Genomic DNA, 72,089 nt, shown 5'->3' on the forward strand with positions numbered 1-72,089 from the left:
GTAGCACGACAAACTCAATATTCTAAGTCAAGTCTAACCCAACATTCCCTACAGTTGAATCAGTCCCCAAAGGCCCACGGCTGTAGCACGTACCGACCTTTAGATTCTTATTCAATGTACACATCTCTATGTAATAGACAAGTATTTCTTATTTCGAAATCAAAGCCCTCGGCTGTAGCACGAACCAACAATGATTCAAAAATAAGAACTACTTTTCTATCATGTTGGAAGGCTATGACCGACACAAGCCCGTTGTATCATTGGCCAATTACTACTTGATATTATTTAATTTTAGAGGGATTATATTACGTTACAATCATAATCATATTATAAAGAGATTCTTCCTTTTAAATTAAATATTTCAAATCAATAATCAATAATCAGACGATTCCCAGATCGGGTGGAGCATTGTCAAGAGGCGTCACTTAATAACCCTTTCTTACAGATAGAAATCTGTTGTTGACAGAATCATCTTTTCTCTCATATCGAAAATTCATATTCAATTACGTGTTTCACAAACACAAGAATCTCATGATTGTATTCATAATATTATTATTAAGGTTATGAAACAATTTCACTATACTAGGTTGTCTAACAAACGCCTTATGTTCATTCAAGTTCACCTAAATCTATCATCGCATGATGAACTAAGCATATATCACATATATCAACATGAATAAACATCAAGGTAGGCATGTTACATCATCTAGCACATAGAACTAAGTATTATACATCTCTATATATCACATGAAGCATTTAAAAGCAATTAAAACAGTTAAAAACAACTTTAAAACACTTCATGGAAATATAAATAGTTCAAAACTTTTATATAAACTAAAATTGATCACTTCATTAGATCCGTCTTGAAAAAACGAATCCAACGGTATATTGCACGCCTAAAACGGAGTTACGAAACTCCCAGAAAATCAATTTTAAAATCAACAGAAGGGCTGTAACGCATTACAGGAACGCGTTACAAGCCCTGTAACGCATTCCGGTGATGCGTTACACCCCTTTTAAGCCATTAAAGGGTGTAACGCATTCCGTGAATGCGCCACAGGTGTGTAACGCATTCCCGGAATGCGTTACACCCCTATATATTTTTTTTTTCAGCAGCCGCCGCCATGGATTTCCGTGCCGCCAGACCTTGTCAGACCTGCCGTTTCTGTCTTCTTCTTTTCCGTGTCTCACACCACAGCAGACAAAACATCAGCAGATATATACTTACATACAATCAATTTATATATATATATATCTTTATTTAATTACGAATTTAATTGCTAGAACTTCAAAAATTCATAATAAAAAATCTATACATCCTAAAATTATGAAAAAAATACCCAGACGATCTACAACACTTGTAGAACCCAGATCAACATTCAAAATTATTCTGAGAAACGATTTCTCATCAGACAAAATTAATCCATGATATAACTTGTAAAAATCATAATTAATTCATACAAGCACATAAAATTCTGAAATTTTTTACCACAGATCTATATACATACAACCTATGCTCTGATACCATTGTTGGATTTTTAAACGCAGCGGGGGCATGGTAAAACACTTTTAACCATACAAAATCCAAATAAAAGCATATAAATCATGAATAAAAATTCGAGGGATCGAATCTAACCTTTTAAAATTAATTCGGAGACAACGATCAGAGATCCTTAGCAGTTGCTCCTCAAGTGTGAAGCACTCCACCGGTATCCACCAAGAAAACGACTTTTAGGAGGAGGAGGAGGAGGTGGAGAGAATTTGGTTTTCTGAAACTTTTTGGTTTCTGGGGTTAGAATAAAATAGGGTCTATAATAGTAGATTTATAGGCAAAATTTTCAGCTGAAATTTTCCCATAAATAATATTATTATTATCCCATTTATTATTCTCATTAATAATTAAAACACCTATTAATTATTAATCCTTTTTCTAAACACTTTAGAATTAATTCTCTCTCTTGGTTTAATTTCCAAAAATTAAATCCTTAATTAATAATATTAAGAACTTTTCTTAATTAATTTATAATCAATTAAATCTCATTTAATCAATTATTAAATTTGCCAATTAATTATTTATTTTACAAATAAATAATTATTAGCCATTATTAATTAATTCCTCCACCATAAAATCATTCTCTTTTTATGGTGTGACCCTGTAGGTTCAATATTAAGCCGGTAGTAGAAATAAATAATAATAAAACTATTTTATCATTATTTATATAAATTCTCTAATTTATTAAATATGATTAATTAATTAATCACATTTATTCTACATCGTGAGTGATGCTTCTCAACATATCGCGACTATCCGGATAATATGAATTCACTGCTTAGAATACCAAGAACCTGTCAGTGAATAGTTACCGTACAATAAACTCCTTCTACCCTACAATGTCCCGATTAAATACAAGGCATGGATCTCGTGTCAAGCCTATCTAATTCAATCACTTGCTTACCATCTATTATGCGTAGTTCTATGCAAATTAGAAACTCCTTTCTAATTTAATTTACTCTGGCCAGAGATTCCTGAACTAGCATAAGTGGATCAGCCTTGAACATTCGCTTCCTTCACTGGAAGGGGTAGATCCTTTATTGATCATACACTATCTTCGTGTACAAATTCCTATACCCAGAAGAGCCCTAATAATTGTCCCTGGAGACTAAGAACTAAACCAAAGCATAGTTCAGTGTACACAAGATGACTATGATGACCTCAAGTCTAAGGATACTTGTACAACTATCACTAAGCGAACAACTGCTGACACGTGAGTGAACTCCATCAGTTGTTCAGCTGGGCGAGTCATGTTCAGTGAACTTATTCCATAATAAGCACCTACATACTAGCTATAGTGTCACCACACAAATGTCTATGAGAACAAACATCCTTCATAATGAAGCAAGCATAGTATGTACCGATCTTTGCGGATTATTAATTACCAGTTAGTAATCCTATGACCAGGAACTATTTAAGTTTAGAGTTATCATCTTTTTAGGTCTCACTATTATGATCTCATCATAATCCATAAAAAGCTTTACTCTAAACTATGGTATATCTTATTTAAACACTTAAATAGATAAAGCCCGTAATGAAAACAAAACAAGTCTTTATTAATATCAATGAAATCAAAACAGATTACATAAAAGTTATTCCTAAATCCTAATACATGATTGGACTTAGGACATATTCCTTTCAGGGGGGGCAGGAAGATACCATACCTCAAGACAAGGAAGTCGATAATGGGGACAAAGAAAAGGATGATAAGGAGAAAGAATATTGGGTTCTCTATTTAATGGGGACAAAGAAAAGGATGATAAGGAGAAAGAATATTGGGTTCTCTATTTTGATGGAGCATCAAAAATAAACTCCAGTGGAGCAGGACTGGTTTTACAAAGCCCTGATGGGTTCTTGATTGAGTATGCCATGAAATTAGACTTCCCAACCACAAACAACGAGGCAGAATATGAAGCCCTGATAGCTGGCCTTGGCCTAGCTGGGACACTTAGAGTCAAAAACTTAAAGGTCCGTGGAGACTCGAAGCTGATCATATCCCAGGTAAAGGGAAAATTTGAGGCAAGGGATGATACGATGGCTAAATATGTCCGCCTAGTAAGGGCTGTGATGACCCAATCCAATGAATGCCATGTTGAGCACATTCCAAGGGAGGAAAATGTTAAGGCAGATGCATTATCAAAGTTTGCTTCATCTGAGATAGAAGAAAGTTCAGGAAGTGTGTACTTCCGTGTTTTGAAGACACGAAGCATAAATGTTAAGCTTGTGGATCCTAAGGCCTGGGGACGTCATGGATTGATCCCATTAAGGCTCACATTCAAACCGGTTGGTTGCCAAACAATGCAACTGAAGCACGGAAGTTAGCTGTTCGGGCACTAAGGTACTCTTTGATAGATGGGATTCTGTACAAAAGATCTTTCGTGGTTCCTTACTTAAGGTGTCTCAGGCCCGATGAGGCACGCTTGGCTCTTGAAGAAGTGCATGAAAGTATTTGTGGGCAACACTTGGGGGGCAGGGCCTTGGCTCATAAGATAACCCGTTTGGGCTTCTATTGGCCAGAAATGATGGCTGATGCCAAAGAGTATGTGAAGAAGTGTGATCACTGTCAGAAGCATGCACCTGTTGTTAGACAACCCCCCGAGATGCTGACCTCTATCAACTCACCCATTCCCTTTTCTATATGGGGAATGGATATTCAGGGGCCTTTCCCCATGGCCACGACACAAAGGAAGTTTCTGATTGTAGCCATTGATTATTTCACCAAGTGGATTGAAGCCAAACCCTTGGCCAAGATCACAACTAAGCAGGTTGCACAATTCATGTGGGAAAATATTATGTGCCGGTATGGAATTCCCCGTATCCTAGTCACCGACAATGGAACATAATTCAACAACGAGGAATTTAAGAAGTACTGTGAAGAAAATGAAATTGAGTTACGGTTCACCTCTGTGGCTCACCCGCAAGCCAATGGGCAAGCGGAGGTAGCAAATCGAATAATCCTGGATGGACTAAAGAAGAGGATCGAGAAATCAAGAAATAATTGGGTGGATGAGATACTTCCAATATTATGGGCGTACAGGACTACCTGTAGAGTCACGACTAGAGAAACTCCCTTCATGTTAGCATATGGGGCAGAAGCAGTTGTTCCCGTGGAGATATCACATTCCTCTCCAAGGATTCAGGCTTTCAATGCTGAGGAAAATGAGGAAGGACAAAGGTTGGCTCTGGACTTAATTGATGAAGTGCGAGATGAGGCACATGCAAAGATAGTAGAACATCAGAAAAAGGCTTCATTCTACTACAACCTAAGGGTTAAAGAAAGGTTTTTCAAACAAGGTGACCTAGTCTTGAGGAAGATAGAAGCTTCCGGTGTAGGACAGAAAGGGAAGCTTGCCCCGAATTGGGAAGGGCCATACAAAGTCAAGAGTGTTCAAGGTAGAGGAACCTACAAGCTGGAGACAATGGATGGTTTTGAAGTCCCAAGAACTTGGCATGCACAAAACCTGAAGGTTTACTACGTGTAGGGCAACTGAATATGATTCTCACTTGTCAAGATGACGAGTAAGTTGAAAAGCACCTTGAAGCTTTGCTTTCTTAGGATTTATATGTTCTAGTTTTATTTTGAAGTTTATTAAGACTTGTGTAAAGGACGAATCCTAAACAATTTATGAAAATTCATAAAGTTTTCGAAATATGTTTAAATGTCTATGGCCAGGCAAGTAAAACCAAATGCATGGAATGCAAGCATAAATAAAGTAGATCAAATAAATATTACAAGAGTTTGATAAATAAAGTCTCGAAAATAAGATGAAGAAAACAAGCCACACAGGGCTGGAAAAGCTCTAAGGAGCTGAGGTGCCCTCGGCATCCATATCATCATCCCCTCCACTCTCGCTAGATGTCTCTGTCATCTCGGAGGAGGAAGAAGAGTTGTCATCCTCAGCTGGTCTAGAAGAAGACTCGAGAGGAGGAAGAAGCGGGTCCTGAGGGACGTGATCCGAGACAACTACTCGAGTACGAAACCTCTGTAGCAAAGCCTCGTCATCAGGATATACATAGTCCGTCGGGTTAATATCAGGACAAGCCTCGTTCACGGTCCCAAGGGTCGTGTCCCAACCAGTTCTAAAAAACCCGGGGAAGACTGAGTCATCCCTAATCCTCATGGACTGGGAAAACTCCTCCGAGTCCAGGTAGTTATCTATAGCTTTATCCTTCTTTGCCCGAAGTACCACCAGCTCGGCGTTGGATTCTTCGAGTTCTTCCTCCTTGCGCTTGAACTTCTTCTCCAGAGCAGCATACTTCTTCTGCTGCCTCCTGAGGGCATTGTCGGCCTTGTCAGAAGCCCGCTTCCATGACTCGGCTTGCCTCACAGCGCCTTGAAAATAGGCGTTAGACTAAAATAAAACAAATTAACAAAGTATAAGGCAAGAGAATGCTACAAGTAAGAAAGATAAGTTCAAAAAAAAAGAGGCATACCAAAGCCAGAGACTGAGCTCCCATGAGTTTTATCCTCTCAAGATCAGGGGTGGCCACCACATCAGTAAAATCCTTGGGAGTCACGCCATGGTAGGACCAATCCCAAGCATGCCTCGTGGATCCAACCACGGTATCCCCTCGGCGGAATCCCCAGAGAGGCTGGAAGGCACCTATGGCAGCAGGAGCAGCAGCAGTGATAGGAGCACTGTGGCCCTCAGCTCCCTCAGTTGAAGCCTCCCCCATAGGCTCCTTGTGTTTCCTCAAGAAGATAGGCTTCGTGGCCTTTCCTCGAGTGTCCAGGCCTGCAAGGCGAGCTTTTTTCATCCTAGCAGTCTCTTCAACGGGAGGTACATTGTCCTCGTTGATCTCCTTAGCAGCTGCAAAATAAGGCAAAAAATAAAATAAGTGGTGTTAATAATGCATGAAATGAAATAAAGTTAAGAAGGGAAGAAAAATACCCTGTTGAGAAACAGAGGATAGTCCCACGTGAATGAGGGAGAACTCCTCTAAGAGAGTCCAGCTGGTAGTAGTGTCGTCGTCCTGAGTAAGCCCATTATAAATAATAGTTTCTTCGGGAGTTAAGATCAGGGGATGCCACCACATCAGTAAAATCCTTGGGAGTCACGCCAAGGTAGGACCAATCCCAAGCATGCCTCGTGGATCCAACCATGGTATCCCCTCGGCGGAATCCCCAGAGAGGCTGGAAGGCACCTGTGGCAGCAACAGCAGGAGCAGCAGCAGTGATAGGAGCACTGTGGCCCTCAGCTCCCTCAGTTGAAGCCTCCCCCATAGGCTCCTTGTGTTTCCTCAAGAAGATAGGCTCCGTGGCCTTCCCTCGAGTGTCCAGGTCTGCAAGGCGAGCTTTTTTCATCCTAGCAGTCTCTTCAACGGGAGGTACATTATCCTCGTTTATCTCCTTAGCAGCTGAAAAACAAGGCAAAAAACAAAATAAGTGGTGTTAATAATGCATGAAATGAAATAAAGTTGAGAAGGGAAGAAAAATACCATGTTGAGAAACAGAGGATAGTCCCTCGTGAATGAGGGAGAACTCCTCTAAGAGAGTCCAGCTGGTAGTAGTGTCGTCGTCCTGAGTAAGCCCATTATAAATAATAGTTTCCTCGGGAGTTAAGTGAATGGATTTGAGGCTACCATCACTAACCTTCCCAAAGGAAGATCGGAAGAGTGTGCCCCAGTCGCCATTCTCCCAACGTAACCCAACGAAACTATTCCTCCAATTTTGGTTATTATCGGGAATGGAGGCGTTGTTAAATATATGTTTACTTTTGGGCCTTTGCTTAACATAGACCCAACCACAAATACTAGAAGAGATATTATAGCACTGAAAGACTTCCTAAAAATAGCTACAGAAAGGGAAAAATCCTCCCTAAAGTAGCAGACCATAAAACATAAAATGTTCCTCCAAGCATTTGGAGGAAGCTGACATGGGTTGATTTGTAAATCAGCTAAAAGATGAGGAATGAAAGGATGGAAAGGAAACCTAAGCCCAACATTAAGGGCATCTGTATAAATAAAAAGAGTGTCGGGTTTCCAGTGGCAAGTATGGTCACCACGAGAAACAGGAACTAATCTAAGAGGAGGAAGGACATTATAACGTACATTTAGTTTATCAAAATCTATGTTGTGCCAAGTATTACAATGATTAAAAGAATCGAGATGTGCAGTAGAGGGATATTTATCCCTCTAGTGTTAATCATATCGATTAAAGACATATACGAAGAACGGATCTCGATATCCTTACCTCGTTTTGAAGCCGAGGCTATCTTGGCCGCCCTCTCGGAATTCTTGTCAGCCATTAGTAAAGCTGGGAAGAACCTGGAAACCTTGGAAGGAAAGATGGCTGTAGAACTAAAGAAAGAGAAGTGATAGAGAATTGTAGAGTGTGTGAAGAAGTGAAATGAGAGGTGTGAGCAAATCACACTCTCATCCCACCTTTATATAGCCAAGAAGGAGGTGATTTGGGCCTTGAAAAGCCCATTTGGGCCCAAAAATGAGAAGGTTCTGGAATTATCCAGGAAATTCCTGGAAAAATCAAGAGAAAAAAGTGAATTTTTGAAGATTCTGGAAGAATCCAGAATTTTTTTTTAGAAGAGTTTGGAATTTGGGCTCAGAAATGAGTCCCAATTCTAGAAGAATCTTGAAAAAACCCAAGGCCCAAATACAAAAAGCCTTGTTTGACGCCCAAATGATGTTTAAGAAAAAAGGGTGGAAAGGGAGCCCAGTTAAAACAATGGGCCAATTGCAAAACCTAGATGGACCAAGAAAATGGGCCCAAAATTTTGCTATTGAAGCCCAGAAAAAAGGGCTGTTAAAAACAGGCCCAGTGAAAGAGTCCAGCCCAGGTTTAGAAGCCCAAATTCAAAATTACAAAAAAAATATACATATATATATATATATTTATTTGACAAATTCCTGACCCAGCTCGACTAGAAATCATAAGCAAATTCTGATCGAAATGCTTGAGGTCGAATAGGCTTCGATCAGGGCTGAAAAACAGGTTTAATTCGACCAGAATTTAGACCATTCGACCAAGAAACACGAAGGATTCCTGATCGAAAACATTAAGGTCGAAATTCTGTCGACCTGAACAACCAAGGAAAGTTAATTCGGTCAAAATCAGGGTTCCTGACCGAAAATCCTGACCGAAACAGAAGTTTCCTACTCGAACAATTCCTGGTCCAAATATATAAAAAAAGGAAAAAATCATGGCCGAAATTCGACCAGGATTCCTGATCGAATGCACCCTGCTCGAAATCCTGTCGACCAGGGCATACTGAGGGGTAATTCGACCAGGATCCTGGTCGAACAGGATTCCTGGTCGAAATCTGTATAAGAAAAGGGAAAGAAAAAAGGAAAAAGGGGGAAGAAAAAGAAGAAAAAATTCCTGGAAAATTACAGAAAAACAAGGAAATTCCTTAAAATATTTTCTGAAAAATGTTGATATTTTCAGAAATAAGGAATAAATCCATAAAATTAAGGATAAATCCCAGAAATTAAGGAAAAAATCCAGAAAATTAAGGATAAATCCCAGAAATTAGGGGAAAAATCCAGAAAATTAAGGATAAATCCCAGAAATTAGGGGAAAAATCCAGAAAAACAAGGATAAATCCTAGAAATTAAGGGAAAAATCCAGGAAATCAAGGAAAAATCCCAGGATTAAGGGAAAAATTCTTGAAAATTAAGATAATTCCTGAATAAAAGGAATAAAAGTAAATCGTTGTAAACGTGTAGGTCGCTCCACACTTTACGCAAAAATGATACCCTGTAAGGGAACGAATGAACTTAACTTCTGTGAAACTTAGTCTCTGTTTCCCAAAAGTTGGGGGGCAAATGATAGGGATAAATAAATCCTGATTGTGTAATTAAAATTTACATTGATTATACAAGGTGTGGGCTGCTAGGCCCAATAAGAAGATGTATGATATTCAAACCAGAAAGGTTAACATGTTGATCAGGCCTGATGGACCAGATCAGGCCTGATGGAACAAACAAGGCCCAAAACCCTGATTATTTATTAATTTCATAATTAATTAATAAGGGAGAAAAAAAGCTATTAAGATAAGTCCTAGTGGGGATATAAATCCTTGTAGATTGGCCTCCAAGGAACCTCATAGGATAAGGAATCAGCTTCCTACTTCCTAGGACTCCTAAGTCCGTCATTCAGAGACCTGACCACCAAGTCTCCTATACTAAGTCCAATTCAAGGACTCCCACATCTATATAAGGGGCTTCACCCCACAGATCAGAACTACGTTTTTTGACTTGATCCTTGGCAATCAGCAAGGTACGTAGGCATCTTGTTAAGGCAGATTGAGTCACGAAACACAAGAGCAGTCAAATTGAGCCTCGAAGCTCACGTTCCTTAGTAATAAATACAGCAATTATATATATTAGTTTTTAATCCATAACACTCACTATGAAAGGTAATGAATTCTGTATTAATAGTGATGTTATTAAAGCATATTTCAAGATTCCTGATAATAATGTGACCTCACCACACACAGACACTGATATAGTTAATATGCTTAATTCCATGAACTATGCTCTTTCTACTTCTAAGTTGAGTGACATTAGGAGATTGGGTCTTATGAAGGAATGGAGTTTCATGTGTGATATAGTGACCAAGGTCTCTTCAGGTAAAATCAGTAATTTTGATTATGTTAATATTTCCATGCTTAACATGCTCTACATGCTAGTTACAGATAAGTACTTTAATTTTAGTGACCTTGTTCTGTTTGAGTTGGGTTTAAATTAGGAGAGTTAAACAAGAGGGGTAAAAGTGTTTATCATGCTAGATTTTTCATGATGTTAGCTAACCACTTCTCTGAGGAAATTGTGCTTGAGAACCCAAACAACAAATTAGATTGTTGGGTTCAAGAGAGAAGGATTATTGCAGATTTGAATAGGGAAAATCATCGCAAGGAGGTGCCACTCTTCTATTTCCCTATAATGGAAGCACCTCAGGTAAGTGAGGTAAGTTCATCTACCCCTACTATTCCAACCTCACAAATTTCTTTGCATACTAGTGTAGCAATGGCAACTGTGTCAATGACCCAACAGTTGCCTACCCTAGCTACCAAACCAACAAAAATTTCAAAATCCAAATCAAAGAAAGCCCCCTCTGGTATCTCTCAAAAGATGCCAGTTGCAAAATCCACCAAAACCAAAGAGGGAGTGTGAAGGTGGGAAAGGTAGGTGAGGGACAGGGTGAACATAAAAGAAACCCTAAAAATAAGGATGGAGAGTTGAGTGGTTTCCAGCCTAGCCACATTGCAGTTTTCCAACAAACTGCAGTGCTTAAAAAAGATAAAAGCTCATTTCTAGTTACATCCTCCTAAAAGGATGTAACTATTGAACAAAGCTCTCAACCAAGAGCACAGGCCAAGAGGGTAAGGGACACTAGCTCACCCCAAACTTATGCCGGAAAGAAGAAATCCAAAACCCTTGGGAATGCACAGGGTACACACACTATGCAAACTGGTGCTAAAGACACAGTCACTGCACCTTCACAAATTCAGCTTGATGTGGCTCCAATAAATGTGGAGTCACAACCAAAATCTCTAGTGATAGAAGCACTTCAAACACCAAATTCTCCTACAAATTCTCTGGATGTGGATATGATCAACATATCAATTCCTGAATCCCCTTCTTTAACTTTGTTGGGGAAGCCAAAATCTAATGCAAGTGAGCATTATCTTTTAGATGATTTGTTGGCTCACTTGGCAATTATTTCAGGAACTGTTCAATCATTTGTGCCTAAAATATCATCAATCAGCACAGAGTCCACAATAGTTTCTATTCTAAGTTCATTCATTTCTACTCTCTCGATGGATATTGCTCATCCATCGAGTAGTGATTGTATCCCGACGGATAAGCTTAACAACAGTTATCCGTCGGATAGCAAAACCACTAACCCGATGGATATTACTCATCCGTCGAGTGTCTCTTCACAGCTTCAAACATCATTTATTTCTAGTACAGAAGAATTAGTGGTTGTACAGTCACTCTTAGGATTGAGGGCAGAGAGTGCTATGAGTGAGTGTCTGGGTTGCTCCCAGGAAAAAGGAGAGCAAAAGAGTGAAAATATACAATCCATTTCTCCAGGATTAGCAAAAGTAAGTGAGAGGAGTCCCACCTTAGATGGTGAAGGTGAGGGTGTGAGGGTGGGGAGCCAGGGTGAGACCCTGATGCAACAAAAGAGAGAACAAGAGAGAAATATAGGTACAGGAGCTATAAGGATGGATGTCATTGCTAGTGAGTTAATGAATGTAAAGGATGTAGACAGGGAGGGACTACCTCAGCAACCTCAAGTTATTATAGATTCCACCTCTCTTGATGCTGAGGCATTTACTCTCCATGTTCTAGCTTATCAACTTTTGGCTGAACAGGGCAATAAAAATGCATAAAGGATGCTCAATCTGTTGCACACCACACAGTCTATGCTAAGAGCTAAGGATGCTATCACAACTTTGCCCTCTACAGCTGCTGAGGTTGATTATCAGACTGGTGGGTCAAAAGATTTCTTTGGAGATGAAGGTGGAGATAATGAAGAAGAGGTATTGGACATAGGGGAGAAGTAGGTTCAAGTTCAAGATCAGGCATGCCATCATGGGTATTTTCAAAGCACTGTGATGAGCACTACTTCAAGACAACCCTGATTCAACTAATCAATCTGACAAATTCTGCCCTTCAAACCTCTAAAAATGCCAACACCAAGAAGCTCCTTCAAGCACATCTTGCTTCTCTGCAACTATAACAGATTCAAGGCTTCCAACATGCTAGAGATGTTAACACCATCAAGGGTGATATTGATGAGATGAAGAAGCCCATTTCAAACAAAATGGATTCTAAGATTCCAGAAGCTACAATACTTGACATCAAGAGGCAACTAAGAAAAAATTATGATCTTCCAACAAAGATAGATGCTTTGGATACAAGAATGTCAGCTATGGACGCATCTCTAACAGCCATTCATCTTCATCAAGCCCAACAGACAGATTTACTTCAGAAACTGGTGGCTGCTCAAACCTCCTCTTCTACTCAACTTGATGATAACAAAAAGGGGGAGAAAGGACCAAGTGAGGGGGAGAAGCTTCAAATTCAAATTAGTAAAGTAATTGTGCCCGCAATTGCTTTCACCAAGCCACCAGTAACAAACAGTATAGATCTGATCAATGAAGCATCAGCTATTTTAGGAGAAGCTGAAAAGGAGCAGTTGAAGCCAATCAACTGGGAGAAAATTGATGAGGACATATAAAGGAAGTTTGGGCTAGTAAAGGAGCCAGTAAAGTCAGCCATTCATCACTCTGAAATCAAACAGATCTCTGTGAATGAAATGAGCATGAACTATCTAGAAAGAGGACAACCATCCTGCATCAAATCTCCAAACGCTGAAATTATTCTGAAGCCAAGGGTGAACTATCCAAAATCATCATTAAAGAACCCTTTGGATACAGTGTATGAGACACCTAAACCTGATGAGAAGAAGCTTCTGTCAAGGTCAATTGCCTTCTACAAGGATCCAGCTGATTCAGCTTTAAAGAGAAGAATTGCTAATATTTTCAGGAATGGGAAAACATTTGTGTGGTGGTTGGACATCCTCAATTTGCTCAATCAAAGAGAGAAGAAAAGGAAAGATTGAAGCAGGAAAAGAAGCAAGCTATTCTAAATGCCAAAAAGGCTAAGCAAAAGAAAGAGCAAGCTGCTATCTTGGCCAAGTTACAAGCTGTGAAACCAACACAACAGATTCCTTCTCAGCCATCTAGAATCACTGAATCTCAAGATCCAAAGAAGCAAGTTGAATCAGAACAGAAGAAATCTCCAAGATAAAAGGAATTGGCCAAAAGAACCAAACGGAAATTGGATTTTGTTGATAAGGAATTGGAGGATCAGTTTTCTAAGGAATCCACTTCAACTACAACTCAAGCATCAAAACCCTCTGTGATATTTGAAGACATCAAGGTGGTGGATCCTTACAGGAACATTCATGGTGAACCTATTGTACCTAAGGATGAACCCATAAAATGGGAGAGCCTACCAATTCTTGACTTCAATTTGCCAATCCTTAGCAAGCCAAAAAGAACAAAGTCAAGAGCAGTCAAGAAAGTGAAGTTGTCACCTCTCAAATCCAAATCTCTAGTCAAAGCTCAATCTAAAGTCAATAAGGGAGATTACATGTACTTATGTGACATCAAGGAATTCTCTCATCTAAATCTCTATCTAGATGAACTAGAAGAAGTGAGAGGGATTGATGCATACAGAAACCTACCTGAAAGGTTAGTTTTCAAGTACAAGGGAGGAAAGGAGATTCAATGGCCACTTCACAGGATCCTTCAAGAAAGCCAAGCTGCACTGATAAAGGTTTATTCATCTTTCAAGAAGAACTTTGGGTTCAATGTAACTGCAAGAAGATTGGTTCTGAAGAAGATTGAAAAACTGAGGAGTATTAGAGCTAAAGATGCACTCCCAAAGACTCTAATTATTCCTTATACAGGAAAAATAGTGGATCTAAGGCCCTACTGGCTGATGGAGTTCATGGATGACAAAGGGGTTCGAAGATTTTTCAGATTGGAAGACCAATTGAGCATATCTGACAATGAGACTCTCTTGGAGATGCAAGAAAAGCTAAATCTCTCAGATTCTGATGAACTGGAATTCCACAGACAACTCCAAAATAAGATAGATGAAAACAATAGAAAGCTTGGAAAGAGATCCAAAACTTCAAGGAACAAGATAAATCTGCTCAGGCTAGAGGAGCACCTTGAAAAAGATTGTGAGCTAAACTTTGTACATTTTGTTAATTGAAGCACTTTACAGTTCTATCTATCTACTTTCAAAGTTGTATTTTTAGGGTGTTTTGTATCATCAAGTTTCTCTTAATTTATGGTGACTGCTTGTCATATTTAACTATTTGAAACTTACTACTTTGTTGTAATTTTAATAAGTCATAATAAGGAGATGCTTGAAACTAACATTCTGCTATTATTTGTTGAAGCCTGGTGGCTCTACCTCTTGCATTTTTTGATATTCTGCATATAAACAACCAGTTTTCATTGTCAGAATGATGGAATGATGGGTGACAATCACGAGATATCAAGCGATTTTAGGCTTAATTCACCATTAGTTTTTTATGAATCCATGCTGGAAAAAGTATTAGGGGTAATCATTTATCTTCAATTACAAAAACTCGTGTTTAAGATAGCATGTGTGGAATTATTTGCCAGCTGCTGGTTTAGGTGTCTGGAACTAGCTAATATAGGAATACTTGTATATAGACAAAAGCATATTGGCCGAGTCTTACTGAATGCTTGTCCTCTTCTCGGACCTTTAATTGTTCTCTTATAGATTTATATGTTGTATATCTGTTATGCTTAGCAGATCTGAGGTTTTTTTCCTACACTTTGATGCAGCCTCCACGCTTTGATGAAAAAGAAACTGGAGAGCGGGTTGCAGCACCTGGGATATCACTTATCAGTTGGATTGGTATGGACTGCATTCGGAGGAGAGGTTCAATTTGTGGAAGCTACGTCCATGGTGGGGAAGGGTGACCTGCATCTCACTGGTCAACTTGGTGCTGTTATTAAAGAATCGGCGCAGATTGCACTTACTTGGGTAAATCTGTTGCATTTTTTTATGCCAAGCAGATGCATATATATAAATTAAGCTAACGTTTTCCCAGAAAAGTAAATCTGATCTGAGTCTTGGTCAATTTTTCTTATTAAGAGAATACGACAATAAGCATCTATTTATAGCTACTTGCAAGTTGTGGTACCATATTCTAGACATGACACAGCAGTTCCAAATATTTCTTGAGATTATGGCATTTTATTCCGGATCAAGAGAGGATTTAAGTTATGTAAAACTATTGTGTGTTTCGGTACAGTAATGGTATTTTCGTATTGTGTATAATGCTATGAAGTAAAAATGGTTTCACTAGTAGATAAGATACTCATTTACTCATATTAGTATTTTCTATATGTGGTTCTGGATGCGTATTTTATTATGTCATGTCATGTCAGTGTCATATATATATTTTCCTAGTGCATAATTTATTTCCAGCATCACTATAAAGTTTCAAGCAGAACAGATCAACTACCAAAAGATGTATAAAATTACTTTACATGACATATACTCTTTCCTAGTGTGATTCTTAATTTAGGTAAGATCAAGGGCCACTGAGCTTAAGTTTGCCGCTACGAAGGAAACAAATCTGTTGGAAGGACGGGATGTTCACATTCATTTTCTTGCTAGTGCGATACCTAAAGATGGTCCCTCTGCAGGTGTGACCCTTTTAACAGCCCTGGTGTTACTATTTAGTCAGACAAAAGTAAGATCAGATACAACAATGACAAGGGAAATGACACTACGAGGTCTAGTTTTACCTGTGGGGTGGTGTTAAGGATAAGGTGCATATTCTGCCTATTTCTGTCTACTTATTAACCTTTTGTGGTTGCCCGTGATAGACGCTCATCTTAGAGAATAGAGTTAAAATTTCTAAATGCCTAAACTGATCTCTTCTTGTCGCATTTTTACAATGCCTTTATTATGGAATTGGGCAAGTTTGATATAAGTTAATATTGGTGTCTATCCGACCAGTTCAATTATTCTTTATCTATTATTATTTCTTTCATTTAATACCAGGTTTTTTGCTTGAGTATAGATTATTAAATCCCAAGATTGGCCTGAGATTATGAAGTATGCTGTATTGGTTTGTGCCCAAGCCTATAGATAGGAGGAGCTCATCCAGGATTTGTACAAGAGCTGGAAGAACCCAAATATGGGAGGGACTGAAGTACACGGTGGCACGATAAGGAACGCACACATCAATACATCTGATAGAAAGAAGGGTTCTGTTATTTTTTCTTTAGAATAGTAAAGATATAAATTACTTTGGTTGTTATTTTTTAAAATAGATATCGGATTGTTATTGTTGTATCTTTGAAAATTATATGTTTCTAGTTTTTCATCATTGTAAGACTTTATCATCATGATTTGGTAATGATAACTGAAATTTTGCAACTAAAAAATATATTAATTTTAAAATATGCATTAATAAAAAAAGTAAATACGTCATTGCAGTGCAAAATGATGTCTATCAAAGCTTAATACATCAGTTTTAGTTGAACATTTACATCAGTTGCATCAAACAAAACCGATGTTAAATACTACAACAAAAAAAACTTAAAACAAAAATCCGATGTTATAAAGTTTTTAGACATCGGTTTATGACCAATAGATATCGGTTTGAAATAAAGAACCGATGTCAAAAGTTATGTTTACATCAGTTTATCTTTCAAACCGTTGTTACTGGTATAAGTAACATCGGTTTAATGGGTAAATGAAAATATTTTGCTTATCTCACATATGTTTAAAGTGATAAAAATATCATACTATGATAATATATGAAGATTAGATATGCATTAGAAATTTAACATCTTTAAAAACTGATGTTATACGTCTTCTTTAACATCAAAGATACATATTTATTCAAAGTAGTTTTCTTGGTGATACACACCTCTTTTCAAAACATTTCTTTAATTCACTTATTAGCCTGCAAATACCTTAATGGTAAACCCATCACCTAGGCTTGGGTTACGGTATTGCATCTCAATTCCAATTGGAAGTCCCTAACAATGCAACAAGAATTACAGAAGGGGGGTTGAATGGAATTCTTGAACCTTTTTCTGAAATATAAAATGTTCTAACTTAAGATATATATGACAGTGTTTTGATTTGAAAAGTGCGGAAGAACAAGTTAAATATGAATCAAAACATAAAGTAATAAAAACACAAGTCTTTAAAACTTTCTGGTGGATTAGAAAGTATCCACCGGAGATATATAAATATATCGAGAGAACTCTGTGAAGCTTGAATGGCTCACAGCTGCTTACAAATAAGAACAACTAAACTTACAGAGAAATGCTAAGGATACAACTTACAAATATTTCTCTGAGAATTTACTTGCTTAGTCTTCTTGTTATTCTAATTGCTACTCTTGGTTTAGATATCACCAAGATTTCACAGTAATAAGACAAGATAATAAAACAAAACCTATCAAGTCTAATACTATGCTACTTCATTACTCTATTCCAGCATCTTTGAATATCTTCAAAATAGCATGGAAATAGAAATGTTTCTTTGTTCTCAAAAACCCAGCTGAATAGGCTTCCACATTCCTTTTGCATACACTCGACGCATGTGACTGTGTTGTCACTGTCAAAAGATATTTGAATTGATTATCCGTCGGGTACATGATCATCCGTCGGGTTTCCTTGTTGATCATCCGTCGAGTAGCCTTGTTGATCATCCGTCGAGTAGCTATCTGGCACTTGACTTCATTTCATTTATGCAGAATTACAAGACATCATCTATGTATAATTAATCAACCTATTCTACATATCTAATTAAAGTTAACATGACTTATATGCTACTACAGAATCTAAACAAAGGTGTTTGCAGAAATGTGCTACATGACTTATTGTTACATAAGCTACTCACTCGATGGATAATAACTCATCATCCGCCGGGACTATATTGAGTCATCCGTCGGGACTATATTCCTTATCCGTCGAGTGCTACATTTTTCACTAAGTTAAATCTACTAAGGTGTTTTGTTAATGAAATCATCAAGTCCACAACATATTCACAACAATCTCCCCCAATTTATGTCTACTAGAATTGTAGCCATAAATTAGGAGAAACTTAATGATAACAAAACACCCTAAAAATACAAATTTAAATGGAAGTAGATAAAACTGTAAAGTGCTTCAATTAACACAATGTACAAAGATTTGCTCACAGTCATTTTCAAGGTGCTCTTCTAGCTTGAGCAGATTAATTTATTTCCTTGAAGATCTGGATCTCTTTCCAAGCTTCCTGTTGTTTTCTTCTATCTGATTTTGGAGCTGTCTATGGAATTCCGGTTCATCAGATTCTGAGAGATTTAGCCTTTCTTGCATTTCCAAAAGAGTCTCATTGCTAGAGATGCTCAATTGGCCTTCTAATCTGAAGAATCTTCTAACTCCTTTATCATCCATGAATTCCATCAGCCGGTAGGGCCTTAGATGCACTCTTCTCCCTTTGTAAGGAATAGTTAGAGTCCTTGAGAGTGCATCTTTTGCTCTAATACTCCTCAGTTCTTCAATCTTCTTTAGAACAAGTCTTCTAGCTGTCACATTGAATCCAAAGTTCTTCTTGAAGGATGAATAAACCTTTATCAGCACATATTGGCTTTCTTGAAGGATCCTTTGAAGTGGCCATTGTATCTCTTTTCCTCCCTTGTACTTGAATACTAACCTTTCAGGTAGATTCCTATAAGCATCAATCCCTCTAACTTCTTCCAGTTCATCTAGATAGAGGTTTAAATCTGAGAATTCCTTAATGTCACAGATGTACATTATGTCTCCCTTGTTGACTTTAGTTTGGGCTTTGGTTAGGGATTTGGATCTGAGAGTTGAGGGCTTCACTTTTTTGACTGCTCTGGTCTTTATCTTCTTTGGCTTCATGAATTGAGGTATATTGAGTTCAGGTATTGGTAGACTATCCCAGTCTATTGGCTCATCCTTTAGAATGATAGGTTCACCATGAAAGTTCTTGGATGGATCTATCTTGAATTCTCCATGTGCCACAGAGGGCATGGATGTTTGAGTTGTTGCAGATGTAGACTCTTTGGGAAAGTACCCTTCCATCTCCTCATCACTGAAGTCCAATTTTCTCTTGATTCTTTGCTTGTACCTTGGCTTATTTGTCTGTGGAGGTACATTTTGCATTTCTTGATCTTGAGAGTCAACTGTTTTAGATGGTTGTGCAAAAACTTGTTGTGTAGGTTTCACTGCTTGTAGCTTGGCTAAGATAGCATCTTGCTCCTTCTTTTGTTTGACCTTTTTAGCATCTAGAGCAACTTGCTTCTTTTCTTGCTTTAATCTTGCCTTTTCTTCTCTCTTTGTTTCATCAAATTGAGGGTGTCCAACCACCACACAAATTTCCTTACCATTCTTGAACATTTTAGCAATTCTTCTTTTCAATGCTGAATCAGCTAGATCCTTGTAGAATGCTATAGACATGGACAACAACTTCTTTTCATCAGGCTTTGGTGTCTCATACACTGTGTTCAAGGGGTTCTTTAGTGAAGATTTTGGATAGTTCACCCTTGGCTTCAAAATTAGCTTAGCCTTTGGAGATTTGATGCAGGATGGTTGTCCTCTTTCCAGATTCTTCATGCTCATTTCCTTCATAGATATTTGCCTGATTTGAGAGTGATGAATGGCTGATTTTTCTGGCTTCTTTACTAACCCAAATCTCTTTTGTATATCCTCATCAATTTTCTCCCAGTTGATTGGACTCAACTGCTTCTTTTTAGCTGCTCTCAATGTGGCTGCTGCTTCATTTATTAGATCAATATTGTTTGTTGTTGGTGGCTTGGTGAAAGCAATTGTAGGCACAATTACTTTACTGACTTTAATGTTAAGCTGTTTCCCCCCTCACTTGATCATTTCTCCCACTTTTGTTATCATCAAGTTGTGTGAGAGGGAGTTGAGCTGCCACCAATTGTTGGAGTAATGTAGTTTGAGCTTCTTGATTGTTTAGTACCTTGGCCATTGACTTCTCTACAGCAGATAGTCTTGAGTCCATGGCCTCAACTTTCCTATTTAGATCAGCCTCCTTCCTTAGTTTGTGAGCAATTTCAGTCATGATGGTTGCAGGGAGTCTAGCATCCATCCTTTCTATAACATCCTGCTTGACATCAGAAATTTCCTGCTTGATGGCATCCACACTCTTACTGTGTTGGAGGGCTTGAATCTTAAGCAGCTGGAGTGCTTCAAGATGTGCTTTGAGTAGTTGCTTTGTGCTAGCATTGGAAGATGCCTGAATGGCTGCTTGGGTGTCATGAATCAGCTTGAAAAGTGTTGATTGGAGATGTGAGTAGGAGCATTCTTTTGTGAGCATCCAGGCAGGAATATCTTCATTTCCCCTATGTCCATGCTATCTTCCTCATCATCACCACCATCATCCCCAAAAGAATTCTCATCCAGTTCCAAATCACTGCCAATGTTGGAAGGTATAACAGTGATTGCATCCTTTGCTCTTTGTAAAGATTGTGTTATATGCACCAAGTTTAGCAATCTTTCAGCCTCCTCATTACCCTGTAGAGCTAGAGTTTGGTAAGCTATCACAGGATGAGTAAATGTCTCAGCATCCAGTGAAATAAAATCTATAACAGCTTGATATTCTTGCTGAAATAGCCTTTCCCTTTCTGCATCATTGACAATCATTGACTTACTTGCAATGGTTTCCACCCTTATCACTCATGTACCTGCATTTCTCTCTTGATCTCTCTTTTGTTGCATCAAGGTCTCACCTTGGCTCCCCACCCTCACACCCTCACCTTCACCATCTAAGGTAGGACTCCTCACACTCACTTTTGCCAATCTTGAATAAATGGATTGCATTTGTTCACTCTTTTCCTCTCCTTTTTCCTGGGAGCAACCCAGACTCTCACTCATTTCACTCCCTTCCCTCAATCCTAGGAGTGATTGCACTACCACTAAGTCTTCTGCACTTGTGATAATTGATGAGATTTGAAGTTGTGCAGAGTCACTCGACGGATAAGGGATATCTGTCGGGTTAGCAGTTTGACTATCCGACGGATAACTGCTTTTAAGCTTATCCGTCGGGATACAATCACTACTCGACGGATGAACAATATCCATCGAGAGAGTAGAAATAAATGAGTTTGGAGTGGAGACTATTGTAGACTCTGTGTAGATAGATGAAAATTTTGGCACAGATGTCTCAACAGTCTTAGAAAGAAATGGCAAGTGAGCCAACAAATCATCTAAAAGATGATGCTCACTTGCTTGGATTTTTGGCTTCTCCAAGAGAGTTAAAGATGGAGAATTTGGAAGTGATGTGTTTATCATGTCAACATCCGAGGAGTGTGTGGGAGAGTTTGGTATTTCAGGGGCTTCAATTGTTAGAGATTTTGGTTGTGACTCCATATTTGTTGGAGCCACATCAAACTGACTTTGAGAAGGTGCAGTGACTGTGTCTTTAGCACCAGTTTGCACAGTGTGTGAACCCTGTGTATCCCCAAGGGTCTTTGGTTTCTTCTTTCTAGTATAGGTTTGGGGTGAGCTTGACAGTTTGTTAGGAAACTGCAGTGTGGCTAGGATGGGAAACACTCACCTTTCCAACCTTATCCTTAGGGTTTCTTTGATGTTCACCCTGTCCCTCACCTTTCTTACCCACCTTCACACTCCCCTCTTTTGATTTGGTGGTTTTTACAACTGACATCTTTTGAGAGACACCAGAGGGGGCTTTCTTTGTCTTGGTTTTTGAAATTTTGGGTTTGGCAGCTTGGGTAGGCAACTGTTGGGTCAATGACACAGTTGCCATTGCTACGATAGATTGCAAAGAAGTGTGTGAGATTGGAAAAATAGAGACATATGAACTTACCTCACTTACCTGAGGCGCCTCCATAACAGGAAAATAGAAGAGTGGCACCTCTTTGTGATGGTTTTCCTTGTTCAAATATGCAATGATTCTCCTTTCTTGAACCCAGCAATCTAATTTGTTAGTTGGGTTCTCAAGCACAATATTCTCAGAGAGGTGTTTAGCAATCATCATTAAAAATCTAGCATAGTAAATATTTTTACCCCTCTTATTTAGCTCCCCTAACTTAAACCCCAACTCAATTATAACAAGATCACTAAAGTTGAAAAATTTATCAGTTACAAGCATGTAAAGCATGTTAAGTATAGAGATATTAACTGAATCAAAATTACTGATTTTACCAGAAAATACCTTAGTAACTACATCACATAAATAACTCCATTCCTTCCTAAGACCCAACCTCCTAATTTCACTTAATTTAGAAGTAGAGAGTGCATAGCCCATAGAGTTAAGCATAGTAACAATGTTAGTGTCTGTGTGTGGTGAAGTTACAGTATTATCAGGAATTTTGAAACATGCTTTAACTATGTCACTATTAACACAGAATATGGTGGGTGATTCCAGCATGGCATATTTAAGTTTGCAGTTCTTCATAAAATCCATCATCTTGTGGTAGTCGCCAGACTGTTGAATCCCCTTGTTCACAAGAGTAGTGAAGTTGTTCTTCTCATTGATAAATCCAGTTTGAGACATTACCTTGACGACTGGTGCGATTGTTAGAGAGTAAAAACTTGCAGAGAGATAGGGTAAGTGCTTTTGAGAAAGAGAGAAGTTAGAGCAGATGAATTGAGAATGATAAAAGAAAATCAATGGAAATGAATTATGCTTTTATACTATCTAAAAAATAAATGTCAAAAATAATAAAGTAACATAAAATGACCAATAAATATTGCCCAAAATAGCCGTTTAAAAAATAAACTGTAAAAATTCCATCAATTATCCATCGTGTTATGCTTACAAACTGTAAGTATACTCGATGGATAATATTCAGGAAATTAACGGCTAGGATTCTGACAATACGACGGATGAGAATAAATAGTAATCCGTCGAGTTATAAAATATTCCAGAAAAATAATTGATTTTGCTAACAAATTATATTCCGACGGATGATCAAACTCGATGGATAATGATCATCCGTCGGGATGTAAATTTTGATTTAGCCAAAATTGCATCAACCTCTGAAAAATCAATTAAATTTCTGGCTGCATTACAACTTGCAAATTATCTATAAATATTGAAGTGTAATTTCGAAAACCTAACTCACTTACCAACCTTGAAAAGGTGGATTCATCCAGTGGCTTGGTAAATATATCTGCAAGCTGCTTTTTACTTGGAACAAAATGTAGTTCCACGGTACCATTCATTACATATTCCCTTATGAAGTGGTACTTGATGTCTATGTGCTTTGTTCTTGATTCTTGAATGCTGTACTAGATTTTCAGTGATGGCAATTGCACTTGTGTTATCACAGAAAATAGGAATCCTTTCAACTTGCAGACCATAGTCTAGCAATTGGTTTTTCGTCCACAAAATCTGTGCACAACAACTGTCAGCGGTAATATATTCAGCTTCAGCTGTAGAAGTAGAAACTGAATTTTGCTTTTTACTGAACCAGGACACAAGCTTGTTTCCTAGAAATTAACAGGTTCCTGTTGTACTTTTTTTTATCAATTCTACAACCTGCATAGTCTTCATCTGAATAACCAGTTAGATCAAAACCAGAATCTGTAGGGTACCAAATGCCAAGTTTTGGTGTTCCCTTGAGATATCTGAAAATTCTCTTAATAGCTACTAACTGAGATTCTCTAGGATCAGCCTGAAATCTAGCACATGTAGCAAACATTATATCTGGCCTACTAACTGTTAAGTATAGAAGTGAGCCAACCATGCCCTTATAACTTGAAATATTCACAGACCTTTCAGTAGTGTTTAATTCAAGCTTAGTTGCAGTGGTCATGGGAGTTTTTACAGATGTGCAATCCATTAGTTCAAACTTCTTTAAAAGATCATAAATATATTTAGTTTGACTAATGAATATTTCATCACTAACTTGCTTAACTTGCAAACCAAGAAAGTAAGTTAGTTATCCCATCATGCTCATTTCATACTTACTTTGCATCAATTTGGCAAACTTTTTGCAAAGTTTTTCATCTGTAGAGCCAAAAAAAATTTCATCTACATAAATTTGAACAAGTATACTAGAGCCATTAACATTTCTAAAGAATAAAGTTTTGTCTAAAGTACCTCTAGTGAAGTGATTCTCTAAAAGAAACTTTGACAAAGTGTCATACCAGGCTCTAGGTGCTTGCTTCAGTCCATAAAGTGCTTTCAAAAGATAATAGACATATTCTGTAAATTTGGATCTTCAAAACCAGGAGGCTGACTGACATAGACTTCCTCCTCCAAATCTCCATTCAGGAAGGCACTTTTGACATCCATTTGATAGACCTTGAAATTGGCATGGGCTGCATAAGCTAAGAAAATTCTGATGGCTTCAAGTCTTGCAACAGGAGCAAAGGTTTCATAAAAATCTATTCATTCTTGTTGACAATAGCCCTTAGGAACCAATCTTGCTTTGTTCCTGACTACTATGCCATTTTCATCCATCTTGTTTCTGAATACCCATTTGGTATCTATTGGATTCTTCCCTTTAGGCTTGGGCACCAGCTTCCATACCTTATTCCTTTCAAATTGGATTAGCTCCTCCGGCATAGCTAAAATCCAATCAGGATCCAACAAAGCTTCTTCTACCTTCTTTGGTTCTTTCTTAGACAGGAAGCTGCTATATAGACATTCTTCTTGAGTTGCTCTCCTTGTTAGATACATTACCAATGATGAGCTCAAAAGGGTAATCCTTTGTACATTTCCTTTGTTGAGGTAGATTAGCTCTAGATGAAGAGGCCTCATTGTTGTCTTGATGTGTGATTGAGTTTTGATTATTAGAAACTCCCCCTGAGTTTATGGATCTTTGATTTGAGAAAGGGGAACTTTCTGTAAGTTATTTATTCTGACTTTCAGCTTCTTTTGATGACCCAACGGATGGTGAATTTTGAGTACCGATGAATGAAGCTGGTTGTCTCCGGATGGATAAAGCAGATTATCTCCCGATGGATGAAGCATTTTGCAACTCCACGAATGTTGAATTTTGTGCTTCATTGGTGGTGGATTTTTCTGCATTATCCTTTGATATTGTTTCTTGATCACTTTCATCATCACTGTCATCACTAATCATCTCCACATTATCAAATTTGAGGCTCTCATGGTAATCTCCATCTTGCAGTCCTTCAATCTTTTAATCATCAAACACAACATGTATTGATTCCACAATAATGTTGGTTCTCAGATTGTAGACTCTATATGCTTTACCAACAGCATATCCAACAAAAATTCTTTCATCTGCTTTAGCATCAAACTTCCCATTCTGATCAGTTTGATTTCTCAAGATATAACTTTGCAGCCAAAGACATGAAGAAAATTTAGAGTTGGTTTCTTATTCTTGAATAATTGGTAGGGAGTCATGCATTTTGCTCGATTAACTAGAGAAATATTCTAAGTGTAGCATGCAGTATTTACAGCTTCAGCCCAGAAATATGTTGGTAACTTGGATTCTTCAAGCATTGTCCTTGCAGCTTCAATAAGTGATCTATTCTTTCTTTCCACTACTCCATTTTGTTGTGTAGTTCTTGCTACTGAAAACTCATGCAAAATCCCATTTTCTTCACAAAATACTCGCATGACAGAATTCTTGAACTCAGTTCCATTGTCACTCCTGATTCTTCTAACTTTGAAATCAGGATGATTATTGACTTGCCTTATGTGATTGATGATGATTTCACTAGCCTCATCTTTAGACTTAAAGAAATATGTCCAAGAGAAGTTTGAGAAATCATCTACAATTACTAGGCAAAATCTTTTCCTTGAGATTGACAACACATTGACTGGTCCAAACAAATCCATGTGTAGCAGTTGTAAAGGTTCTTCAATTGTTGAATCAAGCTTCTTTCTGAATGATGCTTTAATTTGCTTTCCCTTTTGGCAAGCATCACACAGTCCATCCTTAGAAAACTTCACTTAAGGAATGCCTCTAACCAGTTCTTTCTTTACAAGTTCATTCATGGCCTTGAAGTTTAGATGGGATAGCTTCTTGTGCCATAGCCAACTTTCATCTTGACTTGCTTTACTGAGAAGACAAGTAACAGATTCTGCATTTGATGAGTTGAAGTCAGCTAAGTACACATTTCCTTTTCTCACACCAGTGAGAACCACTTTGTTGCTTCTCTTGTTTGTCACAACACAGGCTCCTGAGGTGAAGGTTACTGAATTGCCTTTATCACACAGCTGGCTAATACTCAACAAATTATACTTGAGACCATCCACTATGGCAACCTCCTCAATGATGACATTATCTTTTAAAATCAAGCCATATCACACAGTATAACCCTTACTGTCATCTCCAAAAGTAATACTTGGGCCAACTCTCTCCTTGAACTCTGTGAGCAGGGTAGAATCACCAGTCATGTATCTTGAATAGCCACTATCCAAGTACCACAGATTCTTTCTATTTCCCTGCACACATTAAAATCAAATCAAGTTGATTTTGGTACCCAATTTTCCTCGGGTCCTGTCTTGTTAGCTTTCTTTTTCTGTTTCTTAGGTTTGATCTCATTTGACTTGGGGATATCAGATTCATCCTTAGTCATTTAAGTTGGACCTTTGAAACCATTAATTGCAACAGAATTATCATGCACATTTTGATTAACAAGAAATGGGATGCTATTAGTAAACATGTTATTCCAGTAGGGCATGTTATATGGCATTTGAGGCATACTAAATGCAGCATATAAGGATTAGGTGCAAATGGCATATTATCAAATTGTGCATTCATATTCTGTGTAGACATAGCATTTATAGGCATAAAAGGCATGGCATTCATGTTAGGAAAACGAGGTGGCACATATATGGAAGTAGGCATAGCAGTTTTGCAATTAACAGACAAATGATTTACACTGCCACACTTAACACAGATTTTTCTTGGAGAATACTATCAGGTGTGTAGTTATTATGCTTGTTAATCCCTACTTTACTATTTCTATTGTTTTTCCTTTTAGCCTATGTTTTAACCATAATCTTTTCTAGTCTTTCATTCAATTTCTTGATGGACAGATGACCAACATTCACTTTCTTCTCCTTCCTCACTTGACTAGATTCTCCTGGAATGTAGTTTTTGGAAACTGATCCATACTTTTCATTTAACTTGGCAAGTTTGGCTTTACTCACAAGTTTGCTCACAGCCGACGGATGAGGGTTTATATCACTTGACAGATAATCCTTTTGATTATCCGACAGATGACTCTCATCATCCGTCGAGTCCACATCTGTTAGCACTCCTTCAACCAAATTGGATTCCAGCTTCTCCTTATTCTTCTTCCAGGCTGCATCACAAAAGGACTCAATGCCTTGAACTTTGGTGATTTGAGCATGAACATCTCTAGATGTTTTCCATGCCTTATTCACCTCCTGTTCTCATTCAAGCTGCTTCTTCAAGATCTCTTCTTTCTTCAAGGACTCAGTTAATTCATCCTTAGCAATTTTACACTCAATTCTCAATTTTTCAAATTCAATGAACTGAGATTCTAGCACATTATTCCTCTCACTTAAAAACAAATTATTTTCTTTGATTTTAGCATTTTCCTTAGTAAGAGACTTAAGTGTAACACACAAATGATATAATTCTGTAGACATGTCATTTATTGCATCATTACACTCAGCTTTAGATAAATGTGCAAGGTTAGTGGTGGTTAACTAATTACTTGAAGAACCTGTCTCTGTTTCATCAGACTTGGCCATTAGGGCTAGATTGACATAGCTGACATCCTCATCCTCATCCAGACCATCTGCTGCCCAGTCATTTTTTTGTGTAATGAAAGCCCTTTCCTTTTATTTGAGCAACTCAAAATATTTCTGTTTATAATCCACATGCTCAAACTTCTTCTTGATGGAATCTGACTTTCTACACTCATTGGCAAAGTGCCCTGCCAAGCCACATTTGAAACATTTGAATTTTGATTTATCCACCATGTTTCTATTTGGCTTAGCTGCTCCAAAGTTCTTCTTGAACTTGAGTTTGGCAAATCTTCTGGAAAGAAATGCTAGATGTTCATCAATATGCTCCATATCATCTTGGCTCAAAGAATCTTCATTTTCTGCTACCAGCCCCTTGCCCTTGTTTTCACAACCTTTGAAGTAGACTCAACAGCTTCTATCTTCATCTCCTTCTCCTTTTCTAACTCAGCAACCAGTGCAATGGCTCCTCCTTTCTTTCTCCCTTTCTCCATTCTTTCATCTTGCTCTATTTCAAGCTCATAAGTCCTTAAAATGCCATACAGTCTCTCTAGTGTAAACTCCTTGTATTCTTCTGAGTTTCTCAAGGAGACTGTCATTGGTTTCCATTCTTTTGGTAGGGATCTCAGAAATTTGAGGTTAGAATCTTTGGTTTGGTAGACTCTTCCATGCAGCTTTAGAGCATTTAGTAGCTTTTAAAATCTACTAAAGATATCAGTGAGAGTTTCACCTTCTTCAAAGTGGAAATGCTCATATTGCTGAATTAGTAGCTGCATCTTGTTTTCTCTAACTTGTTCAGTGCCATCACAGTTAATCTGAATTGTATCCCAAACTTCCTTGGCAGTTTTGCAATTGATGATGTTGTCAAACATGTCACCATCAACTCCATTAAACAGAATATTGTGATGGTAATTATCGTTATCCAGAAAAGGAATCTTGACTCCAACATCCTTCTTGTTCATCTTGCTGTTTATTGTGATCTTTAAACTCTTTGTTCTTCAAGAGCTTGCTCTGATACCAATTGTTAGTCCCTAACAATACAATAAGAATTACAGAAGAGGGGTTGAATGGAATTCTTGAAACTTTTTCCGAAATATAAAATGTTCTAACTTAAGATATATATGATAGTGTTTTAATACAAGTGTTTAAAACTTTCTGGTGGATTAGAAAGTATCCACCAGAGATATATAAATATATCGAGAGAACTCTGTGAAGCTTGAATGGCTCACAGCTGCTTACAAATAAGAACAACTAAACTTACAGAGAAATGCTAAGGATACAACTTACAAATATTTCTCTGAGAATTTACTTGCTTAGTCTTCTTGTTGTTCTAATTGCTACTCTTGGTTTAGATATCACCAAGATTTCACAGTAATAAGACTAGATAATAAAACAAAACCTATCAAGTCTAATACTATGCTACTTCATTACTCTATTCCAGCATCTTTGAATATCTTCAAAATAGCATGGAAATGGAAATGCTTCTTTGTTCTCAAAAACTCAGTTGAATAGGCTTCCACATTCCTTTTGCATACACTCGACGCATGTGACTGTGTTGTCACTGTCAATAGATGTTTGAATTGATTATCCGTCGGGTACATGATCATCCGTCGGGTTGCCTTGTTGATCATCCGTCGAGTAGCCTAGTTGATCATCCGTCGAGTAGCTATTTGGCACTTGACTTCATTTCATTTATTCAGAATTATAAGACATCATCTATGTACAATTAATCAACCTATTCTGCATATCTAATTAAAGTCAACATAACTTATATGCTACTACAGAATCTAAACAAAGGTTTTTGCAGAAATGTGCTACATGACTTATTGTTACATATGCTACTCACTCGATGGATAATAAATCATCATCCGTCGGGACTATATTGAGTCATCCGTCGGGACTATATTCCTTATTCGTCGAGTGCTACATTTTTCATCAAGTTAAATCTACTAAGGTGTTTTGTTAATGAAATCATCAAGTCCACAACATATTCACAACAGAAGAATATAGGACATTCACTGGAGCCACCGCATACGATGATCAGTCGTAATACAAAAAATAGTAACATTTTCTACTAGTAGAAGGACGACACCTTCGTATCCCGGTTATCACCCTTGCCGTATTCGGGCTACGTGTCCCATTTTGGGTATACACATACTTCACAAGTTCTTAAGTACACAGAGTACCTTCGCCTGTGGTACCTTTGGTAGTCTCCCTAGTACACATAGTACTAGAGTCTACCCCTCCCTTGTCCTTTTAAGAAGTCCTATCATATCTCAAGAACTCGAATCACATCTAATTTCTCCAAGCATTTTTCTTGGTGATAGGTACAACTCATCTCATATGTATATATATGTATATATATGAACTTCCGAGAATTTTCGGAAGAAGTACTAAGATAATGTGAGTTGACCGGTGTCAACAGATAGATAAATGAGGGGGAGTTTCTTTTGAAACTATATTCAAAATATTTAAAATACGTCGAGATAATATTTTTTGACGATCTGAAAATATTAATATGAATTTCTGAAACTCAGAAAATATTTTAAATTAGGTTTTATAATTTTTAAATGATTTTAAATCATTTAATAAATATTGAATAATTAAATAGTAATTATTAAATAATTAAACCTCAAATAGTTCTTCTTTAAAAGAATATTTGAAATAATATTCCTCAACTAATTTAAGTTTAAGTAATTATATTAATCTTTAATATATATAAAATAATTGGTTTTAAAATAAAATAAACGTTGGAGAATACTTCTCCCTTTTTAAATGAATACCTGAAATAATATTCATTGCTCGGGTAATTAAATAGGGTTGAGGGAATACGGTCTTTAGAAATCATTTTCAAATAAAATTCGAGGTACTTTAATACTTCGCAATAGGACATCAAGTCCCTTGGAATAAAATAGCTACGGACTTTTAATCATCCCAAAATATCTCTGGGATAATTCCAGGGTTTATACTTTATGAAAATTGACCGACTCTCGGTCTTACAACTTATACATCACACTCTACTGTAGCGTTAATATTCTTAAATAAAACACCTCCGGAATACTTCCGATTTTTCATCAAATTATATTGACTGATCCTCGGTCTAAAATATACTCCTCATATATACAACTCTACTCTCTAGCTTTATCGATTGAAATTCGGTAATATTCCTATACCAAAATCATTATCATATCGTATGATATTATATAACATAATTCGTAAAACATCGTGAATATAGCATCATGTATATATCGACATTATTTAAAAACAAACACAACACAACAGTTTCAAAAAGGTAGGGTTTGAAAACTTTCATGCAGTCCAAGATACATTTTCCGGTGACTTCCTCTCGTTCCGGGTTTTCTAATCAACAAATATCATAATCTTAATCAGTATTCCTAATCTCATCACTGACTTATATTTCTATTAAGTACAATACTTCATAATTTTCAATATCCGACCGAATCGAAATAAGTATCAATCCTTGGTCGAAATGGACGGTCAAAGTAGTCTTATAGAGTTGACTTTACCGAATGTTACTATTACGCGACTCGAACTCTATCATTTTTAATAAATCGTAAAATTAATATTTTAATATAAAACCTCGAGGAGCTTCTTGAGTTCTTTTAATATTTATCATAAAAGTTTCATTTTGATAAAATGAATTTAATTAGGTGAAAAATATTTTAAAATTCGATCAACTACGGAGTTTTACTATTAAAACCACTTTCACTAAAACGTTGATATCTCTCAAACCGTTAACTCAATTGATGCAATATTTTCACGTGCGCGATCTTGAAAAAATTTAGAACACATTATGTTAAAATGGTTTTCTGGTAAATGGGGTGAAAATCCCGAAGTGGCAGTTTCCTAACAGTGGGTTGCGTTGGGTGTTTTTACTCCGCGCGACCCCGACTCCGATATTTTTATAAAATTAACAAATCAATATTTTTACTTGAAATTTTTATGGAAGTTAATAAACTCTATTTCTTACTCTCTATAAAAATTTCATGATTTTTAAATGTTTTTAAGTTGATCATATATATTTACAAATTTCGTAATTTTTAGCAGTTTTGTCGCGTAAATCCATTTTACTAAATCCGTAAATCGGAATCAAGTGATTCAAGCACCTAAACGATATTTATAACCTTGTCTTTCATAATCAAGTGTTATTTTTTAGGAAACTAAAGTTTATACATTCGGGAAATTCTGCAGAAACTTAAGTTGAGTTTTGTTCGTTTTAACAAGGTTACGATTACGATTCGAGTTTCGTTTACGTCTTAAATCATTATACCACCATCAACAATCATAAAATCAGTATCTCAACACTAAATCCTCTCAATAACATCATGTTCTTGAGGCAAAAATTATCAACCTTAAAATTAATTAACCAAACATCAATATAATATCAAATCAATCATCAAAACCATACTTATATCCAAGATCCTTACTTTTCTTGAAAATTAAAACTTAAAAAAAGTTTGGATGAATGTTTATACCTTCCTTGAAGCTTTTTAATACTTAATAAAGTCCTAATATCCTTGATGAAGCCTTGGTATAGCTTTAGGAGCCTTAAACTTTCATGAAAAATCAAGAAAACAAGTTGGTGATTTTCGGAGTTACTATTCACCCTCAACTTCAAATATTTTTATAAAATTGAAAACTTTATGGATGGGAATGAATTTAGGTGCGTGACTTACCCATTATATGAAATAGGTTTGGTAAAAATTTGGTGATTGTTGAATGAGTAGAACATGAGATATGAATTTTTCTTTCCATGGTGTTCTTGAAAATCAGCATTGTGTTTTTGGGAGAGAGAGAGAGAGAGAGAGAGAATTTCTTGGCTTGCTTCTTGGAAATGTGGTGAAAATTGTATGCATTTTTTCTATTACTAAGGTGTATAGAATAAGCCTTTCATTTTCCAAGTCTAGGCCTAGCTTGCACACCAATTGTCAAGCTATATCATGATTAAAAAAACAAGAATCCTTATTTTAGGGAAAGTTGTTTTGTACTTGCTTTTAATTTAATTAGCTAGCTTCATTAATTAATTGCTAATTTATTTGCATTAGATTTGAATGGAATTTGCATGGCCTTGGTTTATTTATTTGTTCAATTACGTATTTGCTTGGTCGCTTATTCGTTTTCGTAATAATATTCGTCAGCGATTCGCGGGGTAAATCCTTTCTTATACGTCCTTTACACTTTGAAGTATCGTACATGGATTTGAATTTGTAGGAATTTAACTTTGTAATTATATTGTGATTCTCATGATCCTTGATGGTTCATAGATACGGTCGTTTTTCAAAGTTCGTTTTCTTCAAAAACTAATAGCGTTTACATACACTCATTTGGTACGTATAATCACAATATCAACTCGGAATCTTAAATTAAAAACCCGTATATAGTGTGGTCACAAAAGTTTTTATTAAACCACAAAGTTACAATTCATAAAGGTCTTTTACCGATGTCAAAATTTTGGGTTCTTACATCCATGCTCCAAGCTGTTATAGGAGAAATTAATGGTATTTATTATTCATATCCAAGCAGTGGAATGGTAAGTGTAATTACACAACTCATTACTTCAATGAGGTCAGTTAGCAAGGGTAAGGATTTTCAGAAAATCCCAGCAACAGCTTAGGGGGAGCAAAAGAAGGATCAACTAGTCAGACACAACACCTCATTGTAAATCAGGGGACAATAAAGAAAATATCTGCTGAGACAAAGGGTTTGACGTCAATATTATTCCCATAGTCTAGTTCTTAAGTGATCCAGATGGTGAAGTAATGATTACCAGGGCTACTGAGTATGAATGATTAACTCTATAGTTTTCTTTCTAAAGAAGAAACTAAGAAAGTTACAGAAGCTCTGATAGATCCGGATTGATTGGGTGATTGCAAAGCAAGTTGTCAGTCAGCAAGCAGATTGAAGGGAAGTTTGTATCCAAACCAAATGACAAATTTATAATTGGTACAAGGATAACCAGAAGTCAATGCTGGATGACAATGGCATTATTACGAGGGACAAGGCCAAACTGGATGCTAGGTTATTATCAGGAAGCAGTATCTAGCAGAAAGCACCTGTGACGGGACTTGAGGATATTATGACATATGAGGCACCTGATGCACATTCAAACTTGGAATTGGACTCTAGTAGATGTGTACAAGTGTACTCCTGGTTGGTGAGTTAAAAGAGAAAGTCAATGCAAAATAGTTCATGGACTTTGCAATAGCAGATCAATTGGACTCTGTATATCTCTTCTTCACAAGCTCACTTCAGGATGGTATGAAACAGTATACTACTCAAGAAATCGTCAAGGATATGGTAGGGCACTCTAACTGAAGTTATAGTTAAATATGAACTACTAGAGTCGTCATATTAATAACTCTCTTATCACTAGGAACAAACATAATATTATAGATGTGTAATGATAAATGTTCTCAAGATGCCAAAGTGCAAGGTTCCAAGTGGTTCCTAGAGAATCCAATCTTATAGCTATTAACAAGATTATTAGATATCTTAAGGGACTATCAACTCTTGGAGTAAAGTACCCTAAAGATAATATGCTTAAGATGTTTGGCTATATAGATATAGATTACACAGGTTGTAAGAAAGACAGGAGAAGCATCTATGAAGCTGTCAACTTAAGTGATAAGACAAGCATCTCGGGAAGCTGTCAACTTTGTGGAAGAAGACTGATTTCTTGTTACGATAAGAAACAAGATCAAATCCAACACCTCTGTGGAACACTCTATGACAAGGCACCTTGACACCAGGTATCACTTATCTCGAGAGCATGTCTTTTAGTCAAAATGTCACTTGCAGAAACACTTATTAAATCACTTGTTAAAATTAATCTTTCAAGACTGGTTTGTAAATGTGGGATATCATTCATTGCATATTAGTTGGAAATCCCATATGTAAGGAATTTTTCATACAAGTTCACAAGTATTAAATATTCAATATTTAAAGGACTTGTGAATTTATCAGTAATCCAGTACCTCGTACTTAGTGCTACTATCTTGATTATCATGATTATAATGTCATATACATTTGTGGTGGTTATGTATTATAGCATTAAGTTTGAATTTTATTTTAATTGATTTAAATTATGATTATAGACAATTCCATTCCATATCAGTGTCATAATTTAAATTACATTAAAATAATATGCAGCATAGTTATTTGTATCTTGTATGAATAATTATAGCACTTTAGTATTAGTGATATTATTTAGAATTTTTGTTCTAAGTAATCAATGTTTATTTCTAAAATCACTAATATCGAAATTTGAAGTATTTTCTAAGTTGTGTGTATAAAACTCTCAATATTTTATATGCTTAGAAAGTATTTCTAAAAATACTAATTATCCAGAGATAGATTGCCATGTATATAAGTCATATATCCTATTGGTGATTATTCAAGGATAATTATAAAAATATTTAAGTGCTAGTATCTAACTCATAGATATTTAGTATTTATTTATTTAATATTTATTTTGAGTAGTTTGGATTATGGAAATTGAAGCAATTCAATGATTTTATTTGCTCCATAATTCAAACTAACTTGAAATAAATAAGCAGCATGATTGATTATAACTAAATTTGTCAATAATTGATATCTAGTATATTGATGGTAACTTATGTGTTATAAGTTGATTATGAGATTTTGGTTTTAGTGGATTTAGCAATGTTTACATTTCAAGAATTCACTGAAATCAGAATCATGATTGTAGCATGATTAGTTGTGTACTAATTTTTGACTTATATCAGTTAATGATATTTAGTTAAGATTTTAAGTACGAACTAATTGTGAAGTATTAGTATTTGTGGAATTATTCAGAACTCCTCTAAGTAATCAATGTTTATCCTCAGTCACTTAAACTAACACAAAAGGTGTAAAAATCTTTCTTAAGTACAACTATTGTAAAAGTAACCATATGTTGTCCACTGAGAATAATTTTTATATTTATTTGCAAATTCCTAAATACTTTGATAATAGATGCAATATTTAATGGATCAAAGTATATGGAACTTAGAATATTTTTCTAAGATTACAAACAAGACAATGTTGTTAATGTGACTTTATTTATCGAACCAATATTGTCTGAGATATTACAGTTGTTAGGAGTTAACAATTGTATAGAATATGAAGTTGAATGCTAATGTCTATTTAATAGATAATTGGTATTTAATTCATTGATATCTTATTTTAATATGTAAAATAGGATGCAACATAATTATTAATATCTAAAATACTTGACAAGTATCAGTCAATGATATGTTGTAGATAATTGTGAGATTTTAAGTTTTAGTGAATTTATATGTTTTGCTATATATGAAAGATTCACTATAATTTAAAATTAGCAGCATAGTCATTCTTATTGAGATTATTTATCAACAAACAGTGTTGATAATAATTTTATAAAGATAGATTATGGAGCTTTTGACATGAATGAGAATTGCTTAGACTTTACCCTAAGTGATCAATGCTTTTACAAAAACTCATTCATATTGAAAGACAAAATCTTTCTTTCTCTTTTTAATATTTCTAGGTCATGAGTCTGTGTCTTTTTTATATTAAAAGACATGATTATTTATCTTTTTATGCATAAAAATAGACTTGTACACTCGAGCAGTTTTAAGAGAAAAATATGTTAGTCTCATAACAATGTAACAAGAATTACAGAAGGGGGGGTGAATGGAATTCTTGAAACTTTTTTTTCTTGACTAAAAATGTTCTAACTCAAATATATATATATAAGTTATGAATTGATTAGAACAATGCGGAATAGTTACTTGAAATGAATCAAAACACAAGTAATTAAAAACAAGAGTCTTTAAAAACTTTATGATGGATTTGAATGATTCCACCAGAGATATATAATATATATCGAGAGAACTCTGTGTGCAAAAAGCTCACACCTGCTTACAAAATGATAACAAATAAGAACAAGAGAAATGCTAAGAATACAGCTTACAAATGTTTCTCTCTGGGTTGCTTAGTTGTGTATATGTTGTGTACTTGATGATTCCATGAACAAAACACCTTGGTAGATTTTACTTAGTGAAACTGTAGCACTCGACGGATAAGAATTATAGTTCCGACAGATAACTCATTTTGGTCCCGACGGATGATGACTTATTATCCATCGAGTGAGTAGCATATGTACCAATAAGTTTGTAGCATATTTCTGCATACACCTTTGTATAGATTCTGTAGTAGCATATAAGTCATGTTGACTTTAACTAGATATGCAGAATAGGTTGATTAATTGTACATAGACGATGTCTTGTAATTCTGCATAAATGAAATGAAGTCGAGTTCCAAACAGCTACCGATGGATGATTAACAAAGCCATCGACGGATGATCAAATAGCTATCAACGGATGATCAATATAGCAGTCGACGGATGATCAACAAAGCCATCAACGGATGATCATAAACTCGACGGATGATCATGTACTCAACGGATAAAGAATTCAAATATCTGTTGACAGTGACAACAGAGTCACATGTGTCGAGTGTATGCAAATGGAATGTGGTATCCTATTCAACTGGGTTTTCGAGAACAAAGAAGCATTGCCATTTCCATGCTATTATGAAGATATTCAAAGATGCTAGAATAGAGTAATGAAGTAGCATTGTATTAGACTTGATAGTTTTTGTTTTATTATCCTGTCTAATTACTTTGTAATCTTGGTGATATATAAACCAAGAAGTAACAATAGAATAGTAACTAAGGAACTAAGCAACCCAGAGAGAAACATTTGTAAGCTGTATTCTTAGCATTTCTCTCGTTCTTAGTTGTTATCATTTTGTAAGCAGCTGTGAGCTTTTTGCACACAGAATTCTCTCGATATATATTATATATCTCTGGTGGAATCATTCAAATCCACCAGAAACTTTTTAAAGACTCTTATTTTTAATTACTTGTGTTTTGATTCATTTCAAGTAACTATTCCGTATTGTGCTAATCAATTCATAACTTATATATATATTTGAGTTAGAACATTTTTAGTCAAGAAAAAAAGTTTCAAGAATTCCATTCAACCCCCCTTCTGTAATTCTTGTTACATTGTTAAGGGACTAACAATTGGTATCAGAGCAAGCTCTTGAAGAACAAAGAGTTTAAAGATCAAAACAATACAGCTAGATGAACAAGAAGGATGTTGGAGTCAAGATTCCTTTTCTGGCTAAAGATAATTACCATCATTGGAAGGTAAAGATGCATCTTTATTTGCTTTCTCAAGATGAGGCCTATGTGGACTGCATAGAAAGAGGCAAAAGAAAGTGATATAGCTACTGATTCAGCAATATGAGCATTTTCACAATAAAGAAAGTGAGTCTCTCACTGACATTTTTAGTAGGTTTCAAAAACTGCTAAATGCTCTAAAGTTGCATGGAAGGGTCTATCAGACAAAAGACTCCAATCTGAAATTCCTTAGATCTCTTCCAAAGGAATGGAAACTAATGACAGTCTCATTAAGAATCTCACAAGATTATAAGGAGTTTACTTTGGAGAGACTGTATGGCATCCTGAAAACTTATGAGGTTGAAAGAGAGCAAGATGAGAGGATGGAGAGAGGAAAGTAAAAAGGAGGGTCCATTGCACTAGTGGTTGAGTTAGAAAAAGAGAAGGAAATGAAGATGGAAGCTGTTCAATCAACTTCAAGGGTCTGTGAAAGCAAGGGCAAAGGGCTTGCAGTAGAAAGTGAAGATTCTTTGCGCCAAGATGACATGGAAGACATTGATGAACATTTAGCATTTCTGTCCAGAAGATTTGCCAAGCTCAAGTTCAAAAAGAACTTTGGAGCAGCCAAGCCAAATAGAAATATGGTGGATAAATCAAAATTCAAATGTTTCAAATATGGCTTGGCAGGGCACTTTGCCAGTGAGTGTAGGAAGTCAGATTTCAGTAAGAAAAAGTTTGAGCCTGTGGATTATAAGAAAAAATACTTTGAGCTGCTCAAACAAAAGGAAAGGGCTTTCATTACACAAGAAAACGACTGGGCAGCAGATGGTCTGGATGAAGATAAAGATGTTAGCTATGTCAATCTAGCCCTAATGGCCAAGTCTGATGAAACAGAAACAAGCTCTTCAAGTAATCAGGTAATTACTACAAACCTTGCACATCTATCTAAAGCTGAGTGTAATGATGCTATAAATGACATGTCTACAGAGTTATATCATTTGCGTGTTACACTTAAGTCTCTTACTAAAGAAAATGCTAAAATCAAAGAAAACAATTTGTTTTTAAGTGAGAGAAATAATGTGCTAGAGTCTCAGTTCATTGATTTTGAAAAATTAAGAATTGAGTGTAAGATTGCCAAGGAGGAATTAACTGAGTCCTTGAAGAAAGAAGAAATTTTGAAGAAGCAGCTTGAACGTGAACAGGAGGTGATTAAGGCATGGAAAACATCTAGAGATGTCCATGCTCAAATTACCAAAGTTCAAGGAATTGAGTCTCTCTGTGATGCAGCCTGGAAAAAGAACAAGGAGAAACTAGAACCAAATTTGGTGAGTGGAGTGCTAATAGATGTAGACTCGACGGATGATGAGGATCATCCGTCGGATAACAAAAAGTGTTATCCGTCGACTAATGAAAATCCTCAACCGTCGGCTGTAAGCAAGCCTATCAGTAAAGCCAAACTTGTTAAAATGAATGAAAAGTATGGATCTGTTTCCAAGAACTTTGTTTCAGGAGAATCGAGTCAAGTTAAGAAAGGGAAAAAGGCTAATGTTAGTCACATGACTGTCAAACAGTTAAGTGACAGACTTGAAAAGATTGAGGTGAAAACAGAGGTTGAAAAGAAAAATAATAGAAATGGTAAAGTAGGGATTAACAAACACAATAACTACACACCTGATAAATATGCTCCTAGAAAAATCTGTGTCAAGTGTGGTAGTATAAATCATTTGTCTGTTAAGTGCAAATATTCCATGCCTACTTCCATGTCTGTGCCACCTCACTTTCCTAACATGAATGCCATGCCTCCCATGCCTATGAATGCCATGTCTACACAGAATTTGAATGCACAGTTTGCTAAAATGCCATTTGCACCTAATCCCTATTATGCTGCATTTAGTATGTCACAAATGACATTTAGCATGCCTTACTGGAATAACATGTTCACTTATAGCATGCCATTCCCTGTTGATTATAATATGCATGATAATTCTGTTGCAATGAATGGTTTCAAAGGCCCAACTCAAATGACCAATGATGAATCTGATATCCCCAAGTCAAATGAGATAAAGCCTAAGAAACAGAAAAAGAAAGCTAACAAGGCAGGACCCAAGGAAACTTGGGTACCAAAATCAACTTGATTTGATTTTGATGTGTGCAGGGAAATATAAAGAATCTTTGGTACTTGGATAGTGGTTGTTCAAGACACATGACTGGTGATTCTACCCTGCTCACAGAGTTCAAGGAGAGAGCTGTCCCAAGTATTACTTTTGTAGATAACAACAAGGGTTATACTGTGGGATATGGCTTGATTTCAAAGGACAATGTCATCATTGAGGAAGTTGCCTTAGTGGATGGTCTCAAACACAACTTGTTGAGTATCATCCAGCTTTGTGGTAAAGGCAACTCAGTAACCTTGAACTTAGAAGACTGTGTTGCGACTAACAAAAGAAGCAACAAAGTGGTTCTCACTGGTGTGAGAAAAGGAAATGTGTACCTAGCTGATTTCAACTCATCTAATGCAGAATCTGTAACTTGTCTTCTCAGTAAAGCAAGTCAGATGAAAGTTGTCTATGGCACAAGAAGCTATCCCATTTAAACTTCAAGACCATGAATGAGCTAGTAAAGAAAGAACTGGTTAGAGGCATTCCTCTAGTGGAGTTTTCTAAGGATGGACTGTGTGATGCCTGTCAAAAAGGGAAGCGGATTAAAGCATCATTCAGAAAGAAACTTGATTCAACAATTGAAAAACCTTTGCAACAGCTACACATGGATTTGTTTGGACTAGTCAATGTGTTGTCCATCTCAAGGAAAAGATTTTGCCCAGTAATTGTAGATGATTTCTCAAAGTTCTCTTGGACATATTTCCTAAAGTCTAAAGATGACGCTAGTGAAATCATCATCAATCACGTAAGGCAAGTCAATAATCATCATGATTTCAAGGTTAGAAGAATCAAGAGTGACAATGGAACTGAGTTCAAGAACTCTGTCATGAGAGCATTTTGTGAGGAAAATGGGATTTTGCATGAGTTTTCAGCAGCAAGAACTCCACAACACAATGGAGTAGTTGAAAGGAAGAACAGATCACTTATTGAAGCTTCCAGGAAAATGCTTGAAGAATCTAAACTGCCAACATATTTCTGGGCTGAAGCTGTAAATACTGCACGCTACACTCAGAATATTTCCCTGGTCAATCAAGCAATATACATGACTCCCTATTTGTTTAAGAACAAGAAGCCTACTCTAAATTTTCTTAATGTCTTTGGATGTAAATGTTATATACTGAGAAATCAAACTGATCAAAATGGGAAGTTTGATGCTAAAGCAGATGAAGTAATTTTTGTTGGATATGTTGTTGGTAAAGCATATAGAGTCTACAATTTAAGAACCAACATTGTTGTGGAATCAATACATGCTGTGTTTGATGATAAAAAGATTGAAGGACTTCAAGATGGAGATTACCATGAGAGCCTCAAATTCGACAATGTGGAGATGGTTAGTGATGAAAGTGATCAAGAAACAATATTAAAGGATAATGCAGAAAAATCTACTACCAATGAAGCACAAAACTCAACATCTGTCGAGGTGCATAATGCTTCATCCGTCGGGAAGCAATCTGCGTTATCCGTCGGAAGACAACCAGCTTCATTCGTCGTTACTCAAAATTCACCATCCGTCGGGTTATCAAAATGAGCAGGAAGTCAGGATAGATCACCTATAGAAAGTTCCCCTTTCTCAAATCAAAGATCCACAAACTCATGGGGAGTTTCTAACAATCAAAACTCAATCACACATCAAGACAACAATGAGGCCTCTTCATCTAGAGCTAATCTACCTCAACAAAGAAAATGGACAAAAGATCACCCCTTTAAGCTCATAATTGGAGATATTTCCTCTAGAGTTCAAACCAGGAGAGCAACTCAAGAAGAATGTCTATACAACAGCTTTCTTTCCAAGGAAGAATCAAAGAAGGTAGAAGAAGCTTTGTTGGATCTTTATGGGATTTTAGCTATGCAGGAGGAGCTAAACCAATTTGAAAGGAATAATATATGGAAGCTGGTGCCCAAGCCTAAAGGAAAGAATCCAATAGACACCAAGTGGGTATTCAGAAACAAGATGGATGAAAATGGCATAGTAGTCAGGAACAAAGCTAGATTGGTTGCTAAGGGCTATTGTCAACAAGAAGGAATAGATTTTGATGAAACATTTGCTCCTGTTGCAAGACTTGAAGCCATCAGAATCTTCTTAGCCTATGCAGCCCATGCCAATTTCAAGGTCTATCAAATGGATGTCAAAAGTGCCTTTCTGAATGGAGATTTGGAGGAGGAAGTCTTTGTCAGTCAACCTCCTGGTTTTGAAGATCCAAATTTTCCAGAACATGTCTATTATCTTTTGAAAGCACTTTATGGATTGAAACAAGCACCTAGAGCCTAGTATGACACTTTATCAAAGTTTCTTTTGGAAAATCATTTCACAAGAGGTATTGTAGATAAAACTTTATTCTTTAGAAATGTTAATGGCTCTAGTATACTTGTTCAAATTTATATAGATGATATTATTTTTGGCTCTACAGATGAGAAACTTTGCAAAAAGTTTGCCAAATTGATGTAAAGTAAGTATGAAATGAGTATGATGGGAGAACTAACTTACTTTCTTGGTTTGCAAGTTAAGAAGTTAGTGATGGAATATTCATTAGTCAAACTAAATATATTTTTGATCTTTTAAAGAAGTTTGATCTAATGGATTACACATCTGTAAAAACTCCCATGGCTACTGCAACTAAGCTTGAATTAAACACTACTGAAAAGTCTGTGGATATTTCAAGTTATAGGGGCATGGTTGGCTTACTTCTGTACTTAACAGCTAGTAGGCTAGATATAATGTTTGCTACATGTTTATGTGCTGGATTTCAGGCTGATCCTAGAGAATCTCACTTAATAGCTATTAAGAGAATTTTTAGATATCTCAAGGGAACACAAAAACTTGGCATTTGGTACCCTAGAGATTCTGGCTTTGATCTAACTGGTTATTCAGATGCAGATTATGTAGGTTGTAGAATTGATAGAAAAAGTACAACATGAACCTGTCAATTTCTAGGAAATAAGCTTGTGTCCTGGTTCAGTAAAAAGTAAAATTCAGTTTATACTTCCACAATTGAAGCTGAATATATTGCTGCTGGTAATTGCTGTGCACAGATATTATGGATGAAAATTCAATTGCTAGACTATAGTTTGCAAGTTGAGAGGATTCCTATTTTCTGTGATAACACAACTGCAATTGCCATCAGTGAAAATCCAGTACAACATTCAAGGACAAAGCACATAGATATCAAGTACCACTTCATAAGGGAACATGTAATGAATGATACTGTGGAACTACATTTTGTTCTAAGTGAGAAGCAGCTTGCAGATATCTTTACCAAGCCACTGGATGAATCCACTTTTTCAAGGTTGGTAAGTGAGTTAGGTATGCTTAATTATTCTTAAATCTATATGAGATAATTTGCAAGTTGATATGCAGCCAGAAACTTAACTGATTTTTCAGTCTTGGATGAAATTTTGGCTAAGTCAAAATTTACATCTCGACGGATGATCCTTATCCATCGAATTTGATCATCCGTCGGTATACTATTTTCTAATAAAAATCAATAATTTTTTTGGAATATTTTATGACTCGACGGATAACTGTCTATCCTCATCTGTCGAATTGTCTTAATCTCAGCCGTTAATTCCCTGAACATTATCCATCGAGTATACTTACAATTTGTAAGCATAACACGACGGATAATGGGTGGAATTTTTACAGTTTATTTTTTTAAACGGCTATTTTAGGAAATTTTCATTGGTTACTTTATTTTACTTTATTATTTTTAGTAGTTAGTTTTTTTTTGAAAGTATAAAAGCTTATTTCATTTCAATTGTTTTTCTTTTATCATTCTCAAATCAACTGCTCAAATTTCTTTCTCTTTCAAAGCACTTACTCTTTCTCTTCAAGCTCCCATTCTCTAACAATGGCGCCCGTTGTCAAGATTATGTCTCAAACTGGGTTCATTTATGAGAAGAACAATTTCACTGCATTAGTAAACAAGGGTATTCAGCAATCTAGTGACTATCACAAGATGATGGACTTTGTGAAGAATTGCAAGCTTAGCTATGCCATGCTGGAATCACCTACAATCTTTTGTGAAGTTGTTGAAGAAATGTGGACCACTGCTACATACAACTCAACAGATAAGATAATCACTCTCACCATTAAAGGTAAAGAATTTTGTATCAATAGTGATGTTATAAAAGCATGTTTCAAGATTCCTGATAACACTGTGACCTCACCACACACTGACACTAATATAATCAATATGCTTAATTCCATGAACTATGCTCTTTCTACTTCTAAGTTAAGTGACATTAGGAGACTGGGCCTTAGGAAAGAATGGAGTTTTATGTGTGATGTAGTGACAAAGGTCTTTTCAGATAAAGTCAGTAATTTTGATTCAGTTAATATCTCCATGCTTAACATGCTCTACATGCTAGTTACAGATAAATTCTATAATTTCAGTGATCTTATTTTGTTTGAGTTAGGTTTTAAACTAGGAGAGTTAAATAAGAGAGGTAAAAATGTGTATTATGCTAGATTTTTTATGATGTTAGCTAACTATCTCTCTGAGGGTATTGTGTTTGAGAATCCTAACAACAATTTAGATTGTTGGGTTCAAGAGAGAACGCTCATTGCAGATCTGAACAGGGCCAATCAACACAAGGAGGTGCCACTGTTCTATTTCCCTGTAGTGGAAGCACCTCAGGTAAGTGAGGTAAGTTCATCTATTCCTACCTCTATTCCAACCTCACTAATTTCTTTGAGTTCTAGTGTGGCTATGATAACTGTGTCAATGACCCAACAGTTTCCTACCCAAGCCACCAAACCTGTAAACATTTCAATATCCAAATCAAAGAAAGCCCCTTCTGGTATCTCTCAAAAGATGCTAGTTGCAAAATCCACCAAAACCAAAGAGGGGAGTGTGAAGGTGGGTAAGACAGGTGAGGAAAGGGGTGAACATAAAAGAAACCCCAAGAATAAGGATGGAGAGTTGAGTGGTTCCCAGCCTAGCCACACTGCAGTTTCCCAACAAACTGTAGTGCTTAAAAAGGATAAAAGCTCACTTCTAGCTGCATCCTCCCAAAAGGATGTAGTTATTGAACAAAGCTCTCAACCAAGAGCACAAGCCAAGAGGGTTAGGGACACAAGCTCACCCCAAACTTATGCCAGAAAGAAGAAATCTAAAACCCTTGGGGATGCACAGGGTACACACACTGTGCAAACTGGTGCTAAAGACACAGTCACTGCACCTTCACAAATTCAGTTTGATGTGACTCTAATAAATATGGAGTCACAGCCAAAATCTCTAGTAACAGAAGCACCTCAACACCTAACTCACCCACAAACTCACTGGATGTGGATATGATAAACACATTAATTCTTGATTCCCCTTCTTTAACTTTGTTGGGGAAGCCGAAATCCAGTACAACTGGGCATCATCTTTTAGATGATTTGTTGGCTCACTTGCCCATTCTTTCAGGAACTGTTGAATCATCTGTGCCCAAAATATCTTCAATCAACACAGAGTCCACAATAGTTTCTTTTCCTAGTTCATTCATTTCTACTCTCTCGACGGATATTGCTCATCTGTCGAGTAATGATTGTATCCCGACGGATAAGCTTAACAGCAGTTATCCGTCGGATAGCAAAACCACTCACCCGATGGATATCACTCATCCGTCGAGTATCTCTGCACAGCCTCAAACTTTATTTATTTCAAGTGCAGAAGATTTAGTGGTTGTACAGTCACTTTTAGGATTGAGAGAGAAGAGTGTTTTGAGTGAGATTCTGGGTTGCTCCCAGGAAAAAGGAGAGGAAATGAGTGAAATTATGCAATCTATTTCTTCAGGATTGGCAAAAGAAAGTGAGAAGAGTCCCACCTTAGAAGGTAAAGGTGAGGGTGCGAGGGTGGGGAGCCAGGGTGAGACCCTGATACAACAAAAGAGAGAAAACGAGAGAAATGCAGGTACTGGAGCTATAAGAATGGATGTCATTGTTAGTGAGTCAATGAATGTTCAGGATGCAGACAGGGAGGGACCATCTCAGCAACCTAAAGTTGTTATTAATTCCACCTCCCTTGAGGCTGAGGCATTTACTCACCCTGTTCCAGCTTATCAACTCCTAGCTGAACAGGGCAATGACAATGCAGAAAGGATGCTCAATCTGGAGCATACCACACAATCTATGATAAGAGCTAAGGATGCCATCACAGCTTTGCCTTCTACAGCTGGTGATGTGGATTATGAGACTGGTGGTTCAGCTGATTTCTTTGGTGATGAAAGTGGGGATAGTGAAGATGAAGCAATGGACATAGGGGGAGAAGTAGGATCCAGTTCAAGATCAGGTATGCCATCATGGGCATTTTCAAAGCACTGTGATGAGCACTACTTCAAGATAACCCTGATCCAACTAATCAATCAGACTCATACTGCTCTTCAAACCACTTCAAATGTCAGCACTAAGAAGCTCCTTCAGGCACATCTAGCCACTATGCAACTTCAACAAATTCAAGGCTTCCAACACGCTAGGGATGTAAACACCATCAAGGGTGATATTGAGGAGATGAAGAAGGCCATTTCATACAAAATGGACTTTAAGCTTCCAGAAGCTACAATGATTGACATCAAGAGGAAATTAAGGAAAAATTCTGATCCTGCAACCAAGATAGATGCATTGGATACAAGAATGTCAGCGATGGAAGCATCTTTAACAGCCATTCATCTTCATCAAGCCCAACAGACAGATTTACTTCAAAAACTGGTGGTTGCTCAAACCCCCTCCTCTACTCAACTTGATGATAACAAAAAGGGGGAGAAAGGACCAAGTGAGGGGGAGAGGCTTCAGATTCAGATCAGCAAAGTAATTATACTTTCAATTACTATCTCAAAGCCACCAGTTACAGACAGTATAGATCTGATCAATGCAGCAGCAGCCAACATGAGAGCAGCTGATAAGAAGAAGTTGAGTTTAGTCAACTGGGAGAAGATTGATGAGGAAATACAAAAGAAGTTTGAACTTGTCAAGGAGCCAGTTAAGTCAGCCATCCATCACTCTCAAGTCAACAAAATTAGTGTGAATGAGATGAGCATGAACTATCTGGAAAGGGGACAGCCATCCTACATCAAATCTCTAATGGCTGAAACAATTCTGAAACCAAGGGTAAACTACTCAATATTATCATTGAAGAACCCTTTGGATACTGTGTATGAGACACCTAAGCCTGATGAAAAGAAGCTTCTGTCAAGATCAATTGCTTTCTACAAAGATCCATCTGATTCAACTTCAAAAAGGAGAATTGCTAAAATTTTCAAGAATTGGAAGGAAATTTGTGTGGTGGCTGTACATCCCCAATTTGCTCAAGCAAAGAGAGAAGAAAAGGCTAGATTGAAACAGGAAAAGAAGCAAGCTGCTCTAGATGCTAAAAAGGCTAAACAAAATAAAGAGCAAATTGCTATCTTGGCCAAGCTACATGCTGTAAATTCATCACAACAAATTCCTGCTCAACCATCTGAAATCACTGAATCACAAGATCCAAAGAAGCAAATTGAACAACAGAAGAAGTCTCCAAGAATGAAGGAATTGGATAAAAGAACCAAAAGGAAATTGGACATTGTTGATAAGGAATTGGAGAATCAGTTTCCCAAGGAGTCCACTTCAACTACAACTCAAGCATCAAAACCTTCTGTGGTATTTGAAGATATCAAGGTGGTGGATCCTTACAGGAACATTCATGGTGAAACTATTGTGCCTAAGGATGAGCCAATAGAATGGGAGAACATACCAATTCCTGACTTCAATTTACCAATCCTCAGCAAGCCAAAAAGAAAAAAAAGTCAAGAGTAGTCAAGAAAGTGAAGTTGTAACCTCTCAAATCCAAATCTCTAGTCAATACTCAATTAAAAACCAATAAGGGAGATTACATGTACTTATGTGATATCAAGGAGTTCTCTGATCTAAATCTCTATCTAGATGAACTAGAAGAAGTGAGAGGAATTGATACATACAAAAACCTACCTGAAAGGTTAGTGTTCAAGTACAATGGAGGAAAGAAGATTCAGTGGCCAATTCACAGGATCCTTCAATAAAGCCAAGTTGTACTGATTAAAGTTTATTCATCCTTCAAGAAGAACTTTTGGTTCAATATTACTGCAAGAAGATTGGTATTGAAGAATATTGAAGAACTAAGGAGTGTTAGAGCTAAAGATGCACTCCCAAAGACTCTAATCATCCCTTACACAGGAAGAAGAGTGCATCTAAGGCCCTACTGGCTGATGGAGTTCATGGATGATAAAGGAGTGAGAAGATTTTTCAGATTAGAAGACCAATTAAGCATCTCTAGCAATGAGACTCTCTTGGAAATGCAAGAAAAGCTAAATCTCTCAGAATCTGATGAACTGGAATTCCACAGGCAGCTCCAAAATCAGATTGAAAAAAAACAACAGAAAGCTTGGAAAGAGATCCAGACCTTCAAGAAACTAGATAAATCTGCTCAGGCTAGAGGAGCATCTTGAAAATGACTGTCAGTTAAACTTTGTACATTTTGTTAATTGAAGCACTTTTCAGTATTATCTACTTTCCTTTAAAGTTGTATTTTTAAGGTGTTTTGTTATCATCAAGTATCTCTTAATTTATGGCTACAATTCCAGTAGACATAAATTGGGGGAGATTGTTGTGCATATGTTGTGTACTTGATGATTCCATGAACAAAACACCTTGGTAGATTTTACTTAGTGAAATTGTAGCACTCGACGGATAAGAATTATAGTTCTGACGGATAACTCATTTTGGTCCCGACGGATGATGACTTATTATCCATCGAGTGAGTAGCTTATGTAACAATAAGTTTGTAGCACATTTCTGCATACACCTTTGTATAGATTCTGTAGTAGCATATAAGTCATGTTGACTTTAACTAGATATGCAGAATAGGTTGATTAATTATACATAGATGATGTCTTCTAATTCTGCATAAATGAAATGAAGTCGAGTGCCAAACAGCTACCGACGGATGATTAACAAAGCCATCGACGGATGATCAAATAGCTATCAACGGATGATCAATAGAGCAGTCGATGGATGATCAACAAGCCATCAACGGATGATCATAAACTCGACGAATGATCATGTACTCAACGGATAAAGAATTCAAATATCTGTTGACAGTGACAACACAGTCACATACGTCGAGTGTATGCAAATGGAATGTGGTAGCCTATTCAACTAGGTTTTCGAGAACATAGAAGCATTGCCATTTCCATGCTATTATGAAGATATTCAAAGATGCTGGAATAGAGTAATGAAGTAGCATTGTATTAGACTTGATAGTTTTTGTTTTATTATCCTGTCTTATTACTTTGTAATCTTGGTGATATATAAACCAAGAAGCAGCAATAGAATAGTAACTAAGGAACTAAGCAACCCAGAGAGAAACATTTGCAAGCTGTATTCTTAGCATTTCTCTCATTCTTAGTTGTTATCATTTTGTAAGCAGCTGTGAGCTTTTTGCACACAGAGTTCTCTCGATATATATTATACATCTCTGGTGGAATCATTCAAATCCACCAGAAAGTTTTTAAAGACTCTTGTTTTTAATTACTTGTGTTTTGATTCATTTCAAGTAACTATTCCGCATTGTGCTAATCAATTCATAACTTATATATATATATTTGAGTTAGAACATTTTTAGTCAAGAAAAAAAGTTTCAAGAATTCCATTCAACCCCCCTTCTGTAATTCTTGTTACATTGTTAAGGGACTAACAAAATCAAACTTCTTTCTACAGTGGTGATTGCTTATTTCATTAAAAATCTTTTCAAATCACTATTGTACATCATTTCTCTCTAAAGATTAAATGCATGATTTTTATTCATTATAGATTTTAAGTGCATTTTATCTCTACATTGCCATATGTTCCTGTGATACAGGTTCAGCCTCCAATGGCCTTCTTTCATTTGATAATAATGAGGTTGAAAACCCACAACTTCTATCCCAGACTGTAAAGACAAACACAAAAACAGAACCAACCAACACTCTTTTACCACTAAAATGAAGTATGAATAAACGTTAGGGAGAAAGTGCCTTAGTGCACCACATAAGGAAGGTCTGAAGTCAACCCTGCAACTCTGTCTCCTACAAAGATGAGTAGTATTAAAACCGAGGCAACTGCTAGCCCCCATACATCTTCTCAAAAAGATGTAATGGCTGAAAAGGCACAAAAACAGTTACTATATTCATCCTCTCAACAGGGTGCATCTATTGAAATTCTCATATCGGCCAGGATATCCGATGTAGTGTCACCACCTCAAACATAAATAATTTTTGATGCACAAGTTTCAATTACACACACAAAGGATGAGTTGACGGAAACAAGAGTTTCGACCATTTTACGGTCAGATTCGATTGTTCAAGGTTCTTCACTGGACCAATTGCCTTTACAGGTGTTAGGAGGGGATACTGATCCAATAGCCATATGTCAGTGGTCAGTGTCTAATTCCCCATGCTTAAATCCCCTGGATGCATCTGCGGATACTAGATCTGACATAGGTGCAGATCGACAACTTGTTGACAATGATTCAGATATTACCTGATGAGTCACAAGGAAATGTCTTCACGGACATTAGAAGGAAACTTTGATCTTTATGCTAAATTCTTTGGATCATTGTTTACCTTCCCAGAGTTCAAATCTGGAACCCTCAAAGGGAAACTAGCAACTTGTAGATTATGACTCAGATTCATCTGATGAGTCTAACAAGGATGGGGATTTGCGAATTCCCATTGCACCACCTGTGACTTCCTTAAGGATGGCTAAGGTGATTTTCCTTGCAGGTAAAACTGGATTTTGGAGCTATGAGAGGAGTGATACACTTGTGAGAATGAGTGTAAACACGAGTGGAGAGAAGAGTGAAACACTTGTGAGGTACACGAAATAGAATCATACACTCACAGTGAGGAAGAAAGAGAAACACCATATCCCATTCCCTATCCCTAAACATGGTTCTTGATACTTCGGGTCTCGAATCTGTTTATGATTGGAACCTAAATCTTAGGGACCTAACATTTACATATTGGATTAGAATACTTCGGGTACTAACAAGTTAGGAGCTAGCAATTGGTAACAATTGGTGATCTCACAGTTGGGAGGTATAAGGACTTGGGAATATTGGTGAACATGATGATCAATAGTGAAGTCATTTTTGCAGCATTTAAAGGGACATGGTTGATCAGACTATGACTTGTTATTTCTTTTCCAACCAAGTAAAAAATGAGAACTCCTTCAGACAACGACATACATTCCTTCTCTAAGAGGGAGATAAAAGCTTAAGTAATAGTTTGGAGGATTCTTCAACTAAGGAGGAGAAATAGCAGGCAGGAGGAAAAAGGTAAATCATATAACCACAACACCATTTTTGTTTGTAAGTACGGATCTTATTGTATGGGAGAGGTGGTAAACACAAGGTGATTTCCTAGTAATCAGAAGAAGTGGTTTGGTTCATCACTATTCTTCATAAGGGGAGAAGCTGATTTCCAAAAGAGGAGTACCATTAGTTCTTATCTGCGGATCCTATTATACGGGAGAGGTGGTAAACGAAGGTGGTCTCCTTTAAGCAGTTGATTCTCATAGGGGGGAAGCAAGAGAGATATGCGCTTCTCAACAAAAAATGTGGTTGTACAAAAGAAGCTGATGATGATTACTTCAAGACTAGGAAGTATTATCTAGCAAAGATTTGAAGAACCAAGGAAATGAAGATGAAACTACTTGAAGATCAGTTCAGTGCTAAAGGAAGAAGAATCTTTTATTTCAATTACTCAGGAAATCTGGAAATGCATAATTTGATCCAGAAAACCAGTCGCATTATTTACAAGTCCCGGTACTTTACTTTTTCTAGTACATCTACATGATAACTCAACACGAGAACAACACTAGAACAGGACAAGTTAATAATACTACGTCTACACAAGAAATCAGAAGAAATGAAGACAAGGAAAATAAAAAGAATCAGAATATTAGAAGAAAGCTTGAAGTCTGTTTACAGATCACTGAAAGAAGTTCATTAATATGATCATACCTCAGTGAAGAATAAAGGTTAAAGACTTTCAGGGTTTCAGAAATGATGAAGATTCAGTTTATATGTAATATTTGGGATACATTTTGTAATTATTTTTGGTCAATGAGTATATATTATGTATTTATTCTATATTTAATTTATTTATTTTATGAACTATTTGTTAAGTGACATATGTGGTTGGATATTTAAATATGATATGGTTTGAGTATTTTAATTTTTATATATCTAAAATAAAGTATAGATAATTGTCATATCTTTCTATTAATTTTTAGGTTGTTTTATGATTTTATAAAAGATTTATGGATTTAATAAATTATTTTTCCAAGTAATTAAAAACTATTTTGTATGATTGGGAACCAACCGACTTCAACCGTTCTTACGTTTTTACAACCCTAAACTCTTCCGAAAACTCCTTCCTAACCTAATTGCAATATTCCGAGCATTTTCCATGTTTTGACTTTTTCGATCCGGAGTACGGTTTTCCCCGTGCGGGTCCCAGCGTAATATTTTCAATAAAAAATTTATTTCGGTAAATCGATAAAACCCGTATTTTCGAGAAACGGGATCTTTTTATTAATCTATTATATTAGCATGTCGTAATACATGTAACCAAAGCGCTGAGACCAAGATCGCAGTTACAAAATGTATAGATTTGGATAATTATCCCAAAACCGGTATCGTTTTGGATCTGTTTTCTCAAATAAACGTACTATTTTATATATGGTATGATCCAACGGGATACCAATATTCCGTAAATATAAATAGCCTTTACCGTATTTTATTTTGTACAGAAAATCATTTGCAAACAGTAAATTATATAGTTTTCCAGAGAAAACCTTAATTTCATATTAGTTTCCGAGAATCAAAGCTTAATTTCAAGGCGTTACCAAAGTCCGATTTGAACGCTCGAGTACTCAAAACGAAGGTATTGAGGTGTACTATTAGAATCAACAAGTTTCATAACTGCATAATCAAATGTTTATTTTCTATATTTTTATTTAATTTCGAATTATTTTGATTTAAATTATGAATTTTTATTCGAGATGTTGTTTGCATGATTGGATGTTGCATGTTGTAAATCTTTTCTTCCTGATGATTTTGGTATATTATATGACTGATTTGGAGTTCAATAACATGTTCAAAATTGAATTTTAATTTCAAATTTTAAAATTAGGGTTTATAACCCGTATGAATGTTTTCAATTGAAATTGGGGGTTTTTGTTCTAGGGGTTATTAGATTTTTTGGTTGGTATCGATTTGTAGAGCTTGAAAAGAGGAATCGATTGGTGCTGGTCTCATCAATAGACGATACCGGAATCGAGCTGGCCGGAGCAAGAAAGAACTCGCCGTCCAGCGAGCCTTCTTCGAGCGTTTCCGGCCAACTCAGGGGTTATTAATGTGATTTGATTGCATGATTGTGTTCCTTATGAATTATAGATGTGATCTGGACCTCCTAGTGGTGTGAGGATGTCGGAATCGTGTTCTCCGGCGATGCTCGATCGTTTTTCTGGCGAGCCCTGCAAAATTACAGTTTAGTACCTATAGTTCTGTAGAAGATGAAGTTTAGTCCCAGAAGTTTTCACAGTTTGCAAATTTAGGATTCCTGTTTTAAAAATATTTAAAAATCATATTTTCTATCTATTTTAATTACTGAAATTTGATTTTAATTATTAAAAATCCTAAAAATTACTATTTTAATTCTAAAAATTATTTCTAATTCAAAAAAAATCTGAATTAATTAGTTAATTAACTTGAGTTAATAATTAATTAGTTAATTGGTCAATTAATTCAAAAATCAATTGATTAATTGATTTAATTAATTGTTAATTAATTGTTAATAAATTATTTAATTAGATTTAATTATTTATTTTAATTCCAAAATTATGAAAAATAGTTTCGAACTTTAAAATATTATTTTAAAATGTTTTCAAGGCTCGATAATTATGATAAAGTGATTTTAAAGTCAGATTCGAGCAATCAAATTTTGTTTATTGTTTTAAAATGATTCAACAGCCCTTTTTAATTCCGAAAAAATGTCTAAAAATTCGTATTAAATATCCGAAAAATCCTTTTAACATCAAATCCTCTTTGAAAAAGTATTTTCATCGAAGATTTTACGTGTTATGTGCTATATGTGAACCTATTAGCGTGTCATATGCGTACACGTGTATCGTTTGACTGTTTTAATCGTAATTTTCAATCCGTAAATCAGATTTGGGTGAAACGATTGGTAGATCGAAGCTTATTATAATATTTGGGATATATCGTATAATTATTTTTGCTAATAAATAAATGGTATGCATATTCAGTATTTATTCTGTGAATTATTTGTTAAGTGGTATATGTGTTTGGATATTAAAAAAATAATATAAATTGAGTATTTTAATTTTTTTATATGTCCAAAATAAAATATAGATAATTGTCATATCTTCCTATTTATTTTTATGATGATTTATGGTTTTATAGGAAATTTATGGATTTAATAATTTTTTTTACGAGTATTTATAAACTATTTTATATAATCGGGAACCAGCCGACTTCACCCTTTTTACGTTTTTATAACCTGAATCTCTTCCAAGAACTCCTTCCTAACCTAATTGCAATATTCCGAGCATTTTCTATGTTTTGACTTTTTCGATCCGGAGTACGATTTGTCCTGTGCGGGTCCTGGCGTAATATTTTCGATACAAAATTCGTTTCGGTAAATCAATAAAACTCGTATTTTCGATAAACGAGATCTTTTTATTAAACTATTATATTATCACCTCGTAATACGTGTAACCAGACACTGAGACCAAGACCGCAGTACAAATTGTACAGATTTGGATAATTATCTCGAAAACCGGTACCGTTTGGATCTGTTTTTTTATAAATAAACGTATTATTTTATATCCGTAATGATCCAACGGGGTATTAATTTTCCGTAAATATAAATAGCCCTTATTGTAATTTATTTAGTACATAAAATCATTTACAATCAGTAAAATCTATATAAAACAGAGAAAATACTATATTTATAAACTGTTCTTCGTAATCAAACCTAAATCCGGAGGCGTTATCGATATCGGATTGAGGCGTACATATACTCGAATCGAAGCATGATAAATATCCTATCTGATTCAACCATCGATTTTAACCCAGAATCAAAGGTTAATTTCTTATAAACTGATTTATATTCGATTTTTTAAGAATTATAATTAGGGTTTTGAGTTCGAGCAATTGTTTAAATGATTTGATGATTACATGTTGTAGATCTTTTCTTCCGGATCATTTTGGTATATTATATGCTTGATTTGGAGTTCAATAACATGTTCAAATTAGGGTTTGATTCTCGAATTGTATAATTAGGGTTTATACTCGTTTGAATGTTCTTGACTGAATTTGGGGGTTTCTTATTTAGGGATTTATAGACGTTCTAGAGGGGTGGGTTTTGTTCCTTATGAAATTTGCAATCGATTAGTCTTGCCAATCGACGAGCCCTGTAGGGGACGTGTTGTTGAATTGAAGTTTTCGTCGGTATTCTTGGGAGTTTTGGTCGGATTTCTATTTTCAGCTATTGTTTGGTTCGATTGTGGCTTGATTTGAACTCTGGGAACGATTTAGAATGAAAACCCTATCTGAATCACACGGAACCATCTTATTTTTGCTCAAATCGGGGCTCGCCGGAGTTGTTTTCCGGTCGCCGGATTCTGGGTTCATAAAGAACCCGTTTCTGTTCTTTGCGACCCGAAATACAACCCGGTTCCCGATTTTGATCCAGATTTTTGTAAAATCAATTCTTGATTCCTGTTTTTACAGTTTAGTCCCCTAGGGTTTTCAAAATTTGCAAAAATTTGATTTATGTTTCAAAAAGTTTTAAAAATCAGATTTCTTTTATAAATTCATTTCCAAAATTGACTTTTATTTTCAAAAATTCCAAAAATCATTATTTTTAATTCTAAAATTCATTTTTAATTCAAAAATAAATATAAATTACTTAATTACTTAATTTTAATTAATAATTGATTAATTGATCAATTAATTTAAATATTAATTGATTAATTAGTTTAATTATTTATTATTTCACTTTAATTGATTATTTAATTTGATTTAAAAATCCTGAAAAATAGTTTCGAGCTTTAAAATGTTATTTTAAATTATTTTCAAGGCTCGATAATTATTATAAAATTATTTTAGAGTCAGATTTGAGTAATCAGACTCTGTTTATTACCCGAAATTGATCCCACGACTCGTTTTGACCCCGAAAAATGTTTTAAAAATCATATTAAATACCTGAAAGAGTGTTTATGACCCGAGACCTCTCTATAAATGGAATTTCATTAGTTGTTTGGCGTACTATGTGTTATACGTGACTTGTTTGTTAGGCTATTGGTCTATATGTTCGGTGTTTATTTGTTTTTAGCATAACTTTCAATCCGTTAATCGGATTTGTATAAAACTAGTGGTAGATAGAAGTGTATACCGAGTAGAATCATATGAGTTGAGTATTGATAGATACTTATGTTATATGAACAGAAGAGGCCAGGCATAGGAAAGGAAAGCAAGTAGTCGAGGAGTAAGAGAGTTTGATTGAAAGTTAGTGAAGTATAGTAGACTAATACCAGACAAGTGTTCTGAACTTTCTCGAGATATGTTGTGAATAGTTGATAGTTCTATTTTATATTACAAGTGCTTTGAAGCACTGAACCCTAAACCTTGATTCCAGTTATTGATCTTTGAACCGTAAACCTTATTCTTTTTGAACCATTGATTTTTGAACACCCGAATACGAACCACCGATATATGATACTACTCCACAAATACATACAAACTAAATACCGAACACAAAAACAAGATTCACTTACATACTCAAACCATTATACCTTATTTATTAAAAAACCAAATCCTTGTATCTTTGAAACTTTGATTCTTTTGTTATCCGATTCTTTCACCAGCTGATAGCCATTCTTTGGAATTGCTATTTTGTTTCCTTGTGAAGATTGATACCCATCTCTTGATTGAAATATCCCATGTTGATTATAATTCCGTTTATTGCTTTACATTGTTTATTTTGTTAGAGTTATAGAATTGGATTGTTTTATAAAATTGTGGACCAGATTCGAGGTCAGACCATATTTATGGTCAACTTAGGCCAATGTGTGCCGTGGATACAGTAATTAGAGCAGAGCTGTGTGCCTTGCTCGGGGTTAGTGCATGACTGATCAGCAGCCTAACCTTGGTTTTTAAAATAAAAATATAATATCCAATTCTATATCCTTATTCATTGTTCCCTTGATACAGTAACTCATTTTGCTTGATCATTTTATTCTCAGTATTGTCAATGTGACTTGCTGAGCTAGTTAGCTCATTTGTGCGATGTTGTTTATGTTCTTTTCCATTTAAGAAGGCACCTGTTGGTAGCGAGGATCCCCAATCCAGTGCGAGAGCTAGGGGTCCAGGTTAATCGAGTTAAGCTAGCTGACAGCTTTTGAGATAGTTTAAGTTTGTAAAGTTTGTAATGATGTTTATTATTCAGTCGTAAGTTTGAATAGTTGGGATTTGGACGTTTGTAATATAAGTGTGTGTGTGTGTGGCTTGTGTGCATACTTTAACCTGTTACGGTCCATGGTAGTTGGTAAGTAGGGTCACTGCATATTTTTATTATTTTTATTATTATTATAAGCAGGTTATAAATAAGGTATGTGTGTGGACCCCAAACTTCTGACCCGGGTTTGGAGGGTGCCACAGGTTTGGTATCAGAGCTACAGGTTATAAGTCACTGACACAAGCCTAGATTGACGGGAATGGGTAGAGGGTTAGGATTAGAAGTAAGAAATAGAAAGATAGAACGTCGAGAGGTTGAATGCGACAATATAATAGGTATTAGTATAAATCACGTTGTGGTTCGAGATTCTTATTTTGTGATATAATTTCAGATAGCAGCGATGGCCGACTCTTTCATCCCCGTATCAGCTGATCACTCAGAGCCCTCAGTTGGAGGACCATCTTCAGATCCACATCCTGTTGTCCCACCAGTGTTGGCTATTTTACCTCCACCTGTGTTGCAGCCTGTACCATTGCAGGCCATTCCACCCCCAGGCATGAGGGGCCTATTAGAGGATCCCCACCTGCTGATTCAGGTTTTACTGGTCACTCAGTTACAGGTGTACCTTTTCAGTTCTCTTTATATCCTGTTCCGCATCAGCAGTTTGAGGTTTGTCTTATAGAGCAGCGACACCTTCAGGGTCAGATTCAGGAGTTATTGCATATTTTTCGTACTCGAGATATTGGATGTGGTGAGAGGCGACTCAGAGAGAGGCTTCCGGCGTTTCGGAGAGCAGCTGCTGTGAGGATTGTTGAGGCTACTCATGAGGATATCATCCCTGATTTTCTTGTGGAGTGGACTAAGTGGGTTATAGAGGAGCTTGATGAGATTGGAGGTCCAGACTTTCCTTGAGCCAGAGAGACAGAGGCACAGAGATGGAGATGTTGAGCTGTGCTGTTGTGATTGTTTAGTATGTAGAGTAGTGTGTAATATGTATTAGTAAAATTTTGGGTTGTATTTATAGACTAGATCTGCTGACTAGTGAGTAGGTTTATTGTACCCTTTTGCTTTTACTTTTGAAGCGTTTTAACGCTTGTACCACCTAAAACTTTTGATCTATATATATCAGTACCTTTTCCTTTCCAGCATTGTCATTTACATTATTGCAACTGTTTTATTTTACTTTACATATTGTACCAGTTATACCTCTTGTGATACCATGTACCCTACCCCTTTAACTGTTTACATTCTATAAAGAAGCATGCAATTTACTTAGTCCAACTGTTACAACTGTTTTAAAAAAAAGATATTTCTATTTTACAAAACTTTTCTTTTATGCAAAGAATTTGATTTAAAAGCTAAATGAGTTGTTTGATTCTTTACAGAAAATAAATCCCAGAAGAAATACCCGCACCAACACCCAGAATGAAGAAACCAACAACAACAACCAAGATAAAACCAACCAGAATGCAAACCCAGGACCCATAGACCCAACAATAGCCCAGATTCTTCAGATCTTGGCTCAACAAATAGTTCACCTAACTCAACAACAACAAAGACAGACCAATCCCCATATAATTTTCAAAACTTTTCAGGCGGTAAACCCACCTGAATTCAAGGGTTCCTTTGATCCAATTAAAGCGAATGTTTGGTTAAAGGAAATAGAAAAGTTATTTTCTTTAGTTAAGGTAAAGGAAGAACAGAAGGTTGAGTTTGCAAGTTATTATTTGAAGAATGAGGCCACCTATTGGTGCGAACTGTGAAGACATTAGAAGGTACATATGTTATTACTTGGGAAAGGTTCAAAGAGTTGTTTCTAGAAAAATATTTTCCTCAGTTTGTTCAGGACCAGATGGAGTTGAAGTTTTTGGAGCTAAAGCAAGGAAGTATGTTGGTAGCTGATTATGAGAGTAAGTTTGAGGAATTATCAAAATTTGTGCCATCATATGTGGACACTGACAGGAAGAAGGCCAAGAGATTCCAGCAAGGTCTGAAGCCATGGATTAGAGGGAAGGTAGCCATATTTGAATTGGATACCTATACAGGAGTTGTACAGAAGGCCATGATTGCAAAAACTGAGAGCGAGATGTCATAGAAAGAAAAGGAACGTAAGAAGAGGAAGTTTGAATGGAATGAAGGACAATCACAATCAGGGAAGTTTCCAAATTTTAAAAAGGGAAAGTTTCAGCCAGGGAGAAATTTTAATTTCAAGAAACAGAATGCAGGCGACGGGGGTCAAGGCAACCGTCCAGTCAATGTGAACTATCCAAATCAGTTGAGGCTAACTTTTCCAGATTGTCAGGTATGTGGGAAAAAGCACGGAAAAATTTGTAATAAGTTGAACGTGGTTTATTTCAAGAGTAATCAGAAAGGGCACTATTCGAGAGAGTGCCGCAACCCGCCACCAAGAGAGCAAGTGAGCAAGGATCAGCCTACCCGGAATCCAGCAATTAAGGTTCCAGCTATTGGATTTACATGCTTTAAATGTGGAAAGCCAGGACATATAGCCAGGGATTGCAAGATACCAGCCCCAGTCAGTAATGCATTGAGAATTATGGGATCTACTCCAGCGGTAAATGAGACTCCAAGGGCTAGAGTTTTTGATATGTCTGTGAAGGACGCTATTCAGGATACTGATGTCGTGGCGGGTACACTTAATGTGAATTCTTTATGTGCCAAAGTGTTAATAGATTCGGGAGCAACTCGATTGTTTATTTCTCAAGATTTTGTTAGTAAGTTAAATTATCCAGTTGAGTATTTACATGAAATAATGACTGTGGAATTAGCAAATCAAGAACGTATATCTATTAATCAAGTTTGTGGGAATTGTGAAATTGAGATTTCTGGTAATAAGTTCTGTGTGGATTTGATACCATTTAAGCTAGGAGAGTTTGACATTATCTTAGGAATGGATTGGTTATCTAAGCACGATGCCCAAATAGATTGTCGAAATAAGAAGGTAATGGTGAAGACGCCAGATGAAAGGATAGTAACGTTTAAGGGCCAGAAGAAAGCAAAGAAGTTATTAACAATGATTCAAGCCAAAAGGTTGATACGACAAGGATGAGAGAATTTCATTGCATATGTAATTGATAGAAGTCAGGAGCCAGCAAAACTTGAAGATATTCCGATAGTTAATGAATTTCCAGACGTGTTTCCCGATGAGTTACTAGTGAAAGGAATATGTCCTAAGTCCAATCATGTATTAGGATTTAGGAATAACTTCCTGTGTAATCTGTTTTGATTTCATTGATATTAATAAAAGACTTGTTTTGTTTTTATTACGGGCTCTATCTATTTAAGTGTTTAAATAAGATATACCATAGTTTAGAGTAAAGCTTTTATGGATTATGATGAGATCATAATAGTGAGACCTAAAAGACGATAACTCTAAACTTAAATAGTTCCTGGTCATAGGATTACTAACTGGTAATTAATAATCCGCAAAGATCGGTACATACTATGCTTGCTTCATTATGAAGGATGTCTGTTCTCATAGACATTTGTGTGATGACACTATAGCTAGTATGTAGGTGCTTATTATAGAATAAGTTCACTGAACATGACTCGCACAGCTGAACAACTGATGGATTTCACTCACGGTCATCAGTTGTTCACATAGTGATAGTTGTACAAGTATCCTTAGACTTGAGGTCATCATAGTAATCTTGTGTCCACTGAACTATGCTTTGGTTTAGTTCTTAGTCTCCAGGAACAATTATTAGGGCTCTACTGGGTATAGGAATTTGTACACGAAGATAGTGTATGATCAATAAAGGATCTACCCCTTCCAGTGAAGGAAGCGAATGTTCAAGGCTGATCCACTTATGCTAGTTCAGGAATCTCTGACCAGAGTGAATGAAATTAGAAAGGAGTTTCTAATTTGCATAGAACTACGCATAGTAAATGGTAAGCAAGTGATTAAATTAGATAGGCTTGACACGAGATCCATGCCTTGTATTTAATCGGGACATTGTAGGGTAGAAAGAGTTTATTGTACGGTAACTATTCACTGAATAGGTTCTTGGTATTCTAAGCAGTGAATTCATATTATCCGGATAGTCGTGATATGCTGAGAAGTATCCCTCACGATGTAGAATAAATGTGATTAATTAATTAATCATATTTAATAAATTAGAGAATTTATATAAATAATGATAAAATAGTTTTATTATTATTTATTTCTACTACCGGCTTAATATTGAACCTACAGGGTCACACCATAAAAAGCGAATGATTTAATGGTGGAGGAATTAATTAATAATGGCTGATAATTATTTATTTATGAAATAAATAATTAATTGGCAAATTTAATAATTGATTAAATGAGATTTAATTGATTATAAATTAATTCAGAAAAGTTCTTAATATTATTAATTAAGGATTTAATTTTTGGAAATTAAATCAAGAGAGAGAATTATTTCTAAAGTGTTTAGAAAAAGGATTAATAATTAAAAGGTGTTTTAATTATTAATGAGAATAATAAATGGGATAATAATAATAATATTTATGGGAAAATTTCAGCTGAAAATTTTGCCTATAAATATACTATTATAGACCCTATATTTTATTCGAACCCAAAAACCCAAAAGTTTTAGAAAACCAAATTCTCTCCACCTCCTCCTCTTTAACGTCGTTTTCTTGGTGGATACTGGTGGAGTGCTTCACGTTTGAGGAACAGCTGCTAAGGATCCCCGATCGTTGCTCTTGGATCGCACAGTAAAGGTTAGTAATCGATCCCTATATTTTTACCATGATTTATATGCTTTTATTTGGATTTTATGTGTGTAAAAGTATTTTACCATGCCTCCGCTACGATTAAAATCCAACAATGTTATCAGAGCATAGGTTGTATGCATATAGATCTGTGGTAAAAATTTCAGAATTTTATGTGCTTGTATGAATTAATTATGATTTTTACAAGTTATATCATGAATTAATTTTGTCTGATGAGAAATCGTTTCTCAGAATAATTTTGAATGTTGATCTGGGTTCTACAAGTGTTGTAGATCGTCTGGGTATTTTTTTCATAATTTTATGATGTATAGATTTTTTATTATGAATTTTGGAAGATCTTGTAATTAAATTCGTAATTAAATAAATCATATATATATATATTATTTGTAAGTATATATATATTGCATCTGCTGTACTGCTGTTGCTTGTCTGTCTACTACTGCACGGAATAAGACACAGGACAGAGTTGACAACAAAGGTACGGCGGAACGGAAATCCGTGCGAGGGAAAAGACGGCGGCTGTTGCAGGAAAGAAAAAAAAAGAGGGGTGTCGCGCATTCCGGGAATGCGTTACACCCTGTGGCGCATTCACGGAATGCTTTACACCTTGTAATTGGTTAAAAGGGTTGTAACGCATCACTGGAATGCGTTACAGGGCTTGTAACGCGTTCCTGTAATGCGTTACAGCCCGACTGTTTACATTAAAATTGATTTTCTGGGAGTTTTGTAACTCCGTTTTAGGCGTGCAATATACCGTTGGATTCTTTTTTCCGAGACAGATCTAATGGAGTGATCAATTTTAGTTTATATAAAAGTTTTGAACTGTTTATATTTCCATGAAGTGTTTTAAAGCTGTTTTTAACTGTTTTAACTGCTTTTAAATGCTTCATGTGATACATAGAGATGTATAATGCTTAGACTAATGTGCTAGATGATATAACATGCCTACCTTGATGTTTATTCATGTTTATATATGTGATATATGCTTAGTTTATCATGCGATGATAGATTTAGGTGAACTTAAATGAACATAAAGCGTTTGTTAGACAACCTAGTATAGTGAAATTATTTCATAACCTTAATAATAATATTATGAATACAATCATGAGAATCTTGTGTTTATGAAATACGTAATTGAATATGAATTTTTGATATGAGAGAAAGGATGATTCTGTCAACAACAGATTTCTATCTGTAAGAAAGGGTTATTAAGTGACGCCTCTTGACAATGCTCCACCCGATCTGGGAATCATCTGATTATTGATTATTGATTTGAAATATTTAATTTAAAAGGAAGAATCTCTTTATAATATGATTATGATTGTAACGTAATATAATCCCTCTAAAATTAAATAATATCAAGTAGTAATTGGCCAATGACACAACGGGCTTGTGTCGGTCATAGCCTTCCAACATGATAGAAAAGTAGTTCTTTTTTTTGAATCATTGTCATTTCGTGCCACAGCCGAGGGCTTTGATTTTGAAATAAGAAATACTTGTCTATTACATAGAGATGTGTACATTGAATAAGAATCTAAAGGTCGTTACGTGCCACAGCCGTGGGCCTTTGGGGACTGATTCAATTGTATAGAATGTTGGGTTAGACTTGACTTAGAATATTGAGTTTGTCGTGCCACAACCGTGACTCAATTATTCAAGAGGCTAAAGTTTGATTAGGGAATAACATTAGATGTAATTGACAAGAGTTGTCTGCCTATTGAACATTACATGGCGTTTCGTGCCACAGCCGGGGTTGTGTAATGGAATGTAGGATCCCTATTCCTACTAGCATTATGAATGCTTAATTTTTTACGTAGGGGATTGAATAAATTAGATAAACTAGTGGGAGCCACTTATGAATAAAGACCCGATTCATATAGTGTTTTGAAATGAAATTGAATATTTGCTAAGTGTTGTTATGTGTTTATCATTTACAGATTTACTTTGTACGTTATGTCTTCTGCACTATCACTCAGGAGCATACTAGATGCTCACAAATTGACTAGTCCTAATTATGCTGACTGGCTTCGAAACTTGAGAATTGTTCTCAGGATTGAGAAGCTGGAATACGTGATTAACTCACCTAAGCCTACTGAACCTGCTAGTGATGCACATAATGATGAACATGTTGTGTATCGTAAGTGGATAGATGATGCAAATGTTGCTCAATGCATCATGCTAGCTTCCATGAACATTGAGCTACAGAAGCAACATGAGAATATGGATGCTCACACTATCCTAATGCATCTACAAGAGTTGTATGATGTGGAGGGGAGGACAGCTCGATATGAGATATCGAAGGAGTTGTTCGGTTGTAGGATGTCTGAGGGATCATCTGTGAATAACCATGTACTTAAGATGATCAATTTGATTGAACGTCTTGGACAACTTGGTTTTTCCATGGATGGGGAGCTGAGCCAAGACTTGGTCTTGCAATCGCTTCCGAGTTCGTTCTCGCAGTTCGTTATGAACTTTCACATGAATAAGTTGGATGTCAGCCTTCCTGAACTCCACAACATGTTGAAAACTGCGGAATCGAATTTTCCCCCTAAGAAGAGTTCTGTTCTTCTAATTGGTGAAGGTTCTAATCCTAAGAAAAGGAAGAGGAACTCTTCCAAGAAGAAGAAAGTTGGTGAAAAAAAGCTGGTTCCACCAAAAGCTGAAGACCCCAAAGGGAAAGTTGTTTGCTTTCACTGTAACAAGGTGGGGCACTGGAAGAGGAACTGCAAGGTTTACCTTGCAGAATTGAAGAAGAAGAAGGGTAGTGAGACTACCGCTTCTGATTCAGGTATGTTCATGATAGAAGTGAATATGTCATTAAATCAAATTTCTACTTGGGTATTAGATACCGCCTGTGGTTCTCAAATCTGCAATTTGTTGCAGGGACCAAAGAGAAGTAGGACTCTTGAGGAAGAGGAGGTGATTCTACTGATGGGAAATGGAGCAAGAGTTGCTGCTGAAGATGTAGAATCATTTCATTTACATATGCCTACGGGCAAGACTATTGTTTTAAATAATTGTTATTTTGTTCCCTCGACTGTGAGGAATATTATTCCCATGTTAGACTTGGCTGGATTTTCATTTATTATTGAGAATAATGAATGTTCTATTCTTAGAGATAATATTCTTTATGGACGTGGTACTTTAAATAATGGTCTGTATAAATGTGACATAATTTACTTCAGATTGAACAAACTAATAAAAGAAAAGGGATGATGAAAATCTCACTTCATTGTGGCACTGCAGTCTTCATTTAGTAGACATGGAGAGAGGACTGCAAATTTGCTAGGAATGGTACACACAAATGTATGTGGACCAATATCTAAGCAAGCCATGGGTGGATTTTCATACTTCATTACTTTCATAGATGATAGATCTAGATTCGGATATGTGTTTGATGAAACACAAGTCTGAAGCCTTTGAAAAGTTCAAAGAGTATAAGTATGAAGTGGAGAAACAAACCAAACATAGTATTATAATTCTTCGATTAGATCGAGGTGGTGAATACTTTAATGGAGTGTTTCGAGATTATCTCAAAGTAAATGGTATAGTCTCCCAGTGGACTCCTCCAGATTGGTATCTGAAAGGAGAAATCGAACTTTGTTAGACATAGTACGGTCCATGATGAGCTATGCAAATCTTCCAGTATTCCTATGGGGTTATGCATTGGAAACCTCAGCATATTTACTGAATATGGTGCCTTCCAAAATCTGTTCCTCAAACTTCGTATGAGATATGGAAAGAAAGGAAACCGAGTCTTAAACACGTTCAGATTTGGGGATGTCCAGCTTATGTCAAGAAAGTTGACCCAGATAAGCTGGAATATCGATCCGTAAAATGTAGTTTTGTGGGATATCCTAAAGAGACTTTAGGGTATTACTTTTGCACCGATCATCGGGTGTTTGTCTCCAGACATGCTACCTTCTTGGAAAAGGAGTTTATCCTTGAAGGAAACAGTGGGAGCAAAATTGAACTTGATGAAGTTCAAGAAGCACAAACTACTACGGATCAAGTGGAAACACCTGTTCTGACTGAACAACCTTTTGTGGAACAGCCCATTCATAGAACAGGAAGAGTGTCTCGCCAACCTGAGAGGTAATATGGCCTTGTCATTGAGAATGACAATGAGTTGTCGATCATTGATGATGATGACCCTGTGACCTATAATGAGGCTATGTGTAGTGTTGACTCAGAGAAATAGCATAGTGCCATGAAATCCAGAATGGAATCTATGTATACGGTATACAAAAGATAGATTATAGCAGATGGCCAGGTGGAGACCTATATGGCCAGGCTTGTGGCAAAAGAATTCAAACAAAGGCAATGGATTGACTTTGATGAAACCTCTTACCTGTAGCCCTGTTATAATCAGTTCGGATTTTGCTTGCGATTGCTGCTTACTACGACTATGAGATCTGGCAAATAGCCAGATGGTTTTCTTTCCAAGAGAAATGAAAACCTAGTGTGTAAGCTGCTGCGAACCATATGTGGTTTAAAGCAAGCTTCTCGAAAGATGGAACATTCATTTTGATGAGACAATCAAAGAGTTTGATTTTATCAAAAACGAAGATGAACCATGCGTCTACAAAAGGGTTAGTGGGAGCGCGGTAACATTTCTTGTATTGTATTGAAATAGAGTTGACACACATAACAACATAGCAGACCCACTCACAAAGCTACTTTCTGAAAGTCACTTTGATCGTCATAAAGACTAGATGGGTATTAGATACCAGAGTGATTGGCTTTAGTACAAGTGGGAGATTGAAAGGAATATGTCCTAAGTCCAATCATGTATTAGGATTTAGGAATAACTTTCTGTGTAATCTGTTTTGATTTCATTGATATTAATAAAAGACTTGTTTTGTTTTTATTACGGGCTCTATCTATTTAAGTGTTTAAATAAGATATACCATAGTTTAGAGTAAAGCTTTTATGGATTATGATGAGATCATAATAGTGAGACCTAAAAGATGATAACTCTAAACTTAAATAGTTCCTGGTCATAGGATTACTAACTGGTAATTAATAATCCGTAAAGATCGGTACATACTATGCTTGCTTCATTATGAAGGATGTCTGTTCTCATAGACATTTGTGTGGTGACACTATAGCTAGTATGTAGGTGCTTATTATAGAATAAGTTCACTGAACATGACTCACACAGCTGAACAACTGATGGAGTTCACTCACGTGTCAGCAGTTGTTCACATAGTGATAGTTGTACAAGTATCCTTAGACTTGAGGTCATCATAGTCATCTTGTGTACATTGAACTATGCTTTGGTTTAGTTCTTAGTCTTCAGGGATAATTATTAGGGCTCTACTGGGTATAGGAATTTGTACACGAATATAGTGTATGATCAATAAAGGATCTACCCCTTCCAGTGAAGGAAGCGAATGTTCAAGGCTGATCCACTTCTGCTAGTTCAGGAATCTCTGGCCAGAGTGAATGAAATTAGAAAGGAGTTTCTAATTTGCATAGAACTACGCATAGTAAATGGTAAGCAAGTGATTAAATTAGATAGGCTTGACACGAGGTCCATGCCTTGTATTTAATCGGGACATTGTAGGGTAGAAGGAGTTTATTGTACGGTAACTATTCACTGAATAGGTTCTTGGTATTCTAAGAAGTGAATTCATATTATCCGGATAGTCGCGATATGCTGAGAAGTATCCCTCACGATGTAGAATAAATGTGATTAATTAATTAATCATATTTAATAAATTAGAGAATTTATAAAAATAATGATAAAATAGTTTTATTATTATTTATTTCTACTACCGGCTTAATATTGAACCTACAGGGTCACACCATAAAAAGAGAATGATTTAATGGTGGAGGAATTAATTAATAATGGCTGATAATTATTTCTTTATGAAATAAATAATTAATTGGCAAATTTAATAATTGATTAAATGAGATTTAATTGATTATAAATTAATTAAGAAAAGTTCTTAATATTATTAATTAAGGATTTAATTTTTGGAAATTAAATCAAGAGAGAGAATTATTTCTAAAGTGTTTAGAAAAAGGATTAATAATTAAAAGGTGTTTTAATTATTAATGAGAATAATAAATGGGATAATAATAATAATATTTATGGGAAAATTTCAGCTGAAAATTTTGCCTATAAATATACTATTATAGACCCTATATTTTATTCGAACCCAAAAACCCAAAAGTTTTAGAAAACCAAATTCTCTCCACCTCCTCCTCCTCCTTAACGTCGTTTTCTTGGTGGATACCGGTGGAGTGCTTCACGTTTGAGGAGCAGCTGCTAAGGATCTCCGATCGTTGCTCTTGGATCGCACAGTAATGGTTAGTAATCGATCCCTATGTTTTTACCACGATTTATATGCTTTTATTTGGATTTTATGTGTGTAAAAGTGTTTTACCATGCCTCCGCTGCGATTAAAATCCAACAACTAGGACTTCCTCCAGATAGAGAAATTGAGTTTGTGATTGACTTAGCACCTGGAACGGAACCAGTATCCAAGGCCCCGTATAGAATGGTTCCCGTCAAGATGAAGGAACTAGCAAAACAATTGCAAGAGTTATTAGAGAAAGGAGTAATCAGACCCAGCATATCCCTATGGGGTGCACCGGTGCTATTTTTCAAGAAGAAGGATGGAAGCATGAGACTGTGCATCGATTATCGGGAGCTCAACAAGCTTACAATCTAGAACAAGTATCCGTTACCTCAAATTGATGATTTGTTTTACCAGTTGAAAGGAGCCAAGTACTTCTCCGAGATTGATTTGAGATCGGGATATCACCAACTAAAGATTAAGCCAGAGGATATACCAAAGACAACTTTCAGAACAAGGTACGGACATTATGAATTTTTAGTGATGTCTTTTGGATTAACCAATGCCCCGGCAGCATTCATGGACCTGATGAACATAATTTTCAAGGAATACTTGGACAAGTTATTTATTGTGTTTATAGATGATATTTTGATTTATTCAAAGACAGAAGAGGATTATGCAGAATATTTGAGGACAACTTTGGAGATTTTGAGGAAGAAAAAGTTATATGCTAAATTCTCAAAGTGTGAGTTTTGGCTACAGGAAGTTCAGTTCTTAGGACACATAGTCAGTAATGAAGGGATCAAAGTGGACCCAGCGAAGATTGAAGCAATTACAAATTGGGAATGGCCGAGAACACCGACAGAGGTAAGAAGTTTCTTGGGATTAGCGGGATATTATCACCAATTTGTTCAAAATTTCTCAAGGATTGCAACACCATTGACAAAGCTTACATGGAAGAATGAAAAGTTTATATGGAACGACAAATGTGAAGAAAGTTTTCAGAAATTGAAGCGAAGATTAATTACAGCACCTGTTTTGTCACTTCCAGATGACCAAGGGAATTTCGTAATCTATAGCGATGCTTCTCATAAAGGACTAGGATGTGTTCTGATGCAGCACGATAAGGTTATTGCGTATGCGTCAAGGAAATTGAAACCACACGAACAAAAGTATCATACCCATGATTTGGAGCTAGAAGCCATAATATTCACTTTGAAGATTTGGAGACATTATCTATATGGAGAAAAATGCGAGATTTATACGGATCACAAAAGCTTGAAGTATATATTCATACAAAAGGAGCTTAATATGAGACAAATAAGATGGTTGGAGTTAATTAAGGATTACGACTGCACGATTAACTATCATCCCGGTAAAGCAAATGTAGTGGCGGACGCGTTAAGTCAGAAAGAAAAGTTGAATGTATTATCAGTATCTGAAGAAATATGCAAGGAATTTCAGAAACTGGAATTGGAAATCAGAGTTTGCAAGCCTGATGAAGCGAAAGTGTATAGTATGATTTTCCAGCCGGAGTTGCTAGATAAGATAAGGAAGTGTCAAGAGGAGATAATGGATCAGGACATTAATCGTTTGGTAGGTGAGGAATTGTGCACGCTAAAGGACGATCAAGGTATTCTTAGGTTTTCTTCTAGAATTTGGATTCCACTAGTAACAGAGTTGAAGAATGAAATTTTACAGGAAGCTCATAATTCAAGGTATTCAATCCATCACGGGAGTACCAACATGTACAGAGATTTAAAGGAAAATTATTGGTGGCCAGATATGAAGAGGGAGATTGCAGAATGGGTTAACAGATGTTATACATGTCAAAGAGTTAAAGCAGAGCATCAGAGACCAAGTGGATTGTTGCAGCCATTAGAGATTCCAGAATGGAAGTGGGAGCACATTGCCATGGATTTCATAGTCAAATTACCAAGGACAAAGGCCAATCACGATGCCATTTGGGTTATAGTGGGCAGGCTTACCAAGTCAGCTCATTTCCTTCCTATAAATGAAAGATTTTCACTAGACAAGTTAGTCCATATGTACCTGAAAGAAATTATAGTTCGTCATGGAGTTCCTGTGTCTATCGTATCCGATCGAGATCCAAGATTTAATTCGAGATTTTGGAAGAGTTTTCAAGAATGTTTGAGAACAAGACTGAATATGAGTATGGCTTACCATCCACAGATGGACGACCAGAGTGAAAGAATAATCCAGACAATCGAAGACATGTTACTTGTTTGTGCTATTGATTTCAAAGGAAGTTGGGATGAGCATTTACCCTTGGTAGAATTTGCTTACAACAACAGTTATCATGCCAGCATTGGGATGCCACCCTATGAAGCTCTTTATGGAGGCAAATGTCGATCTCCCGTATATTGGGATGAAGTAGGAGAACGCAATATACTTGGAGCTGAATTAGTGCAACAGACGAAGGAAGTTGTTGAAGTTATCCAGAAGAGATTGATAGCAACACAAGACCGTCAAAGAAAGTATGCAGATCAATCAAGGAAAGATATGGAATTCGAAGAAGGAAATCTAGTATTGCTAAAAGTGTCGCCGTGGAAGGGATTGACAAGATATGGGAAGAAAGGAAAACCGAGCCCTAGATATGTCGGACCTTATGAGATTTTTAAGCGTGTTGGCAAAGTAGCTTACGAGTTGGCGTTACCCCCGCATATGGAGCACATTCACAATGTTTTTCACGTATCGATGCTTAAGAAGTATAATCCAGACTCCAGGCATGTAATCGAATATGAGCCAATTAAACTTCAAGCAGATTTGTTGTATGAAGAGAGTCTGATAGAGATTCTAGAAGAAAGAGAGAAAGTGTTAAGAAATAAAGTGGTAAAGTTGGTAAGAATACTGTGGAGAAACCCAAAGGTTGAAGAATCAACCTGGGAGTTAGAAAGTGATATGAAAGAAAAGTACCCTCATTTGTTTTCTTAGGAGATTCTGAGGACAGAATCCTTTTAAGGGAGGAAGGATGTAATATCTGGGATATATCGTGTAATTATTTTTGCTAATAAATAAATAGTATGCATATTCAGTATTTATTCTGTGAATTATTTGTTAAGTGGTATATGTGTTTGGATGTTAAAAAATAATATAAATTGACTATTTTAATTTTTATATGTCCAAAATAAAATATAGATAATTGTCATATCTTCCTATTTATTTTTATGATGATTTATGGTTTTATAGAAAATTTATGGATTTAATAAATTCTTTTTCCCAGTATTTATAAACTATTTTATATAATCGGGAACCAACCAACTTCACCCGTTTTTATGTTTTTATAACCCGAAACTCTTCTAAAAACACTTTCCTAACTTAATTGCAATATTCCGAGCATTTTCCATGTTTTGACTTTTTCG

At 36.1% G+C, this 72,089-nt stretch overlaps 1 pseudogene; it reads left to right on the forward strand.

Annotated features, from left to right (window-relative positions):
- Positions 1–14,575: 14,575 nt before the first annotated feature.
- On the forward strand, positions 14,576–58,573 carry LOC141665407 (lon protease homolog 2, peroxisomal-like; annotated as a pseudogene).
- Positions 58,574–72,089: the final 13,516 nt, after the last annotated feature.

Source organism: Apium graveolens, chromosome 6 (assembly GCF_009905375.1).
Source record: "Apium graveolens cultivar Ventura chromosome 6, ASM990537v1, whole genome shotgun sequence".
Classification (NCBI taxonomy): Eukaryota; Viridiplantae; Streptophyta; class Magnoliopsida; order Apiales; family Apiaceae; genus Apium; species Apium graveolens.